This window comes from Mytilus galloprovincialis, chromosome 4 (genome assembly GCF_965363235.1).
Source record: "Mytilus galloprovincialis chromosome 4, xbMytGall1.hap1.1, whole genome shotgun sequence".
Classification (NCBI taxonomy): Eukaryota; Metazoa; Mollusca; class Bivalvia; order Mytilida; family Mytilidae; genus Mytilus; species Mytilus galloprovincialis.
Genome location: NC_134841.1, coordinates 7,114,282 through 7,175,229, shown reverse-complemented (window position 1 = coordinate 7,175,229; position 60,948 = coordinate 7,114,282). Strand labels below are relative to the sequence as shown.

The 60,948-nt window shown below is 31.3% G+C and overlaps 4 protein-coding genes and 2 long non-coding RNA genes across 8 annotated transcripts in view; 2 read left to right on the top strand and 4 right to left on the bottom strand.

The window, feature by feature from the left end:
• Nucleotides 1-749: 749 nt before the first annotated feature.
• On the bottom strand, nucleotides 750-12,743 carry LOC143071250 (sugar transporter SWEET1-like). The gene is made up of 6 exons (XM_076245446.1): nucleotides 12,589-12,743; nucleotides 10,871-10,948; nucleotides 5,457-5,580; nucleotides 4,807-4,968; nucleotides 4,029-4,148; nucleotides 750-3,157 (listed from the first exon to the last, which is right to left on the bottom strand). Exons 1-6 carry the CDS (start codon nucleotides 12,654-12,656, stop codon nucleotides 3,071-3,073), a joined length of 639 nt encoding a protein of 212 aa, XP_076101561.1. The 5' UTR covers nucleotides 12,657-12,743; the 3' UTR covers nucleotides 750-3,070.
• Nucleotides 12,744-13,044: 301 nt separating this feature from the next.
• On the top strand, nucleotides 13,045-33,441 carry LOC143071247 (transmembrane 6 superfamily member 1-like). 3 transcript variants are annotated; one of them, XM_076245442.1, is made up of 8 exons: nucleotides 13,045-13,326; nucleotides 18,458-18,659; nucleotides 20,448-20,530; nucleotides 21,304-21,395; nucleotides 22,063-22,179; nucleotides 26,328-26,420; nucleotides 30,279-30,404; nucleotides 31,945-33,441. In XM_076245442.1, the coding sequence occupies exons 1-8, from the start codon at nucleotides 13,128-13,130 to the stop codon at nucleotides 32,188-32,190; spliced, it is 1,158 nt and encodes a 385-aa protein (XP_076101557.1). In that variant the 5' UTR covers nucleotides 13,045-13,127; the 3' UTR covers nucleotides 32,191-33,441. The 3 variants fall into 3 exon arrangements, with proteins under 3 accessions (XP_076101557.1, XP_076101556.1, XP_076101558.1); XM_076245441.1 differs by lacking the exon at nucleotides 18,458-18,659 and adding an exon at nucleotides 14,552-14,753 and having other exon boundaries at nucleotides 13,047-13,326; XM_076245443.1 differs by lacking the exon at nucleotides 13,045-13,326 and adding an exon at nucleotides 14,620-14,753.
• Nucleotides 22,920-24,129, top strand: LOC143071248 (uncharacterized). The gene is made up of 2 exons (XR_012976834.1): nucleotides 22,920-23,069; nucleotides 23,712-24,129. It is a non-coding gene; the product is annotated as an uncharacterized LOC143071248 (long non-coding RNA).
• A 4,565-nt stretch (nucleotides 33,442-38,006) lies between the features above and the next one.
• LOC143071246 (uncharacterized) lies at nucleotides 38,007-45,706 on the bottom strand. Its single transcript, XM_076245440.1, has 5 exons — nucleotides 45,590-45,706; nucleotides 45,267-45,323; nucleotides 44,296-44,331; nucleotides 40,115-40,162; nucleotides 38,007-38,677 (listed from the first exon to the last, which is right to left on the bottom strand). The coding sequence occupies exons 1-5, from the start codon at nucleotides 45,620-45,622 to the stop codon at nucleotides 38,201-38,203; spliced, it is 651 nt and encodes a 216-aa protein (XP_076101555.1). The 5' UTR covers nucleotides 45,623-45,706; the 3' UTR covers nucleotides 38,007-38,200.
• A 2,292-nt stretch (nucleotides 45,707-47,998) lies between these two features.
• On the bottom strand, nucleotides 47,999-54,389 carry LOC143071245 (ninjurin-2-like). The gene is made up of 4 exons (XM_076245439.1): nucleotides 54,324-54,389; nucleotides 53,297-53,331; nucleotides 51,061-51,112; nucleotides 47,999-49,343 (listed from the first exon to the last, which is right to left on the bottom strand). Exons 1-4 carry the CDS (start codon nucleotides 54,354-54,356, stop codon nucleotides 48,864-48,866), a joined length of 600 nt encoding a protein of 199 aa, XP_076101554.1. The 5' UTR covers nucleotides 54,357-54,389; the 3' UTR covers nucleotides 47,999-48,863.
• A 4,348-nt stretch (nucleotides 54,390-58,737) lies between these two features.
• Nucleotides 58,738-60,948, bottom strand: part of LOC143071244 (uncharacterized) — a 3,678-nt gene continuing 1,467 nt past the window's right edge. The window contains exons 3-4 of the long non-coding RNA XR_012976833.1: nucleotides 59,812-59,885; nucleotides 58,738-58,872 (exon numbers count right to left, since the gene is read on the bottom strand). This is a non-coding gene — a long non-coding RNA (uncharacterized LOC143071244). The remainder of the gene's footprint in view (nucleotides 58,873-59,811; nucleotides 59,886-60,948) is intronic.

The following is a 60,948-nucleotide window of genomic DNA, read 5'->3' as shown; positions in this document are numbered from 1 at the left end:
AATATGATGACTCTCCACCAGAGTGCAATTTCTTCTCCCTCCTGTTTAGAGTTCTTATTCTAAATGCTGTATTTGTGTGCTTGTACTTGGACTTTAAATGTTTCAACTGACAACACATTTATTAATCAGGGGATCCTTGTAAATCATAAATGTCTTAAAGGCAATTGGAGGCTAAAATTATTCAGTATATTATATATAAGAGAAGCTTGCTAAGATGTAAATTGAATTGAAATCAATGAAGATTATTCCTTGTACCATATACTGTGGATTCATTTATTTTCGTGGGTATCAATTTTCGTGGATTGCTGAAAACTTGCATACTCTTGGATATTTGATTTCATGGTTTTGCCAAAATCTGTATACAAAGCCTATTCAAAATACGTTATTCGTTGAAAATTTGAATTTGTCGTTCACCTGTAACCACGAAACCAATTGGTATCCAACATATAATAATGAATCCACAGTATTTTTTCTGTGGATTATTTCTCAGATAACCACGATTTTTAAACTAAAATACAAGATATCATTTCACTAGTTCAAAGCAGGATTCATAAAATATTTAAATTTTTAAGATGGTATTAGAAAATTAACTGGCAGATTGTTGGTGTCTTCTTTGCTTTGTAGTGTTCTTGGGTTGCAGGTTCATTGACAAAAACCTTTTATCTTCTTTAAATTAAATAAAATGGTATTTATACTTTCGAACTTGCTAAACTTACGATGCCCAACCAAGTAATTAAAAATATAGAATGTAATGGTAAAACACATTTTATTCAATATTTATTTATTAAAAAAAAATACATTGTATATCATGTACATGTATATAACAACCTATTTTTAAAACACAATTTAACGGCAGTAATTTTAATCACTACATAACAAATATAACAAAGTAACAACTTCTCTGATACTGTCTTATAATATCTACTGATTCTAAATAGTTAAAATCATTAAAATATATGTGATTTAAATGCAAGTGTCAAATCAAATTCTAAATGAATTTTGTAACGACTGTATATTATTAAGGTAAATAGTTGTATATGAGGATGAATAAGAATATCTCAATTAAAGCACCATTATATGTTTCTCCTTCAAATATAACAAGTGTTACATTACTCGTTTACATATAACATGTTGAGGATACATAACATTTCCTATTAAAAATATATTGTTGAAAAAATTTTTTAGCACCTGAATAGCACCTACATTTATAAAATCAGCCTTCATTTTATGTCTGCAAATCTGATTTCTGTCTAAGTTAAAACTATAAAATTTATTTAGTATAAGTAGAATCAAATGGTAAATCTATACAATTTGTGACTAGACTATTTTGTAAAGATAAATTTGTTAAGCAAAAAAAACTTTATTTCAAGTATCACAGTAAATAATTGTACTATTCTTTTAAACACCAGTTAATAAATAAAATGAACATTGGTTTCCTTCACTGTAACCTGTAATAAATACAAAATAGTTTCTTTGTCTTAAATATTAAAGAAAACAAAATCACAAAACTGGATTAAAGAAAAAACATGCTATTTTTTACATGGTTTAAGGCACTTTAACATTTTTATGAAATTATCTAACTGAAAAGATCAAATAAGATATTTAAAATAAACTGTTATCACAGAGATATGTCTTGCCTTTTTGTAATTTTGATTATGCAAATGTTGAAATCAAAATAGCAATACTTTAACATCTTACACAAGTTATGAAAATATTCAAAGTCAATGAACCATGACTGAGTTACATGACTAAACAATCTCCATGTAAATGAGATGTGCCAATGCTTATACAACTGCATACCAAATACCATCATGACCACTGACTTATCATTAGTTGTTCCCAAATCTTAATACAAACATTAACTAGTAAACTATAGAAAAGTTTCAAACTCAATAAGAGGGGGTGGGGCTATATAATCTCCATGGAAACCATACTTGCAAATGCCAATAAATTTGCATACCAAATATCATTGTCTTAATATTAGCAGTTCATCGATCTAATCACAAACTATTACATGTAAAGTAAGATAAGTTTCAAAGACATTAGATTGTGACTGAGGGGTGAGGCCAAATATTCTCCATGGAAATGAGATGTGCCAATGTTTATACAACTGAATACCAATTAACATTGGCCTACCACTAATGGTTCCCCTTGAATTGACCTAATCACAAATTAATAAATATTAACTCAAAAAATATTTCAAAGTCAATAGACCATGACTAAGGGGGCGGAGCCAAATTATTTCCATGGAAATGAGGTTTGCGGATGCTTACACAACTGCATACCAAATATCATTGACCTACCACTCGTGGTTCCCCATAAACTGACCTAATCACAAACTACTACATGTAAAATAAGCAAAAGTTTTGAAGTCAATAGACCATGACTGAGAGGGCAGGGCCATATAAACTCCATGGAAAGGAGATGTGCCAATGCTTATACAACTGCATACCAAATATGATTGACCTACCATTTGTGGTTCACCATAAACTAGACCTAATCACAAACTAATACATTGTTGACGCCACATCGCCGCCGATGCCGGAAACTGCATACCTATGTCTCACTTTTTGACTCTGTCAAGGCGAGACAAAAAGTGGCTATGTATTCTAATAATTATGTGTTCTTTCCTTAGACATACAAAAAGCAGGAGGTATAATAAAACCTTAAGGTCCCTTAAATTGCAAATCTAAAAGAATTTAAATTTACCAAATAAAATCACTCAGAATTAAAGACATTTCCTTGTCAGTTATAAATATTAATATTTAGAATTTGTCATTTTACCAATAGTGTAGTTATGTTATCAAGTTATATGGAAATAAATGATAATTATTTTATAACATGGTATTTTAAAGCCATGAAAGTGCGAAAAAGGTTCCTTAAATTTATATATTGGTTATTTCAGATGGTCTCATGGTTATTTACTTGACAAACATGTTTCTGATCATGTAAAACAAACTTTAAATATATTTCAATAAGTAAATGTTATATTTGATTTCCATTATAGAAGCATTACCCATTATGATTTCTATAACAGTTATTGTTAATAGCAAATAACATTTCTATACAGTCAAGCAGTTTTATCTTTCTTTCCACCATAAATGACCTTTACAACAGCTTTTCCAAGGTTTGTAGCTACTCCAACTATGTTTGGTGCCTGCAATAATAACATTAGGATCTATAAAGGTATCAACTTTACTAATTACTATTTCTAGGTATATTTTAATAAAATTAATACTAAATACTATTTATATAGCCGATAGCCTAGCTGATATACACAATATACATGAAGCAAAAGTATCAATGCACGATAAATAAACTTTCATTAAAGAATTCAATAAAAAAAACTAGTAAATTGTGTTAAAAAAATATAGGCTCTGTCATCAACAATTCTGACGGCCAGGAAAAACCAACAAAAACGAGTTACCTCAGTTCAAACTCCATTTAAACTACAGTCAAAAGACTACATTTTAAATAAAGTGGAAAATGTGGGAAACCTGTGTCAACAAGGGAAAATAGTCCCGCTAAATATCAGTATCACGTGATATGTATATATACATGTACATAAGTATCAATAGTATTCACTAGTACCGTTATTACAGTAATTTCCCAGTTATACTATCGAATCGTTGGAAATTATAAGTATATCCTTAATCTATATGGTAATATAGTTGTGGTTGAAAGGGAAGTCTTTCTAAATCATGATTTTCTTATTATATAAAAGGTCTAGGGTAATTGTACAAATATTAATAAAATACTTTAAAGTAGGGTACAATATACCAGATCATTATTCTAAATAAAGATGTACTGTGTAATTGTTATAATTCATGGGATACCAATTTTCATGGATTTTTTTCTTGGGACAGGTGAACCATGAATTTTTACACAATCCATAAAAATTAATAAATCCACAATATCGAAAAATAGGGTTGTCAAGATTGTTTTAGCATGGGCATATTTTAACAACCTTTAACTTTTTATGTCATACAGCATGAAAACTGAGTATAATGATATAACATTTGACTTACATAGACAAAGAAATCTTTGAGCAGAATTCCATAAAACAACCAGGCAAAAGAACAACTGAGGTTTCCAACAATCATAGCTACAGACATACCCTCTGCACTTTTATCTTTCATACATTCCATCTGGAAGTATAAAAGTCTGTTTACAATTCTTACTTAAATTACATTCTGGAATCAAATTTTTATCCAAGTTCTATCAGAGGTTAAAATATCATCAATGTCTCACATGAGTTTTAAAAAAAATACTGATCAATTATTTTTACTTGAGTTATGTCCCTTATAAATTTTAATTCTGTAGAAAATACGCTGTAAGCACTCAATATTGTACAATTCTTGCTGGATATTTATGAAATTTTTATATACCCGGTAATAGCAATAGTTTTGAACAATGTTTCAGATCTGATCAATTTGTTTTTACACATGTTCCTGGTTTTATGTTTCTTTGAAATGAAATTAATATTGAATGCTGCACTGTTTAAATAGCACACTAACACTTTCATTTCTACTAAAAAAAATTAAGAAGATTATATCAAAACTGATATTTACCAGGTCTTGGAAGAGTGCATATTAACTTTTTACAGGAGTTTTGAATCCACAAAAAAGACTGGTTACAATAATGTTTAGCCATCTGAACAACTATGGGAAAATTGTATTCATGCCAATTTTAGTCAACATCTGCTTATTAATTTCAAAGGAGAAGATTTAATTGAGAAAATTTAACAGACAGATTATAATAGCTCACACTGGTTCTATAGGTAGAAAGCAAACTTTTAAGTCATACCACTTCTAAAGCAGGTGATGCTAGGAGTACTAAACTGATGAAGAACATCATAAGTCCATACTGTTCTGTAACTTGTCCTTCATGCACCACAATACGGACACAATACCAGTGGTTTAGTAATAAAAATATTGATCCAAATAACACCTGAAGCATTGGTTTACTCTGAAAAAGTAATTGACATAAGATTAACTCAAAAAGTTTTGAAAATTCCAAAAAGCTTGATTGGTAAGTAAATTTTTATACTGGAAAAAGTAATCTCTATATATAATAACATTGAATAATTCTGACAGACAAAATATAATCTAAGGGGTCATCTAAATAACATCATAATATGAATAGCAAACTAACCAATCATCTAATTTTTCTGAAATGGTAATGGCTATTATAAGATGGGATTCAACTATAAGGTTGCATTAACTTTTTAATTTTTTAAAAATGAATTAAAATCATTATTTAACATGTTAAACAATACTAAAATTTATGTTGCAAAAATTTACAATCTCTGTCATGTCTGTAGTAAACAAGCTCAGAAATTCCAAAAGTAAATTCCATTCATAAAATATATAAATATATTTGAGAATGGAAATGGGGGATGTGTCAAAGAGACAGCAACACGACCAAAGAGCAGATAACAAGTCTATTTAACTTACCTTTGATTTTGTCATGGCAATGTACGAGACCACAACTACAGCACTCATGATCATTGCTAAAAGGTTGATGTACAGTAATGTAGCATTGGATATCATTAAACCATAAATAGTTCCCACCACACCACTGTAAATAAATCAATTATTTATGGTAAAGTAAGGTGGCATTGAATATCATTAAACCATAAATAGTTCCCACCACACCACTGTAAATAAATTAATCAGTTGATGTTAAGTGTATGGTAAAGTAAGGTAGCATTGGATATCATTAAACCATAAATTGTTCCCACCACACCACTGTAAATAAATCAATCACTTGATGTTAAGTGTATGGTACAGTAAGGTAGCATTGGATATCATTAAACCATAAATAGTTCCCACCACACCACTGTAAATAAATCAATTAGTTGATGTTAAGTGTATGGTACAGTAAGGTAGCGTTGGATATCATTAAACCATAAATAGTTCCCACCACACCGATGTAAATAAATCAATTAGTTGATGTTACGTGTATGGTACAGTAAGGTAGCGTTGGATATCATTAAACCATAAAAAGTTCCTGCTACACCATGCACTGTAAAGAAATCAATCACTTGATGTAATGATATTGTACAGTAAGGTAGCATTGGATATCATTAGCCATAAATAGTTCCCACCACACCACTGTAAAGAAATCAATCAGTTGATGTTAAGTGTATGATACAGTAAGGAAGCATTGGATATCATTAAACCATAAATAGTTCCCACCACACCACTGTAAAGAAAACAATTACTTGATGTTAAGTGTATGGTACAGTAAGGTAGCATTGGATATCATTAAACCATAAATTGTTCCCACCACACCACTGTAAAGAAATCAATTACTTGATGTTAAGTGTATGGTACAGTAAGGTAGCATTGGATATCATTAAACCATAAATAGTTCCCACCACACCACTGTAAATAAATCAATTAGTTGATGTTAAGTGTATGGTACAGTAAGGTAGCATTGGATATCATTAAACCATAAATAGTTCCCACCACACCACTGTAAAGAAATCAATCACTTGATGTTAAGTGTATGGTACAGTAAGGTAGCATTGGATATCATTAAACCATAAATAGTTCCCACCACACCACTGTAAATAAATCAATTAGTTGATGTTAAGTGTATGGTACAGTAAGGTAGCATTGGATATCATTAAACCATAAATAGTTCCCACCACACCACTGTAAAGAAATCAATTACTTGATGTTAAGTGTATGGTACAGTAAGGTAGCATTGGATATCATTAAACCATAAATTGTTCCCACCACACAACTGTAAAGAAATCAATTAGTTGATGTTATTAGTGTATGGTACAGTAAGGTAGCATTGGATATCATTAAACCATAAATAGTTCCCACCACACCACTGTAAATAATTAAATCACTTGATGTTAAGTGTATGGTACAGTAAGGTAGCATTGGATATCATTAAACCATAAATAGTTCCCACCACACCACTGTAAAGAAATCAATTAGTTGATGTTAAGTGTATGGTACAGTAAGGTAGCATTGGATATAATTAAACCATAAATAGTTCCCACCACACCACTGTAAATAAATCAATCAGTTGATGTTAAGTGTATGGTACAGTAAGGTAGCATTGGATATCATTAAACCATAAATAGTTCCCACCACACCACTGTAAAGAAATCAATTAGTTGATGTTAAGTGTATGGTACAGTAAGGTAGCATTGGATATCATTAAACCATAAATAGTTCCCACCACACCACTGTAAAGAAATCAATTAGTTGATGTTAAGTGTATGGTACAGTAAGGTAGCATTGGATATCATTAAACCATAAATAGTTCCCACCACACCACTGTAAAGAAATAAATTACTTGATGTTAAGTGTATGGTACAGTAAGGTAGCATTGGATATCATTAAACCATAAATAGTTCCCACCACACCACTGTAAATAAATCAATTAGTTGATGTTAAGTGTATGGTACAGTAAGGTAGCATTGGATATCATTAAACCATAAATAGTTCCCACCACACCACTGTAAAGAAATCAATTACTTGATGTTAAGTGTATGGTACCGTAAGGTAGCATTGGATATCATTAAACCATAAATAGTTCCCACCACACCACTGTAAATAAATCAATTAGTTGATGTTAAGTGTATGGTACAGTAAGGTAGCATTGGATATCATTAAACCATAAATAGTTCCCACCACACCACTGTAAAGAAATCAATTAGTTGATGTTATTAGTGTATGGTACAGTAAGGTAGCATTGGATATCATTAAACCATAAATATTTCCCACCACACCACTGTAAATAATTCAATCACTTGATGTTAAGTGTATGGTACAGTAAGGTAGCATTGGATATCATTAAACCATAAATAGTTCCCACCACACCACTGTAAAGAAATCAATTAGTTGATGTTAAGTGTATGGTACAGTAAGGTAGCATTGGATATCATTAAACCATAAATAGTTCCCACCACACCACTGTAAATAAATCAATCAGTTGATGTTAAGTGTATGGTACAGTAAGGTAGCATTGGATATCATTAAACCATAAATAGTTCCTACTACACCACTGTAAAGAAATCAATCACTTGATGTAATGGTATGGTACAGTAAGGTAGCATTGGATATCATTTATACCCATAAATTGTTTCCATATTGGTTTTCATAATCCAATAAAATGTCCATGAAAACAAATAAATCAACAGTAAGCTTTTAGATTATTGACGTGCCTGGGTGTTCCTTCCCGTGGTAGCTTGCAGTTGGTAACTAGTTCCATTCCATTCTGGGTTAGATAACACGTTTTTTTTTTCTCATTTGCTGCTTCTCTGTGAAGTACTAATATCTCATTATCTTAAAATCATTCTGAAAATTCAAGCAATATTTCCCCCACACATATAATATACTTACAATAGCTTGAAATATTCTAATTATGTGAAAAAAAATGATGAAATAAATTGTATGGGGTTCCAGAAGATGATTGTTTATTTTTTAAAGACAGAGTTATCTCCCATGTGATTTACAAGGAAATATATGGGTCATTGTCAAAAAATGTCGAATTTTGAAATTGAAAAATTTATTAAAAGTTACTTATTCAAACAACCCTCTTCATAAGCAAATCAAAACAAACAGTACTTTAAGAACAACATATTAAAAGATGCAATCTTAATGATGTCATACAAGAATATCTTGAAACATTTTTTGATCGGTGGTACAATATTTTGTCTATCCTGTTACCATTTTCAAAAGAAATTTTGGGTTATTAAGAAAAGGTTTAGATAAAATGTTAAGCTTGTTTTACGTTACCAATTAGATGGTTTTCAAGAGAATAAACTTCTATATATATTCATTCTGTAAAATAATAGATTATTTGCCAATTTTCTAGGTTGTACTGAAAAATGGCTCTAAAAATTGGGTTTCAAAGGTTGTAAAAATTATCACAGGTAATGCAAATCTAAGATAGCAATTTATATTGTTCGGCCTTTTTTTACCCTTTCAAATAAACCCAACATCAAGTAAATCCCTCATAAGTTAATTTACTTTTCTCTTTATTTCGTTGGTAACAGGAACGTACGTTTCTGATATATCACTATATAAAAGTCTATCCTGTTACCTTTTTGTCTATCCTGTTACCGATATCAGTATTGCACCTGCAAATGCTTAATTGGGAAGATTAAGACGTTATAACCTTAAGATGATTTCAAACAATGAAATATTTCAAAAAATTTAACGACGTTTTTGTCTATAATTGTCTATCCTGTTACTGTAACCATAGCAACCATAGTAACAGGATAGACATAACAGGATAGACAAATTTCTTCGTTTTTGATTGCTGTTGTGAAATAACTACTCCCTTTGGTGAAGTGATTATGGTTTTCTATTGTGAATTTGGTTTCCAACACGTTATTGCACTTTTTACAACCATACTGTTAGTGTAATTAATCACATTGGTTGGTAACAGCATAGACACGAAAAAAAGTATGCTCTATTTTTTTTCACTAAATGTCTTGAAATTTCTTTTCTCTACACTGTCGTTCAAGAAACGAAGCGTTTTAAATGTAAAGATTACTTTGAATTTTTTAAATCAACACTGACTGATTCAATATTCATAGGGAGAATAATTTAACGACTGATTTAAGTAGCGGTAACAGGATAGACATGAACCTCCTGTACGCTGATTGAATTTAGTTTGTAGCTAATCTGTTACATACAATGATAAAGAAGCTACGATTTTTCGTTAGAATTATAATTAACGGTCTTAAAAAGTCCATTTTGCAGATATCAAGGCGATCAGAAAAATCGGAAAAAAATCATTTGAAATGTGTTTTCTGACAATGTACGCACACAAATACCCCCAAAATCGCACTTAAATGCAGTTTCATCTTATCAAAATAGATGTAAGGTGTGTTTATTATTAATGTTCTGAATCACAAATCCGACAAGCTTTCATTTAAACCATTACAACTGAAATTTTCATTAGAAATAAAAAATTTAGCATGGTGTACTGAAAATTCGACATTTTTTGAAAATGACCCGTATGGTAACATTTTCTTGGCTAAATCAACACACTGAATGACCTTAATATAAGTATGTATGTCATTTGCTTACCATAGCGAATTTCATAACCATGATAACTTTTCTTGTTTTCTTTGTTTTTGTTAGGGTTTTTAAAATTGTGCTTAGCATGCTTTGATTAAAGACCTTTTTGACTGATTTGATACTGTTAGTACGCCACTGTTCCAGGGGAGGGGGAGAGTTTGGCAAACATGTTTAACCACACCACTTTTTTGTAAGTACCTGTCTCAAGTCAGGAGCCTGTATTATGATCAGTGGTTGTCGTTTGTTACAGTATGTCATGTATGTCATATTTGTTTGTTTGTTCATTGCTAAGTTGTCCATAAATAATGCTGTTAGTTTTCTCATTTGAATTGTTTTACATTTGTCATTCCAGGAACTATTACAGATTACTATTGGGTATGGGTTTTTCTCATTGTTGAAGGCTATAGGTGACCTCTAGATGTTAAATTTGACAGAATGTAACATTTTGAATTAAAACACATTTATTTAGGACCAGGATACACAAAACTGTTACTAATAGAAACAATTTAACACAGACATTAAAAAACATAAGCACAATTTAAGTTAAACACTAAAAAATACAGCAAGAGGAACATGACCCCCTTGTAAAAAATACTGAACTTAATTATTTACCAAGTTAATAAAATACATGATAATAACTCCAAGATAAGGGTTTGCTCATTTTGAGTACCATAGTCAATGATAGTCATAGTGTTTTCTGTATTTTTCCACATACAACATGTACAATCAATCCTCATAATGGTGGATAGTTGTCTCATTTGCAATCATACATGATGTCTCCTTACTTTTATCATGTTTATATTTATACTTACTTCATCATGCCAAGAAAAAAGAAAATAAAAGGAACATTTTTGGTGATGCCAGTCTTTATCATGTGAATACATGGTGGTCTGAAATTAAAAATAAAAAGGTCTTCATATTCAGTTGTATACATTACTGACTAATCATTTGAAGAGAGATTTTTGGAAGTCTCTGATAAATGTATTACATTATTTTATCACAGCTGGCACTCGTCTCAGAATTTGTTTTCCCTATATTTTCCCTATATACCTTTATATAAAACTATATAATATAAAGGTATATAGGAAAAAAAATTCTGAGACAAGTGCCTGTGTATTTTATGTCTCTTAGTATGTTAGTAGTTTAGAGCTTGATTTTTTTTTTTATAAAATAATGAAATATGCAGGATAACCTCTGTAATTGTAATAAGGGGTTTGTTTATATCATTGCTCTTTATCATGTTTACAGAAACTCATTTTCAGAATCATTAAAATTTTTCTGTAAAATTATAATTTGAAGCAGGTTATTTCCCTTGTCAGGCGTTAGAACCTCTTCACTGCAATGTTGCTCAGCTAACAATCTTGATTGTCCTAAAATGCCAGTTTTCCTCCAGAAAATGGGTTAATTTCTCATTTAAAATTTATTAGACCATATCTGCTTACATCATGTACATCATTATACATACATGAGTCAGAGTGATATATATAATATATCAATCATTTATATTTTAAAATGTTTTAAACTTTCTAAACTTGCAACATAGCTTTTATTACTCCAAACTCAACTTTCTTAAACTTGATCGCATTACTGGACTATGTTTTGACTTAAGACCAACTCGTTTTCTAAACTTGCAACTTGACTTAAAAAAGTACCAGGATTATAATTTAGTACGCCAGACGCGTGTTTTGTCTACATTAGACTCATCAGCCAAACAAGTACAAAGTTGAAGAGCATTTTATAGCTGACTATGTGGTATGGGCTGTGCTCATTGTTGAAGGCCGTACGGTGACCTATACTATAGTTGTTAAAGTCTGTGTCATTTTGGTCTTTTGTGGATAGTTGTCTCATTGGCAATCATACCACATCTTCTTTATTATATTGAGGATCCAAAATTCCAAAAAGTTACAAGTGCCAAATACGGCTAAGGTAATCTATGCCTGGGATAAGAAAATCCTTAGTTTTATGAAAAATTGAAAGTTTTGCAAACAGGAAATCCATAGAAATGACCACATTATTGATATTCATGTCAACACCGAAGTGTTGACTACTGGGCTGGTGATACCCGTTTTGTCTACATAAGACTCATCAGTGATGCTCATATCAAAATATTTATAAAGCCAAACAAGTACAAAGTTGAAGAGCATTGAGGATCCAAAATTCCAAAAAGTTGTGCCAAATACAGCTAAGCTAATCTATGCTCTGTTGTAACTCATAATTTTACTTTTACAACTTGCAACCTAAGCATGCTCAGTCTTAAATTACTTGTAAATCAACTTTTGTTTATACTCAGAACTCAAATTTTTTAATCATGACTCGAAACTATTTGTATGTTAGTAACATAAAGTAAATCTCTACAGTAAGTGGATGTTTTTAAAGGTATAAGTAGAGCATGTAGCTTTTGACTTTATTTCTGAACTAAGACTGCATCTCAATAAATGATAAAGCCACACACAAATGTAATCAACTGTCATTGATTAAATACATGTATACACATTCACAATGACATATTATAACTTTGTCTTTAGCTTACATGCCACTTGCTAATGCAATTACAGTTAGACCTTGTGTTAGTTTCTCAACAATAACAAACGTGTCCATTATGATATCTGACCTACACCAGCTGGTTATAATAATACCTTAATTACATAGTAAACTATACCTTTACTTATCAAGATTACCTTAAATGTGCTAATAAGAAACTTTTAAAAGTTTATTAAGTTTTCAAAAGTTTTCTTTTTCTAACTAACTTTTTAAATGTGAATGATATAAACGTTTATTTTTAATTTCATTAAAGTTGCAACAATTTTTCATTGTAAAGTAGGAAGAGCTAGAGAAATGTAAAGTATAGTTATTTTAGTAAAATACGGTATGCGTTCCGGAAATGAATTCCATACCCGTCATTGACACAAGTTTACTTTATACCCATTTAATCAAGTATGCGTTTATAGATAGCCAAATACACATTAGAAATTAAGAAGTAATTGGATAAATTCAAAAAGTAGGACGCGGTCAGAAATTGATATCGTATGATAACATCGCCTCATACATGAAAATAAAACAGAAGGCACAATGGCATTAACAAGATTTCAGGTGTCAGTCCTTTCAGCATGTTTAGCATTTCCCATTCTACTGTTGATGAAAGTAATTGGTGGAGTAGACAATGCAGCAGCAATATTTGCAGTAGGCGTCGTGTCTCTGCTTGTTGTTTTCCTGGTACCTCGGTTGTATTTCAGTGACGGTCCACCGAAACATGACCCTTTTTACAATGGTAAATATTCCTGCTCTCAAAATGAGATTTTTTTCATTTAACGGTTTCATGTCGTTGTGTGGGGGTCTCATTTGGTGGTTCTGATCCCGGATCCCACTTAGTGTTTTGTCAGATTCCCGTATCCCACTTACGCTATGTACATAAGCATATTCTCATTTTTTGGTAATTTCCCGTGTCACGCTAGACATCATTTCCCGTTTACATGGCACAATAATTTTTTTTATTTCACGTATCACGCTTACGAAAAATCAGCAATCCCAGGTCACGCTTAGACCCTAATTAGACCCTAATAAAATCCACTTGTGCCACCTTGAGGGTAGTATTGAGACGAGGTCCCCAATTACCGTAGAAAAATCAATAAAAAACAAAAAAAAAACGGGAAAATTTCCAGAATTTTTTCATTCTACTAATGAACTCAAAATCGTTAACTTTTTTTTCTGACTTTTTTAAATCCCGCATCAGCGCAGAAATCTACTTCCTATTCCGGTCTTGTTTACATGAGACTTTGAATAAAATATATATTTATCAGTCTAGTAAAATATAGGAAGGAACTCAATGTACCAATTCATTATTAATAATTGTTTGATATGAAAAAAACGTTACCTGAACAGCGTTTCTTTGTTTACATTGAATATGACGTGATAATTAAAATAAGGTCACAACTAAAATGTAAGGCGATGTAAGGCGTCAGAGAAAAAAAATAATACATGTAGCCTTTCAAAACGTCATAATTATTTGGACTTCTGCAAGTTCTGCAAGTTCTAGTATTTTATTTAAGATACAGGAACTTTAAGAAAAAAAATATGTTTGTTATTTTGGCTTTCCTGAATTCCATAGTTTCTTATTACGTAAGCAAACGTTTTTTTTTCTCTTAAGTTAAATTAATATAGCAGACGAAATAATTTTGGAAGAGAGCACAAGGAAGTAAAGGGGCAGAGTTATGGGATGGATGGAGTTACAAGACAGGCAGACTTAAGGGACATGACTATTTTTTCTAGCACTTGTTATTTCAAATCAGTTTTGTCACTTAGATTTGAAATGTTGATAACTTTTTCAGGTCACAGAATTTTAATTATTATATCTTATAATTATTTGAATTTTGAAATTATAAGCTCCATCATCATGGAGTCTCCATGGAATTGTGGCTATGCTTAAAAGTTGTCTATCATTACTACATGTACATGAAGAACAATGCAGCTCATGTTTGTTAATTTCTACATTTCAGTTTGGAGTATTTTCCTTTTTGCTTCTTTAGTGGATACCACTGTTGCCTTAGAGAATGATGGTTACATTGGGAAGTACATGCATTTCTACCTTCTGCAGGGAGAACCTTATCTGAAAACTCCTTTTGGAACTATGATCAACTACTGGGATGGTACCATACACTTTGCTTTGGTTTTATTTATTCTGTCAAGGAAAAGTTATGAGTAAGTCTAAGCTTGGCCTATCATCAAGTGTCACTTCATCATGTCTGCATCAACTCGGTTGAGTAAGAGTAAAGTAATTATTTTTTTTCATTTCTTTCAGCAATATCTTGGAATTAAAGATTCTTTGAACAGGAGATTATACATTTACCCTCTATTTAAATTTTAAAAACATGTATACATGTACATTGTACATGCTTTCAGTTCATTACAATAATCAATACAGTCAAGCAAAGGGTGATTCAGATCTTGATAATTATGTGTCTGATACCAGATGTTGGCTTGTCATGTGCTTGTAGATGTTTTGTTTTGCTGTTTAACTGCATGGTTCTTTGAAATTTCCAACTTCTCCCTGATTCATCATGCTCATAGTGATTATTGTTATACATTCTATATGTCATGAGACCAATTGAACTTTATTCAGGAGAGGTCTCACTGTACTCCATATATATCCTGTATATATAATATATGTTGTGTTTGCATGCATTGTGAATTTCTGATCATATTACCTAACCTTTGATGTGGTTGTACTTATCAATATCACAGACTGTATCTGCTTGTAACATTTAGTTCTGTATCTCTTCTTTAACTACAGTACTCATCATGGTCATGTATTTCAGATCATCAAATATTTTTTTTCTACTGGCTATTGTTGATTTGGAAATTATTTCTTATAATTGAGATTGGGGTTCTCTAGTTACCATGGTCACTTACAATAAACTCCTCTTTTCCATTGTTAAGTACGTCTACACAATAACTTTGTCTAAAAGTTGTCTATCAAATGATTTTAATTAAAATTTGATAAAATGTGAACTATAGGTACATATGACTTATGCAACTGCATTCCAGTTTTGAAGTTGTATATATCCAACATGTCCACATGGTCCAACTCAAAAGAAGCATAAACATTCACATTTTGAAATCTGTGCATCTACATTGGAATTAACATCAGTTGTTTCTATGTTTATATTACATGCTGAAAAGTTAAATTATGCATGAAAATTGGGTTTACTGTTTTATATGAAAATTGCATGTACATTTTTACTTCTGGTTGTTCTAGGACATGTAGGAGCAGATTTGGTTAAAAGAAAAACGCCTCTTCATGGGTGATCTTCATGCATGATCTTTTCTTCATGGGTGATCTTCATGGGTGATCTTTAGTATGATCTTTTCTTCATGTGTGATCTTCATGGGTGATCTTTAGTATGATCTTTTCTTCATGTGTGATCTTCATGGGTGATCTTTAGTATGATCTTTTCTTCATGTGTGATCTTCATGGGTGATCTTCATGCATGATCTTTTCTTCATGTGTGATCTTCATGGGTGATCTTCATGCATGATCTTTTCTTCATGTGTGATCTTCATGGGTGATCTTTAGTATGATCTTTTCTTCATGTGTGATCTTCATGGGTGATCTTCACGCCTGATCTTTTCTTCATGTGTGATCTTCATGGGTGATCTTTAGCATGATCTTTTCTTCATGTGTGATCTTCATGGGTGATCTTTAGTATGATCTTTTCTTCATGTGTGATCTTCATGGGTGATCTTCATGCATGATCTTTTCTTCATGTGTGATCTTCATGGGTGATCTTCATGGGTGATCTTTAGTATGATCTTTTCTTCATGTGTGATCTTCATGGGCAGGGTTCTCACTAAGGCGAGTCCATGAGTCCTGGACTCATCATTTTCAAAACTAGTGAGTCCACAGATGCATCAAGATAGAAATATATTGTATAAAATAAACACAGTTAAATACAAATATCATCATTTTATAGCAAAAGTTTAAAAGAAATCTGAATTTAATGTCATTTCATTGCTCTGTTAGGCCATGGAGACTTAAATATTACATTGTATTACAATACAATATCTTCTCCTTTCTGTTGGACTCACCATGGCCAAAAATTACGAGTCCCTGGACTCGCCTTCAAAAATCCTTAACAAGAACCCTGATGGGTGATCTTCATGCCTGATCTTTGTCTGTATATGGTCTGTACCCTCACAGTATGTTTAGTTTTTGGGGAAAGACGGCTTCAAGCCGTCAATTCCCTAATGGGGTTGGCCAGAGTATCATTCCCTCACGTCAATCATTTTGTTTTGATAGTTTGGAAACCCCTCAAAATGTCATACTGAAATTGATTACAAGGAGAACAGATTGATTTTAAATACATTTTTTACACATTTCCCTTCTGTTTCTCGTGAAATTATCGTATATTGAGCTTTCCCGTACACTATATACGTTTCTTTTACAGTCCGGAAAATCAGTATTACGAAATATTCTAAATATATCTAACCTAGTGACGTCATTGTTGGAATGCCACACTACACAGGGATATCCTTTATTCATTATAAAAATCATTCACAGTATTTGTATACTAATTAAAAATCCGTATTTGTTAAATGTAAACCTAATGATGTTTGCTGAGGTGTAGATGATTCACACACCAACATGCAATGCTTTAATCTGAGGCTATAATCAGATAATTTGTAGGTCAACTTTCGCGGTAAACAATGTCAATGGGGATACATGAGATTGGGGAGAGAAACGTCAGTTTTCATTGTTTCTGTAAAGTTCTGTTTTTAGAATCTTCCTCCAATTCAGGAGCACCTCAATTGATGAATACTTATATACTAAAATCAAAGTAAATGTTTCTGAACACTTAAAATGTGACAGTTAGTATATGATAAGTAGTCTTCTATATAAAAAAAAATTGTGTACCAACATAATTATTGAAATGGTTAAAAAAAAAATAAAAAAAATAAAATGTTGCTTTTTGTAGTTTATACCTATTGAGATTGGGGAGAGCAACTGCAGTTTTCATTCTTTCTGTAAAGTTATGTTTTTAGAATCTTTCTCCAATTAAGGAGCACCTCAATTGATGAGTAATTACTCACTAAAATTAAAGTTAATGTATCTAAACACTAAAAATGTCACATTAAGTATATATATGATAAGTAGTCATCGATTAAAAAATAATTTTGCGTACCAACATAATTATTGTAGTGGTCATTTTTTTTTTTTGTCTTTTTTTTTTTTTTTAAATATTGCTTTTTGTAGTTTAAAGCTATTTATTCATGAATTTTACAGATATATCAAAATGTGGGATCTGGAAACAAACTTCACACAGCTTATATGAATCATATTTGATTTTATAAGTACATGTATTCCTGTGATGAGAGTTGTAACTGGGAACTTTATCAATGGAAAATTAAAACTGAATAGATTTTTCAGTCCTCACTTTCTTGAGAATACTGTCACAAAAAAATGAGAAAGGTCTTAGCCTGCCCTTCAGTTGTACATAATTAAAATTCTAAAATATATTGTAGTAGTTGTTTAATTCAATTGAATTTTTGATAATTAACTCCTAACTTTAATCAAATGTTTTGATTTAGAAGGTGCAGATCTCATTGGTCCAAATTGTCTCTATGATGAATTCTTGACTAAGGAAATGAAATAACAATAAACAACAATTAGTTTCATTATTGTCAGCCTTTCTATATGTTCTAGCTGTTCTTTTGTTCATTCTTTGTATGTAGACTATCAAAAGATACCCCCCTAAAAATTGAAACAATGGCCGTCTTTTCCCTCAGAGCTCTTCAGCTCTTTGATTTACATACATGTATTGTGCATAAAAAGAAAATTTCTTTGTCTTGAGTAGAATTATATATGAGCTTGAACATATTAAATCCAAACTCAATATTTTTTGTAGCATGGAGCATTCTTTTGTTTTCCTCCATGGTTGATGTAGTTATTGCCCTTGAGAATGATGGTTATCTCGGTAGATATCTACATTTCTACCTCTTGCAAGGGGAACCTTACCTGAAAACCCCACATGGGACCTCCATTTGTTATTGGGATGGTTCAGTACATTTTGCATTGTACATGTTTATCATGTCAAGAAGTAGTTATAAGTAAGTATATATATTAAAGTGTACAACATACAAAACCAGATGTACCTTTTATGAGAGGAATTATTTCAGTTCTGAAACTATTTCATAAAAAGCTTTGAATCCTTTATACATGTTATAATTGATATTTCTGTTGAACTGCATTTTACCTCAATATAGATTAAACTGGGCTTTTGGAAACTCTTTCCTTAGTTTATTTTCAAGGGTATCTGCCTATTTGGAAGTCCATTGGTTGCAAAAACTTTTGACTATTGAATTCTTGTTAAAAGTTTCTCAGCAATAAAGTCCCTTTTCCTTCCTAAAACAGTTGTGATTGGAGACTTCTATGTCCATTTTATTATTCTGTTTTGGACTCTTTCATGATGTTAGATCTTTAAATTCTGAATACATGTTGATAAACTAGAACAGGATTTGTTTATGACCAAATACATTGTACTGGTAATCTGATAGGAAAAATACAGTTTTGTGGATGATGAATTAAACTTCTTCATAAGCAGACATTTTGCATGTTGTAAATATAGTTGTGTGATAAAAAATGTTACACATGGAAAAGGTATAGATATGCATGAAAAACATGAAATTCAAAATGATTTTAAGATGCACAGGAATTGTTTGAAAAAAAGCTGATTACATGTGTACTAATGTTACAGCATGAAAAAAAAATGGAATAAAAATTTCAAGCATGGTACTGTAAATTCAGAAATTCTTGTGTGCTTTTATTATTGCGATTTTGTCATTTTAGACTGTGATTTTAATTTTTGCAATATTGAGAAAAATCCATTTAAATCATACAAAAAATTTCAAAATGCAAGTTAAAATTATTACGATTACAATGTACATGATGAATAACCCTGTCGCTTTTTTGCAATAATAAAAACATTTCAATAATTCCTGAATTTACAGTGAATGAAAATAAACCCTTTAACAACCTATTGTTGAAATGTCTTGGTAGTAAAATTGCTTGAATAGAACACTGCAACACAACTATTTATACATTTCCTAACTAATGATATCATTCATATTTTACTGATCATAATGTAGATTTGTTTTTTAGTATTTTATCAAATAGAATCATTTTCATAACAGCGTGGACAACTACAATACTTATGTTGGTAATAAAACTGAATCTTTTACCTTTAATAAAGTCATTGAGTAAAGTACATGCAGGTGCCATGAAGAAAAAAAGAAAGTATTTACTGTGGATTCATTTATTTTCGTGGGTATCAATTTCGTGGATTGTGGAAAACTTGCATTTTCGTGGAAATTTGATTTCGTGGTTTTGCCAATCTCTGCATACAAAGACTATAGAAAATTTGAAATTCGTTGAACATTTGAATTTGTGGTTCACCTGTTCCCACAAAACCCACGAAAATTGGTATCCAACGAATAATAATGAATCCACAGTAAGTATTCAACATTTAAATCAACACACAAGGTACCTGTTTAGTCCTCTGCTAGTAATTCATATTATTTGATAGAGGCATTTAGATCCTTTGGCGACCCTACAGTTTAAATGTCTATAATACATGCAATATGACGAGGTGTGCGCTCACCTTATTTGACGTCACATACCACACCTTCTTATATGTTTTAGAATGAAGCAACTATAATTTGATAGATTACCTATATTGTTACATTGCTGTCTTCATCTTCATCAACAATGATCAAAGACATGAAAGATGACAAATGAATTCTACATTGCATGCAATGACATTGATATTACAGGTATTCTATTTATTTTTGTACCAAATGTATAGAATGATTTTACTCTACGATTGATTTTAATTTCAGTGAAGAATATAGACTTGCATGTTTGTACTGGTGTGGTTCTATCATAAACAGTGTAGCTGTACTGGTACCTGGAGGAGCCATAGGTATTTTGAAATTATTTAGATTTAAATTGAAAATAATGTTTTCCTGGTGTTTTTCTTAGAAATATTTTGAAATATTAGGGATACATTAAATGGAGGTTACCTCATGAATATTAAAGGTTGGGGACTTAAATAGAGTAATTGGGAATTTTGAATTTAAAGAATGAGTTAATAGTTAGCTAGCTATCAATAGTCCTAAAATTACAAAACAAATTAAAAACAATTCAAATCAGAAAACAAATGGTGTTATTAATTACATTATGTATGTACCAAACAATAAGCAAAAAACAACTACGAAATTCGGCATCAAATGACAACCACTGAATGGTTACTATATATGTTATTATTTATGTCTTATGTTCCTTAAGTTCAGGTTTCAAGCATTGTATTTAGTGTCATGTTTAAACTGTTCACTTTGTACAAAGTCTGTATTTAGTACTTTCAGTTATGATATACTTGCTTTGAATGAAATCTTTGCTGTTTCTACTAGTACATAACATTTCACAAACAATTATTATGATGGTACTTTTCTACAGTGTTGATTAAACACAGTTTAACAGTTTAAGTTCTAAAATTAGCTATCAACATCTATAAAGTGAAATTGAAACCGTTTCTTTGTTGTGTAAGACACCTGAAGACTGAATGTTGACCTCTAGTTGTCTGGTACTTTTTGTCATTGTCTCATTATGCTTGATTTGAAAACACCTTTTATAGAACTTGTTGGAATCTCACAAGATTCTTAATTAAATGATGATTTTTCTTTTTTATTCTTGCAGGGAAATATGGTCCAAAATGGTCTATTCTCCTGAATGTGCCTTATGTAGTTATACCATTATACATCCTATTCAAAGTATTGAGTTCTCATTCGGTAAGTTTACTGTGTAAATAAAAACATTCTATGGAAAATGGCAATGGAAGCAATTCTAAATCCATATTTCTTGTCAGATTTTAACACATTTTAATCAAAGGTGTATGTTAGCAATTTTATGTCTAAGTCAATGTTTTATAATCAGTTTTGCAGATATTTTCAACTACTTTTACTGGAGTTTTGCAACTACTTTTACAAGAAAAACATGGTAATTGTTTGGTTGTATGAATGAAGTAGCATGCATTTAATTAATAAATTAATGCTGGTGGACATGAAAATGCCTTGTGTTGCACTGATAATTGACTAATATTTTTGAGTAAAAGGTCCTATCAATGATATTTAAAATATTTGCCAGTAAGACCAAACGAAAAATTTATGAATTGCAGATAAATATATATTTGAATTATTGCCCTTGGACAGATGAAATATGTTCATTGTTGTTGGACATTGGAAAAATGTTATTTTATTTTGAAAATAAAGATTTGTTCACATTTTAATTTCGAAAATGGTTTTTGTCAACATGTACCCTGTGACATTTTTCTAGGGGAAGTGAATATCATCATTTCACACATAAACGTTTGCTACTATTATTTAGCACAAGTTTTGAAAAAAGGCATACAAATGTATAATATGCAAAGTGTTGAAATAAACTACAATTATTTTTTAGGCGAGCAGGAGAAATGTATTGACATCCATAGGGACCAGAGTGAAAAAAGGACCAGTAGAAATGTTGTTTATTCTTTTCTTTGCCACTTGCATTGTAGTTAATGCATTCAGAGCTGCTGTAAGTAATTGTAGTGAGAAATTTAAAAGAAATCATTATGTTTTTAAAGGCAGTGCTTTAAGGCCTGACTTTCAAGTCATGAGGTTCATCTTTTCATACGCAATCTATGCAGGGGGTCTTTTGGCCAGAAATAGATCCGGAAATGTTCGAATTTCTCCTCTTCTTTTTATGGTATGATATGGTTTTTGTTTTTTTCATTTACATTGGGGACTAAAGAAACGATCAGTGTGTATTGTTCGTTTTATAGAACTTGTTATTAATGTGTATTTTGCATTATAAGCAGTCAACCTGACTACAAACTATCATTATTTGTATTCCGTGTGGAAAGAGGTCGGGTCAATTTCGAGTGTTATCTGACATCTAAAGATTTTTTAATTAGTTCAGACGTTGATATAACAATGAAAAGTCGACTGAACATGATTAATATTGCATCTTCTATAATTCAAAGCGGAATTCAGTTTATAAACGAGAAACCGTAAAGCGTTTTCAATTTCGGTATTAGTTATGTATGTTGTCTACGTATTATCTTGGTTCCCGGTACTACGTTCCGGGTATTAGCTATTTGATCTATCTGATGTGTAACATTACGATCAGGTACCAGCCAATCTACGTGTGTATGTGTACATGATTTCCCGCCAAAATGACCGACTTACAGCTATGGAAAAATAGTCCATAAACGTCCGTATAATGATATGCAAATTCATAATTAATCGTAACTTTTTTATCTTTAATAAATATTACAAAATGGATTCCACAAAATTGAAAATAGCATTATTTTACGAGGATTTCTAATATTTTTTTCACTTCCGGGCGCAGTAATACGTATGTTTTGAAGAAATTGACAAAGTGAATTGAGAAGGAAACGGATAGATATACGTCCTTGCTATCAGGTAAAACAATTTAAATGTACAGAAAAAACACATTTACTTCACACAAATAGTACAGGCTTAAGCATTTTATTGTCTTATACACGACTGTAGTCTAGTGTTTAAACGACGGCGGTGACCTACAAGGTACGGGTCATACTGGGTCAAGTCTAAATATGTAAACATATCCACGTGCTATTAGGTAGAAAGCATCGTAATGCAATATCTACAATTTTTTCCTCCTTTATACATCGTTTAACCAGATATATTTCTCTTTCAAATACACTTAAACACGGGTTGTATGTACGTATCTTTTCTAGTGTTTTCTTGTCCTTATTAAAGTTCATTTGTTGATGTTTAAATATTTTTGAACGACTGAACACAGGAGTGAATGAATGCAACAATTATATATACTGAAGACTTGGGCTGTACAATGATAGTGTACGTATATCATACTGATAATTATTCTAGCAGTAATTATGTTAATTTAGGATGTAATGACAGGAATTCATGAGCTATGCCTCAGGCTTTCTGAAAAAATATCAATGACAATGTAAACAGGAACAAAACATTGACACGAATGATGCTCTCTTCTATGTTATAGTTATTTAGGTATGTGTGTTGCACAAGTTTCAAAAAAACTTAAGTTATAAAACTTTTTTTCAGGGCACAAACCCACTTTAAAGAGACTTGTCTACTGCCATACCCATCCTATTTTCATGCACCATTTGCAAGCAAGAGACTGAATGGTTTGCAAAATTAAAAATCAGGACGGTGTCCAATTAAACCAAAAGAACTAAACTGGATGAATATTGTAGGAGAAATCTAGAGGAAAGTTTTGATTTGTGAAATTGGTTTTCCTGAAAAGTCATTCATCCTAGCCTGCAGAAAGGAACTATAACTGTCCACCACCAACTGACGAGCTAATGTTGAGCTTCACATATGGAATTACTCATATACCATCAATGTCTATGTTTTCAGCACAGATTTCACAAGTTATGACACAGCTGTGCTTTTTTTTTATACCTGTTAAAGAGTTGTATACTAAATTTTATTTTTTTATCAATAAATATATCTTGTGTCATTTAAGAACTTGTATTTTGCCAAAAGATGCATACTAGTGAATGAAAGTGGTGCAGTTTATTTTGCTTTGGTATATAGAATTGAATTACAATTGTTCATGTTATTGGAATGCATATAAAAATAAGGAGATGTGGTACAATGTATATACATGATATTTAGTGAGTTTATCAAGCAAAAGTGAATAAGAAATAGGTATAAGCAGTTACAGGTACTACTGTACAATCTCAAACAATGAGAAAAACTCATACCGTAAAGAGAATTTCATATTTACAAGTAAGTTTTGTTTTTGCGTTGAATAATTTTCTTCTATTGTTTTAATTGCAAATATGGGAAGTGGTTAAAATGCTAATGAGACAGCTGTTATGGCCACAGAGCCTTAATTGAAAACTTCTTTTTCATTCATACCGGTAGATTTTGCCTGGAGTTAGAAACATATCTGCCAACTTTTCAAAATGCACATGGGGGGTTTTACGTGAAAGATGGTTCATATAGTCATACAAAACCTTCAAGGGGGCCTTCAAATGGAAGCAGGACAAGTCGCCCCACTGGCTAATCGCCCACTTTTAAAAAAAACCGCCACAAACTGATTTATCAAATCGCCCCACATGTGAAATTGGTTAAATCATGTTAAATATTACTCCTGCCAACCCGCCCTACTTATAAAAAAACGGTAATATTTAGATTAATATATATATATATATATATATAATTAAAAATAAAAACTCACACCACTTTAATGAAAACTAATCTACAAAGAATACAAACAAACCGAAAATTTATTTAATTACTATTATTGATATACTGAAATTATAATTCTAAAAAAAAAATGTATTGTTGAAGAATAACTAAGTTTTGAAGCTTAGTTATTTGCATAACAATTGAAAAGAAACCTGTTAATTGTATCATAATGCAATATAAGGAATTTAACTTATATTCAACGGGATAACATCTTTTTCCATAAGTGGGGAGAGTTGGCATTACTAAATTCATCCTGGTTAAAAATATATTTATCTAGATTTCACCGATTTCCATTAGGTGGGACAAGTAAGCAGGAGTAATATTAACGGAATTTAACTTATATATAACGGGATAACATCTTTTTACATGAGTGGGGCGAGTTGGCATTAGTAAATTCTTCCTGGTTAATAATATATTTATCTAGATATTATCGTTTTCTATTAGGTGGGGCAAGTTGGCAGGAGTAATATTAAGGGATATAACACATTTCACAAGTGGGGCGATTTGGTTATCCAGGTTGGGGCAGTTTTTTTTTTAAAGTGGGGCGAGTTAGTGAAAAAGTGGGGCTATTTGCTAATGGGGCGATTTGTCATGGATTCCCTTCAAATATATTCTAATGTGGTTTTTGGCTTCTTCATGCATAAACAAGCTCATTGCCATTGTTGAATTGTTTTCTTTAAAATAGTCGACAAAATTGCTCTTACAAAATTTCCATTTGGGAGCCTCGAGCTCGATGGGGGAAATACTCTGCAAATACTGACAGTTGGCAGGTATGGTCATCAAAAAAGTTGCTGTGTTACTATGTACATTTACCATTATGTTACTTGATGTTCTTGCTATACACACAGTACAGAGACTAGTCAATCTTTGTGAACTATTTTTTATGGGAGTCATAGAATATGCGTATACAATCAATAATTAAAAATAGTCTATTTATATTGAAAAGGAAAAGTTCTTATATGTCTAAAGAAGAGGGACGAAAGACACCAAAGGGACAGTCAAACTCATAAATTTAAAGCAAACTGACAAGGCCATGGCTAAAAATGCATTTCATGGCGAGGCACAGAAAATATACTGTATACAGTAGACTATAGATATAGGTGAACTAGGTACAAAAGAACTCTAAATCTTAAATTCTACAAACCACCTCTGTTCTATGGAAGATAATGATATAACTGGACTAGAAATACACACAACCTGTAATTAACTGCCTTTACAGCGCTTTCGCGCTTTGATTATTATTTTGGTTTATAGCCTAATGGGATGCATAATAGTGACAACAAAATGATATTCCTGTCTGCTTACTTTAAATCTCCTCATTTGTATAATGTGAATATGGAAAAGATATGAATTTCTTACAATTTGTTTGGGTTTGAAAGAAACACATAAAATTAAATGAATCTATAATATTTAACTACTTAAAAAATAGAATTATTTAAATTCTTTCTGTTTTATCTGCAGGTAACCTTAGACTGTAAACATGATATGGCAAAGAACTACCTCAAAGACTTTGAACCCTTCTTAGCTGAAGATACATCTTTTCCAAAGATGCAGGTAATAAAATTGTTAATAATTGAACTAAAAATCAAGTTTCTTTGCCTTAACTTAAAAAATGTTTTCAGTATGAATTGGCATTGTCAGCTATCCTATTGAAGGTCAGTGGTTTTCTCTGGGCACTCTGGCTTCCACCACCAAATAAAAACTTGACCACTACGAAAAAGTCCAAAAGTGGCCTTAAAATACCAACAATCAATCAATCAGTATGAATTGACATCCTTTTTAATTTAAAACTGACAGCTCACATTTCTGATGTACTAAAATGATTCTTCACCTTTGTTAGTAACTATAATACCATAAATGTTACGACATGAAGGAGGAATAAGGGAATAGAGGGTTCTTGAAAGTGATAGATTCTGGTGTTGACTTAGCTGATACTTTGATGGTTAATTTATCTTGCTGATGATGTTTTTGTTGTCTGTGCTGTATTGAAAAATTTTGTAACGTAAATATTTGTATTATTATTATTCTTCCAAAACATCAAGTGCCATAAAAGATAGAATTCTTTGGTGCTCTGCATTTGCACCAGTAAGAAAATTGACAGCAAAAATAAGAGATAAGTTGAAGAGACTCCAGAAAATAACTGTTGTTTGCGTAATAAAATATATTAATCAGAGGTCAGTGTCATCATACACTGGAGTAAGTCTGTTCTGACACATTTCTTGTAAGCAATGATCTGGATGCACTCGTAACAGGAGTTTTCGTTCCCCATTTAGGTGGATATCATATTCCTCAGGAATATCTGTAGGGGAAAATCTAAGATTTTTGAAAGGGGAGCATAATTCCAGATAAGAAGGGAGGCAAAAAAAAGTTTCTAACACCTCTGCATGTGCAATAAATTAACTACAATATTTCTAATACAACTGAAAGAGAGTGTCTTGAATTGTATAACAAAAGATAATAATTTGTATCAGTGGATTTTCTCTATAAGAACTTAAAATGAAATGTTATTGTCGTATCCTTAAATGTAGAAATGCTAAAAGATATTTTTAATTTTCTTGATAGATAGGTTTATCTATTCATCAAACCAGAGACAATCTTCAGTCACCAACATTTTACTTTTATTTTATTCATTCTTTTCTTCCCATAGTATGCATAGTCAATTATATTTTTTACTTTCCCTATTTACTTCATTAAAGATATTAAGATCCATTGTTTTAAGTATCACTCCTAAAAAAAGCATGTAAAAGGAAAAATTAGTAAAAAACAATATGTTTCTAATCCTTAAGTACTTCTGTTTTAATATATAAAGATCAATTGTTTTAGTTTACACTCCTTAAAAGCATGTCAAAGGAAGAATTATTAAAAAATAATTATTTCACTTTTTTCCCCCTTGTTTTGTATAAATGTTAAAAGTGACATTAGTTAAAAATCTGTAAATATTTAAAACATTTAGCAATCATTTGAACGTGTCTCCCTTTCTATATATATGGTAGTCAGCATTGACTAGAATGGTTTGTTTTTGGGGTACACTTCTTGGTTCCACAACTCTTTTCATCACTTCATTACAATTTTATTGAAGTATGGACTTTGCCATAGCTTTATTTAGGGAACTCATCTATATACGGGTGCAACATGTGGAGCAGGATCTGCTTACCCTTCTGTAGCACCCGAGATTGCCCCCAGTTTTTGTTGGGGTTCGTGTTGTGCAGTCTTTAGTTTTCTATATTGTGTCTTGTGTACTATTATTTGTCTGTTTGTTTTTTTGGGGAAAGATGGCTTCAAGCCATCAATCCCCTATGGGGTTGACCAGAGTGACATCCCCTCACATCATTCATTTTGTTTTTATAGTGTGGAAAACCCCCTAACAAATCTTACTGAGATGATGAGAAAGAGACACACAAATGAATAGATTGACTTTAAACACTTTTTAACACATTTCCCCTCTGTTTCTCTCGAAATTATTGTATCTTGATCTCTCCTCTACACTATTTACGTTTCTTTTACAATCTGGAAAAATCAGTATTACGAGATATTCGAAATATATCCAACCAACATTATATTTTATAGTGACGTCATTGTTGGAATGCCACACTACACAGAAGCAGGGATATCCTTCACTGGTTATTTAAATCATTCTCAAAGATCGTGCACTAATTTAAAAAATGGTATTTGTTAAATTTAAAGATAACCAGTTTGCTGTAGATGATTCAAACATCAACAAGCAATACTTTAATTTGTAGGTCAACAACTTTCAAAGTAAACAAAGTCCTAAGGATACATGAGATTGGGAAGAGAAACGATTTTTTTTCATTTTTTTCTGTAAAACTGTTTTGAGAATCTTCCTCCAATTCAGGAGCACCTCAATTGATGAGTAATTATCCACTAAAATAAACACTTAAAATGTGACATTTAGTAAATGATTAGTAGTCTTCCATTAAAACTAAATTTTGTGTACCAACATAATCATTGTAATGGTAACCAACAAAGATTAAATTACAAATTTTGCATTTTGTAGTTTAAACCTATTTATTCATGAAATTTACAAATATTTCAAAATGTAGGATTTGAAAACAAGCTTCACACAGTTTACATCAATCATATTGTTTTTTATTAGTACCTGAATCCCTGTGATGAGAGTTGTAACTGGGAACTTTATCAATGGAAATTTAAAACTGAATAGATTTTTCAGTCCTAACTTTCTTAAGAAAAAAAATTAAAATCTTAGACATGTTAGAGTACTGTCACAAAAAATGGAAAATGGCCCTAGCCTGCAGTTCAGTCGTACACTATTAAGATTTCAAAAATATTGTAGTTGTTGTTAAATGACAGAATTCAGTTGAATTTTAGATAATTAACTATCAACTTTAATCAAATGTTTAGATTTAGAAGATGCAGATGTCTTCCATTGGTCCAAATTGACTCCTAAACTAAGGAAACGAAATTACATTAAACAACAATTGATTTCAATATTGTCAACCTTTCTCTATATTCTAGCTGTTCTTTTTTTCGTTCTTTATATGAAGAGTATCAAAAGATACCCCCCTCCCCCCCAAAAAAAATGAAATAGAAACCAGGGCTGTCTTCCCCTCAGAGCTATTCAGCTCTTTGATTTTTTTATCAGAATAATATCACAGTTTCCTTTAGATATCTGCCATATCAAATCTAAGGGATGTGAGTAATTTCTTTGTTTGTACCTAAAAATCAAAATGTCATGTCATTGGTTGAATTTCCTTTGTTTGGAATGTTATTAGCCAATCAAAACGTTTCTGTATACACTTTGAAATTATTTACAGAATGCATTAGATTCCGAACTGTAAATTCATGTGGACACTACAGAAAACATTCATATCCTGTTCTCCTAAATCATAAATGCCTTATCAGAATTCAGCAAATTTCTATAGAATCTTTACCATATAATGTCATAGTGCATTATCTCTATTGATTTTGATCTCAATCATTTTTGGGGAGTTTCCTCTAGCATGTTGAGTAAAGTGTTGATTTTCCAAGGGGCATTGATGCTCATATTTCATCTCCTTTTATAGAGCTTTTAGTATTGAATTTTCTTTCTTTGGAAAGAGAAAACACTTAAATAATTATTTTTTTTAACCTAAAAGACAGTTTTCACATTGACAGTTGCTTTGTACTTCAGTGTGACATTATCACATTTACACCATGATGCCTTTAAATATAATTAGATAATCCTCATTCTTTATGGTTTACAAGGAAATCAGGTAAAATTGCAGAATAATCCTCTCCTAAATGATTGAAAGCATTCATTTAGCATTAACTTTAATATCATGGTTTGAATTAAAGTCACCCAATTATATATTGGAGGACCAATTTAAGTGTTAAGATTGAAAATGCCATAAATTAATTATGAGTGATGAAAAGAAGTTTGGTATTTTATTTCAGATGTTGGTATACCTGTTTTACTTCTTGCCTTATTATGTGTATGCCATCTATAGATTATTGTATCCTGGACCAACTAATGGTTTGATGAAAGATTTGGCTGTATTTCATGCTGGGGCTGCTGCACAGGTGAGACAAGACATTTTTATCATGTCCACAATGGGTCCCTATTGGATTTATATAAATTATATATTTTAGTATGTTTAAGTTTGTTTCTGAGAAAAAGAAAACTGTTGTATGATTGGTATTTCCATTTTAACTAAATATGACCTTCTTATCAAAGTTTCACTTTCATAAATGAAATTTCTAGGCTAATATTCATTTTACAAATATCAATTGAAGCAGATCTGGATCAAAATAGATTCAACATCCTTTATGACAAACAGGACATGGATTAAAATCCTATTGCTTATTTCCTTTTTTGATTGTAATAATTAGTTGGCTCCTTCCTATTGAGTCTACATTTTTCACTTGGCCAGATATGGAAGGATTTGCAATGATACATAAAAATTAATGCACATGATTTTTCAATACTTATAAAACTTAAAACAAGCATGTATTAACATCATACATTGTGTTTTTATTTTTGCAAATCAGATGCTGTTGCATTTTTCACATTTATATATAAACATTACATTAATTTCTTAATGTCTAGTATTTATATTACGATAAGGCAACACATTCTAAGGCATGTTCCAGAAAATACTATTTCCCCCAAGGGACAGCCCTTTTTTTAAACTCCTTCCACCCACAGAAATAAAAATAGATTAGAGCAACACTCCCTTTGTGTTTGGCATTTCAAATACAACCACCCACATAAAAGTTTTAAAAAATTGCTTTCCCTGGGGGACATGGTATTTTTGAGAACAGCCCTTACCTGCCTGCAAGCCATATTTTATCAGAAAAAAATGGAACAAAAAGCTAATCATTAACAATACAACAGATTTGATGAATAATTAAACATTATTTTGATGATTGAATGTTAATTGATATTGTGCAATACAGTCACAATAAATGAATAAAATTTACATAAATTATGTAGAGAGAAAAAAATGTTTTTTTTATTTATTTGAATACTTGAAATTTGTATTCCATATTTTCCTGCACCATAAAACAATTGTCGAAACATTTTACATTTAATTTGAAGTGAGACAAGTTATTGATATGATACACATTGATGTATTTTTATGATGAAGAATTATGAAGTGCATATCATGCATTGATACAGCGTTAAAAAAGAAATATAAATAATCATAAAAATGTATCATTGTCATTTCTGGGCTTTTAAATAGCTGACTATGTGGTATGGGCCTTGCTCATTGTTGAAGGCCGTACTGTGACCTATAGTTGTTAATTTCTGTGTCATTTGGTCTCTTGTGGAGAGTTGTCTCATTGGCAATCATACCAAATTTTATATACAGTAGTGAGTATTTCTTACTGTGTTTTAGGAAATATTCTGTATAGTTTACACATGTAACATTGGAACTATTATTTGTTCTAAATCTTTGATATTTTTTAAGGAATACTGACAAAACTAGCTGATATTAAAATTAAATCATCACTGATGATTCTTTATGTAGACAAAATGGCAGCTGTCAAATTTTAAATCCAGGTATCTATAATAAGTTTATGATAAAAATTAAAAAGAAACACTTTTGTTTTTTTGTAGGCCCAATTTGTGTACCTGACAACAGCCCAACACAGCAGGACAGCAGCCAATTATCGTATTCCATCTACACCAGCAGCCCAGTATTGTTTCTGGATTATCAACATTGCTTTACTTATTGTTCCACAACTGTTTGCCTACAGGTGTATATCAGGACCTAAGAGAACAGAGAAAATTACAGATGAATCAGTCAAGGAAGATAACTCTTCAAGGGATTCACCATACTATCTTAGAAAAAGAAAACAATGAACACGAATGACTCATATCAGATATTGTGTTTTTTTACCAGGTTTTATAGTGTAAATTTTTACCAGATTTTGTTATCTTAGCATAACATGTGTTTTAAATTTGAATTCTTTTTATATTATAGTTAGTTGTTTTCTTTAGTTGTGGTAATTTTTAGCATGGGACTGGTCTATACTTATGAAGTAAGAGTTTATTTGTTTTATTTTAAATTAGTTGACATTAATTTTATATTAGGAAGCTGTGACTTCAAAACAATATTAGTGACAGATACATTTCTTCTTTTCAAAATAAATGCAGGTGATAAATGATGTTTTGTATTTTGTATTTTCTTTTTAAGTTTTATTTAAAAAACAAAAACAATGAATTAACCTTTACAATTTCCATATTTTATTTAGCATATGACAATAAGGAATTTGAAATGAAAGAAAAAAAAGCAATTTTTAAATCTATTTATGGCAAATATTTTTTTTTTGAAAATGTTGAATGAAAGAAAAAAAATATGTGTCAAAATATATGGATAGTTTATTACTTGAAGTTGTGTAACTGTGATTTGACCAGGTCTATTTGATTTCATGTCATGGATTTCAAAAAAGTAAATCATTGTTTTACATGGATATGAATGATTTGTGTGATCAAATTGGTCAAATAAATGTCAGTGTTTTATGGTGGATTCCTTGTTTCTTTTTGAAATGTTGACATCCTTTATGTTTTTTATCACTGAACACACATAGGGCATGTGTAACCCATCTTCTGCTAAATGTCAATTTAGTGTTACATGAATATGTTTTCAACTTGCAACAAGTCAATTATACATTTTGAAGGTGTTTTATCTTATTTTGACCAATACAATAAAAAATATCGTATTTTAATTTTTTGTCTAAATGTTAGCCTATTTAAAATTGTGTACTTTGATAATGAAGACAATCACAATATATTTGATTATAGATACATTAATGGTCTAGATTATTGCTCAATTATAGAATGCAAGACATATCCCTATGCAATCAAAAGGGGAAAAAATGGGTTTGTTATGTACATTTTTTTAACAATATGTGCCAAATACATATTTTAGGACCATTTAATTCATAAAAATATCAGTAGTTGATCATACATTCGCATAATATTTAAAATTTTGAAAGCTTTAATCCATTCATTACATTTTTTAGATGGTTATCCTTTTCAGGGTTTTCATTGTGAATTGGATATGTTTTTATAAATTATGACTAAACCAATAAAGTTGACTACAGGAATGTACTTTCTTTAGTTGTTATTCATTGTTGTGTTTATAGATCTTATTATTCTTAAAACTACAGAAAGAAGTAGTTAGTAATATGTGTTAAAAGTAAAATCACAAAAATATTGAACTTCAAGTCCCTAATCAAATGGCAAAATCAAAAGCTCAAACACATCAAATGAACAGATAACAACTGTCATATTCCTGACTTGATACAGGCATTTTCTTATGTAGAAAATGGTGGATGAAAGCTGGTTTTATAACTAGCTATATGATGGTTTGAGAATCCATATAAATATCTGCAGGTATTGTTGAAATTTTATGTCATTTGATGTCAATAGGAATACCAATCATATGAAAGAAGGGCGAAAGATACCATAGGGACAGTCAAACTCATAAAAAATAAACTGACAATGCCATGGTTAAAAAATGAAAAGACAAACAAATAAATAATAGTATACAAGACACAACATAGAAAACTTAAGACATAACAACATGAACCCCACCAATAACTGGTATACTTTATCTCAAAAACTAACATGATTTTATCAACCAAAAATTTAATTTTGTAACTATTTATATGGCTCTCCAATAAGTTTGATTACATGAAAAGGAATTCTAACCATTATAGCACAAAATCTCAATAGACAGGAGATCAATTGATTGAATACAGAAAGTTCAGCTTGATAATATTATTGGGGGAGGCGGGTAATGTACTCATCATAGATACCAGGATTAAAAATTGTACACCATTCATCTGTTTTGTCTACGATAGACTCATTAGTGATGTTCAAATAAAACAAGTAATGAAGGCAAACTAATTTACTAAGTTCAAGAGCATTGAGGACCCAAAATTAAGAAAGGGTTTTCCATTACAGCTAAGGTAATCTATAGAGGGGGATAGAAATCCCTGGTATTTCGAAAAATTCAAGGTTTTGTTAACAGCTAATTTATAATTATGACCCTTTTTGTGCTAACTGCTGGGCTGGTAATTATAAGAGACAAACTGACCTTTGATAAAATATTTCTTATCTTCATGGTGTTTCGTGTATCTGTCTGTCCTAGATATGCTTATGCAAAATAAATTTGAAGGATGCATCCAATCTTCAAAAACTGTGTATTATGGTATGATTGGTCCTTGTTTGATTTTCTTCTGTGTCAACATGAAGAAAGATGCCTATGGGAAGCTGACATACTAGTTTTAGAAGCATCCCTGTCAATTTAACTATGCTATATGAGGTGCCAACAGTCACTAACAGTAACATGGTGCTTATTGAGTGAGAAGATTCTGGCTTGGTTTATGTTTGGCCTTACAAATGTATTGTCTGGATTCTGCTTCATATGAATGCAAAAACAAGTATTTTGGATTTGGTCTTCAGAATTGTAAGGAATCCATATTTGGCATACACCACTGATTGATTAACCATTATTTGTCTGTAGAAATATAATAGAAATAATCTTAAAATGACGTTAAGTAGAACATCGAGACCAGCTAACAATATATTATTTCTAAGGATTTTGTGGTGATGTTGGAGTCTAATATAAAGAAGTAAAACTTTCATACTCCGATTTTAAAGTTATTAGAGCCAACTTAGTCAGATGGATGTTGATGTCATCTTTTGAAAGGGATTTAGGGGCTCGAAGTTTAGCTGTTAATTCGTAGATTTTTTATGTAGACAACCTAAATAATGTTGTTTTTTTCTCCCGTAGTTGGTGCTCGCAATACTGGTATACCAGTATTGTGCACAATTTGATCCAGTATTGTATTCCAGTATTTTACCAGAGTTGTATGTTTTTAATAAACAATTCATATAGGTTATTAATTTTCTATTAAAGGTGTCACATAATGAAATAAACATATGACAACTGTAATAGGGATGTATAACATGATTAAATCTTAACAATTAAAAGTATTTGTTAACAAATATAACGATTTGTTTCCATGGGGCAGAAAATGAACTGTTCCTAATATAAGGAGACCCATATTTATTTGTATATAAAAGTTAACCCAAAATATAGTGTTGTTTTTTTTACAAAATTTATATGTTGTTATCATACAACCTTTGATGGTTTCAATCAAAGATAGTCCAGTCAAACTAAGTTTGAACTTCAAACTTATTGCAACAGAAATTGTTCGCTTCTGTGTGTGTTGCATTGTCGGGTTTTTTTTTTTGTTGCACTGCAGTGTTTCTGTTGTTTCGTTGTTTTCCTCTTATATTTGATGTGTTTACCTCAGTTTTAGTTTGTTACCCGTAATTGTTTTCTCTCAGTCGATTAATGACTTTACTACTGCTGTCTTGATTTGATTGTTGATGTATTGAAATCCTACTTGGGGGAACTTGTTACTTATTCTTCCAATTGACCACACTGACACCCAACATACTGATTGTTTTTCCGTTTTATTCATTCGATGAACAATTACTGTGACTTGAGTGTACGTGTTAATCTCTACCTGTTGCAGTTATTAAAAATTCTGGTCAAATTGTAATTTGTTTGATCAAACAAAACAGTTCCGAATCAGCTGGTAGGTATTTTAATAAGTTCTGTAGAAACACAAAGTCAAGTGGTGAAAGGTGATAGAATAAGACATAGATACAATCCTATATAAGACTTTCATTCCACTTTAATAATATTATAAAATTTTCAGTCTACAAATCTTACTATAATCATCAGGCAAAAGGTGATAGGAAGTGACCTTGAAATTAGTAAAAAAATGTCGAAATTTAAGTTTTTGAATTATTTCTAATGCAATTGTGTTTTTCTATGCATGCTACAAAGCTGTCTTTGAATTAATCACTAAATAACTTTGTAAAATATGCTTGAGGCTTAAATGTTTTCTCTTGAAGTATTAACGGGGGATACTATCAATATGTCAAAAGATCAATTATTCTAGATTATCGTCCATGGAAACTTATTAACAACTGATTATAAGGTGTTTTGATTCAAATGGTGGGCTATTCTTATGAATATAGACAGTTATTTACAACCTTATCATACTCTTCTAATATGGAGGTTAAACAAAAGGTATATTAAGAGGTTTTACTTATTAACCTTTTATATAAAAGTATAAACGTACGACCTTTACAATTTGTTACAAGGATATCCATTTGATGGTTATAGGAAATATCCATTAAAGAGGAGATCCGGGGAAATATATAAAAGCTATAATACTTGAACCATAATTGCTTGTTCCTTTGCAACTTCCTTGTTGAACTTTTAAAACAAATAACATTATAGTTTCCCATAGCAAAGCATTTAACGCTTGAAAAAAACATCATCAAATATATCCATAACTCAAAATTTAGAAATCAAAGTTTAGAAATCGTGTAAGAGTGTAAAAAAAAACAGTGTGTCTAAGATAAACAGACAAAGTCGTTGACAGTCATTTTTTTCAACCCTATAGTTTTTACAAAATATAATAATTTTGATAATAGAAATAATACATAAACTTTTATCATGGAAACTTTATTCAAAATATTTTGTCTGCTGAAACTAGTGACCAATTTCAACTTTCAGTAGTTTTCTTTTGTCCCGGCTTAGTTCCAGGCAACCAACCAACATAACCGACTTGGCCAAAAAAGAACAAAAGGTTTTAATGTTAGGTACCTTGTCGTCGATAAATCGAGATGGAATGATTTTGTTGGGACAAAAATGGTCAGAATATCAAATCCATATTTCATCTCAAAATTATCATGACATCGACCAGGAGTTATTTCCACAAAGATATAAATGTTTTACAATATGTTAATATTTTCGTTCATTAATCCTAAAATCATAGTAAATAGACAGAAAACACGAGTAACAATATTTATAAAAAAAGTTTATTATTGAAACTGTCAACAGACTACACATGACATTTCATTAGCAATGTTTGTCAATTTTCACGAAAACTATAATAGTTAGACATTGACAGGAACAGGAATACACACAATAGTAAATTTCTGCTAAGATGGTAGACCGGATGGATGAAGTTCTTGAAATTTCAACGTTTACTGGAAAATGAAGAAATAAACTCACCATAGATTTCAGGATTAACATTTTGTACGCTAAACCCTCGTTTCGTCTACAAAAGACTCACCAATGACGTTCGAAAAAAAATCAAAATGTAGGCCAAAATGAATTTCAAAGTTGAAGAGCAATGCGAATCCCAAAAGTCCAAAATGTTTTGCCAAATACAGCTAAGATAATTTATTCCTTATGTTGGAAAATAGACAGCAATTGTATCGTCTACATGGCTGCCTTTTATACATCTCAATAGCCGAAAGGACAGTTCTTTTAAGCTTGAGGTTTTACTGCTAGTTTTTAAAATCCCATTTTACCCTATCTATATATCACAGGTAACCCTATGAAAAAGGTACTAAGACATGCAAATAGTTAAACCAGACTGGAATTTTTGTTTCTGAGAAAATCACCAAAATATAAACAGTCCTTTTCACCTTTGTTATTATCATAAAAGAGGACGATGACAATATATGAATAATAGCCTTGATAAACGGAAGCAAGGTTTAATTGAAGGTCACACGAATAAGTAAAGAAGATTATACAATGAAGTCGAATTATTCACTTGAAAATAACCAATTCAACATCAATGTTTCTTAGTTTATTTTGACAAAATTAAGCCAAACTGAATGCTCAAAGCGAATTATCATTTCACTTTTTCACCTTCACCAATTTAAAAGTTTGAACAAAACAATCACACACACATATTACATTATTTTCTTTTTTACATCTTAGCTAATGCCCCTTTAACAATATTCAGCATATATGATCATTTGTGAATTATGATTTTGTGTTGTGTCCAAACGCTGTAATAAAAACATTGAGAACTGTTACTGCAATGACACACAATGTTGCTATAATGTCAGTTATGTATACTCTCCAACAGTGACAGCATGTGATTTCTACAAAACATTTTGGACATACTGCAGATTGTTTTCTGCCTTTAGATGATTTTCGATTCACGGTTGGCTGTAACATGTTAATGGACTCATTTGCTTGCTGTTTATTCTTAGCTTGTTTTTCTTTAATGAATAGAACATATAAAAAAACAGCACTTATTAGGTGTAACGATATAGATGCAATAAGGAGCACAATAAGGACCGTTTTGTATTTATTATCTGTAGAATCTATGGCTGATCTCAATTGAGATGCATTTGCCATCAGTAAGGCAACGTCGTATAATCCTTTTGTAATCTCACATCGAGATTGGAACATGTTTACAGCACCAGACTTAGAACTACTGTCAGTTTCATCTTCCTAAATAAAAAGAATATACTATTACTGTTACGGAAAAGTATTACAGCGGTATACTACTGTTGCCTCTCTTCAAACGTATGTTAAGATGAATCTTCGTCATTTCGTACCATAACCATTTTGTTACACCTATGTGGTACCATAATAAAAATCATTTCGGACCGTGACTATTTCGTACTATATAGAAGATTGTAATGTATACCATTTCGAACCATGTGGAATATTATAATGTTAACAATTTGTATCATATGGGAGATTATAATCTACATCATTTCGTACCATATATAAGATTAAAATGTTACTCATTTCGTACCATGGTATGCCATTTTTTTTATTTGAAAATAAAACATCTTGTATTGTGATTAAAAAACAAGGCACTACTGCAAGCTCCAGACCTTTATTAAACTGATTGAAATATAATGTTCTCATCGTAAATGCATGGTACGAAATGGCTAGATACCGTTAAGATATGTAGCTATTCATTTCATACCATAACCATTTCGTACCACTGCCATTTCGTACCAAACATGACAATTTCGTATCATGATTTTGCCATTTCGTACCATGAGCATTAACATTTTCATTCAATTTCTTATTTTAAAATCGTACCATATGGAATACAAGATCTAACATTTATGATTGCATAATGGACAATTGAATGGCGTCTACTCTGAAATACGCACGAAATGTTTATACATTATAACTACTAGTCCATGCACTGTTCATTGTTGTTTTTTTTACTTATGCAATTTAAATATACGCTTTAGTACACATGTAGGTTATTTAACAGCTTATGCCACTTTACAAATATTCAGGTATAACCGTACTGTAGAGCGTAACAAGGAATACATGTCCTCTGGGATATGTAAAATATATTCCAAAGCATGTATGATATATTATACATATCAATTAATGGAAATTTTAATACAGGCCCAGGTATCACATCGAGGCTCTTTATATCAACAAGAGGCGTTAGCCTCATACGTCGTCCCACTGTCTATAACACTCTGCTCAGCTTATAATACAATTGCCTATCCTAGGTTTTGGACCTCAAAAACGTTGATCCGGCCTTAATTACTTTGACTCAGACACATATATAAGCGACTTCATAATGTATGAACCGACGTAGATAAGTTTAACCCGAACTTACCAAGTCATCTTCCAGTTTGATGGTGAAACAAAGAAAAAATTTGTTTCTATCATGTAAAATATACGAATTCAACCCGACAAGTCGATTATCTGGTTCTTTGGTGAATGATACCAATATGAATACATGGCTATTTTAATATCGTATGTTACATTTCAGAACAAAAAGCAAAAAAAAAAACAAATCAGAATCTTCCATTTTGGACTGACATGTTGCATAGGTAAACGATATAGCATACATCATAATAGCATATATCATTTAATCAATTATACGATTTAAGGACTGAAACTTACATTGAGAGTTCTTCCCTCTACTTCATCATTGCCTTCAGGAGGTGGCTCCTAAAATTATATAAAGTATATAAAAACATAGCACTTTGGTGCAGCAGAGTTTCAAAATATCATCCTTACAAACTAAGAGACCTTATGCCACTGTACTTCACGATACATTTATAATTCAATAGAGATAAATGATTCTTAAGTTTCATTTTTGAACGATAGTTTTAACATATTGCAATGAAAGAGTTATATGCATAAAAAACGATTTGTTTTTAGTGTCACCATCTGTAATATGTTGGATACATATTCTAATAAATAAATTTGGTGTATTTATTGTCTTCTGATTGGTTAAAATTATTAGTTTTATTTTCAATGTTGTCAATTTTGATGGCGACACGCCCACTCTAACGTTGTGTATTCATAAGCCAACATGTGTGTACGTTGTTATTGTTAATATATATAATATAAAAAGTTCTTTGAGCCTTATTTTTGATAGAAATTTATTTATAATGAATGGCAATAATTTATTTTGATTTTATTGAACCATAAAACTAATTTTTGACTCTTCACATTTTACATAATCCGCTTCGCGGATTATTCAATGTGAAGAGTCAAACATTAGTTTTATGGTTCAATAAATTCAAAATAAATAATAGCCATTCATTAAATAAACAGCTGCGCCATGACCGCATGACCGCATGATACGCCCGACGTCTTGAGTGGAAGTTTTATGCAATAATCATAAACAGTATCTGAGAAAGTTTTAAGCAATAACCATTTATTGTTTTTGAGACACGGTGGGACATGTGAACCCCCCCCCCCCCCCAACCCTGTTTTTTTTTACAAATATCACTAAAATAAAATTTTGAATCAAACCAAAAAGTATACAGATCTTTAGATTAATAGAACAAAGAAGTGTGAACAGTTTCAAGCAATAATCATAAATTGTTTTTGAGATACGGCGCGACATGTAAAAATAACTCTCCCCTTTTTTTACAAAATACTCAATAACTCAAAAATAAAATTTGAGTCATCACCAAAAAGTATACAGATCTTTAGATTAATATAACAAAGAAGTGTGTAAAGTTTTAAGCAATAATCATAAATCGTTTTTGAGATACAGCACGACATGTAAAAACTCTCTCCCCCTTTTTTACAAACTACTCAATAACTCAAAAATGAAATTTCGAATCATCACCAAAAAGTATACAGATCTTAAGATTAATATAACAAAGAAGTGTGTAAAGTTTTAAGCAATAATCATAAATCCTTTTTGAGATACGGCGCGACATGTAAAAAAACCCTCCCCTTTTTTACAAAATACTCAATAACTCAAAAATGAAATTTTGAATCATCACCAAAAAGTATACAGATATTAATATTAATATAACTAAGAAGTGTGTAAAGTTTTAAGCAATAATCAAGAATCGTTTTAGAGATACGATGCAACATGTGAAAAAAACCACACCCCTGTTTTAGTTACAAAGTGCCGTAACTCAAAAAGTTTAAATCTTATTTTCACCAAAAAGTATACAGATCATATGACCATCATAAAAACAACTAAGTTTCATGAAATTTAGATAAGTCGTTCTCAAGTAACGGTGCGACATGTTTACGCAGGACAAACAGACGGACAGACAGACGGACAGACGGACACCGGACATTTGTATACCATAATACGTCTCGTCAAAATTTTGACGGGCGTATAAAAACTCTCGATACCAAATGATTTGGAAGACACATATATCATGTATTTAGGACCATCAAAGTCAATCATCCATATAACAACTTTATCTTGTAGTTAACTTCATCACGGCTGGTAATCTACACCCGCAGAACATTTGGTTCTGCAATGAAAACCGTGAGAAGATTTTCCGGTTGTGCTTGAGTGGAGTAATTGTCACCGCTTCAAAAGGTATGTACATTTCTAAATCTCAATTTTCTTATTCAACTGATCAAAATATTAATAATCGGAGAATGCTATGCTGTGGTGAATACTTTAACGAAGAGATACATGTATCATTTACTGTTGTACGTAGAGTTGAACTATTACAAAATCAGTTGTCCCACAAGAAATTGCCTAAAAAGATGACATTTGAATTTTGAAATGGTTCTATTTACAGACCTACAAGTTCAAATTTAGTTTTTTTTTCGGGCAATGGGTATGAATGTTGTTTTTGGCAGCGTGTGCGCTGTCCTGTGTTGATAGACGTCTTAATAATTCCAAAAACAACATTTTTCCATGAAGTCATGCGTGAGGGGATCGGTTCTGATTGAGGACATCGTGAATGCGTGAGGGGAAGTACAAACATTTTTTTTTAATCTTTGGCTTTGTGACTTTTGTTGACTCAATAAATGTGATGAAATCAATGCTGATTAAAAATCACAGATTTATCCTTATACTTTAATAGATGTAAACTGATCACCGATTCAATGAAATAAACCTATTAATTATTTGTTCAATTTCAGAAAATGCCATTCTTCAAAGGAAAATGAAAAACAGGACTGAAATTGACTCTCTACAAAAAGCCATGGAGATACAAGTTATCCCCGCCCTAGAAGCGAACTAAACCCTCTGGGAGTAGTCCTGTCGTCAAATATACGTCACAGAGATCACCACATATATCTAAGAAAATTATATCGCCGATGAAAACTTCGACACCTATTAGACGAAATCTGTTCGCCCAAAATCACGAAATATTCGAAACAACTCAGGCAGATATACATAATTTATTATTCACCAACATCGATGTGGGCAAATAATTGGTCTAGTTTTTACTTGTACCAAGAAAACAAAATCGTTGACAACATTTTTTGTCTTTATATTCTTCGTGAAACATATTATTAAACCTAGGTTCCTTCAATTATTTCAAAATCAAATCTCATAAACTTTTTTAAGCACACTCACATATGTGTTTTTTCATGACCAATGTAACCAAATTTAAGTAAGTTTCAACGACTCATAGCTTGATTATAAAGAAATGATTTGTACCTCCCCTCACGCATTCACGATGTCCTCAATCAGAACCGATCCCCTCACGCATGACTTAATGAAAAAATATCGTTTTTGAAATTAATAAGACGTCTATCAACACAGGACAGCGCACAAGCCGCCAAAATCAACATTCATACCCATTGCCCGAAAAAAAAACTAAATTTGAACTTGTAGGTCTGTAAATAGAACCATTTCAAAATTGAAATGTCAGTTTTTTAGGCAATTTATCGTGGGACAACTGATTTTGTAGGAGTTCAACTCTACGTACAACAGTAAATGATACATGTATCTCTTCGTTAAAGTATTCACCACAGCATAGCATTCTCCGATTTTTAATATTTTGATCAGTTGAATAAGAAAATTGAGATTTAGAAATGTACATACCTTTTGAAGCGGTGACAATTACTCCACTCAAGCACAACCGGAAAATCCTCTCACGGTTTTCATTGCAGAACCAAATGTTCTGCGTGTGTAGATTACCAGCCGTGTCATATCTATCTTATTGATTTTTGCTAAAGTTCTATCATTAAAATGTAGGAATTTTTTTTTTAATTCACAATTTTTAATTCAATGATTTTTGTTCATATTTTAAGCTATTGAGTTATTGGAAGTAGGCTAATAAAGATCTTTACACTTTCAACAATATTTCGTTTTAATACTTATTCTCCTTCATTTTCCAAATACGAGTAAAATATTCCAAGTACGAAGCTATCAATATTCAATAGTATAACATAATGTAAGCATGCGTGAACTAAAAGAGAGTTAATAACGTATCTGTCACGCATTAAAAACTATTATAACACTATATAATCAGCCATGTACTGATATTGAATTTGAACCGAAAATAAAACAAAATGCCTCACTTCTCAAGTTTGATTTTATGGGTATTCATGTAAATTTTTTTCTATTTTGCACAATCAATCAAATGCGTTATTTGTCTATTTCTTCTGCCTCTGATTCTAGTTTAGCTCTACTTCGAAGACCCATTGGTGGCCTTAGGTTGCTTTCTGATTTTTGTATTCGTCACATTTCCCGATGAATCGGGAAGACGACGGTAAAGTGTATCGATATTGATCATACTCCAACTAATAGAATGCTTCAGGTCTGTAGTATGCATTTTTTTGAATGGATAAAAGAATGTTTAATTTCACTAAACATCGATAGGATTGAATGATTTTAGACAATAAAAATAAAAACTCACCATTTCAACTTTTGTAGAACTGTTATCAATTGACGACTGAAAAACAAAACAGATCTTCTATTGTTGATTTATTAAAAGGATAAAAGTGAACAAACAACTAATTGTAAAAAATAAATTACATACTTTTGATACTCACGCTTTGTTTCCCTACTAAAAATTCTAATAGAGATATAAACAAGATGCGGACATTTTCAGAATTTTGATTGTACTTTATCAAGTTCTATAACTAACAAGAGATAACATACCGCTTTACATACACCTTACGCAAGGAGTACAATAAAACATGGTTGCTACTCCATGGTTCACATCGTCCTTCAAGGTTTACATGTAATCTCTCTTTATCCAAAGCTAGCAACCATATATTATATAGCATGTAATTGTTTTCATATCATATAAACAAGTATTTATTGCGATTTCACTTGTCATTTTAGTGTTATGTTTAACATTGTCATAAAAGCGCGAGGTTTGGTTTGCCACAAAATCAAAGGGTTCAACTTACCTTTTTTTCTTAAAATGGCCTGTACCAAGTCAGGTATATGGCAGTTATTATCTAATAGTTCGTATCTATTTATGTTGCTTTATCTTTTGTTTTGTGTTACACTTCAGTGTTCCTGTTGTTTCGTTGTTTTCCTTTTGTTACTGATGTGTCTTCCTCGGTTTGTAACCGGGATTTGTTTTCTGTCAAACAATTTATGATTTCCAACCGCGGTATACTACAGTTACCTTTATTTATACCCCTTGCATAGTTGACACTAATCTTCAAGGAACCACATTTTATGCATTTCAAAATTGTTATCGTCCTATAAAACTGTGGGAAACTTGCGATTAAACAAATATATCAATCAAATATAAATTCTTTCCCTGTCTCCATAAGTATGTAAAAAATTGTTGTTTTAGATTTTCTTAAGATTTCAACTTTGCAGACTTCATTGCTAATAACTAGCCGACATTAAATCAAGTATGAAACTTACATTTCGGGAGCGTAAAGTATTTTGATCGCTGTCATAACCGCCATCATGTGCATGTTTCTGTAACAAAGAATTACATCAACTGATAAAAAATATTCAAATAAAGATTTGGTGTGATTAAATTAATGAATGCATGATTTATATTTTAACAAAATGCTTACAATGATAAAAATTGATGAATGTTATGTTTTCTTCAATATGATTATAATTTGTCTTCTTTAAACAACCATTGTTTTACGTAAAATTATTGCTTCTACCTAACGTATGATGAAGCCCATATTAACTATTGATTAAAACATACAGATAATCAACATATCATGTCTTACCAAAGGAACACTTTCAGTTTTAGAAGAAGCCATTCCTTGCAACTAAATGTATAAACTAAAGAATATGTGAGAGCTCATTCGCTTAAATACATTCTAATAATTTCCCTTTGTACTATATTTTCCAATTTTCCATTCATAAAAATAAAAATTCTACTTGACCCAACTATATTCACTAATTTCCTTAGTACTTGGAAATTTTAATATTTTTAGAGTGCGTGGGTTAATAATTCGTTTTTTCGAAACTCAAATGATTCTGACTTCTTTATACAAATTTCAGTTGCATTTATTTCAGTTTCATAGAACAGACTTAATAGCGAATTATTTCTTACCTTTAAACGTATCTTTACTGCTTTGACTTACAAACACCAACTGTCTATAGTTTTCTTCAAAGCTTATAATTGTCAGTCCAATAGATGCATCCCCAATATTTTTTACTTCTCCCGATTTTGTATTTTCCTTCAATGTTTGTAAATAGTACCAAAGTATCTGAATCATGTACCTTTCATAAATGTGGATTCACAAATTTGTGATGTTACGATTCACTGATATTTTCTTCCTCTAAAACATTTTGTTTGATATAGGTCTTGATACTAGTTTATAGTTGATGTGTCCCCTCGGTTTAAGTTTGTAACCCAGATTTGTTTTCTTTCAATCGATTTATGACTTTTGAACAGCTGTATACAAACGTTGCCTTAATTTGTGAATTATCAAATTTACCTCGGAATGAATGCTTTCAAAATTTGAAATATTTTTCACAGGATTACCGACATAACATAATGAAACGGAATTCTGTCTAAAGTATTCATAAAATGTAGTCTGTTTAACTTCTTTTTCGTGTACTATAGCTGTACTAAAATTACATAAAAACTTCATTGTTCATGTACATGAAGATTATATGAGATACACATATATTGAAGTGTTCATTCAATAGCTGTTCAAGTCATCGAAGGCATGGGTAAACAACAAAGAAAACAACACATTCTGATATAATTAAATAGTAAAACACAAGGTACATTGTATCAATAAGTTACGCTCAATTGCTATTTCAGTTGAAGAGGATTTTTTTTTGAAAGACTAAAAACAATGAATTGCCATCTTTATACAAGACATGATCGATCCTGTCTTACAAAACCTTTAAACAGACTTATTAAGACATATATAGTTACGATACTGTTGTCAGTTCATTAAAGATTGCATATTTTGGCTTTAATATTAATTCACTTATAGGGTCTTTGCATCGAAACTAAACACATTTATTTAAAAAAAACAGTTGTTGACATTACACGGGTTATGTTCTTCTCATACATTTTATGATAGTATGATACTAAACCCCTAAAATAAGGGATTGTCCCTGATATTTATATGATGGTGACATAATCTTTCAATCAGTTTAATTGAGGTCTGGAGCTGACATGTCACTTAACTGCTAGTAGTCTGTTGTTATTCATGTATTATTGTCATTTTATTTATATTCTTTTGTTACATCTTCTATCATCGGACTCTGACTTCTCTTGAGCTGAATTTTAATGTGCGTATTGTTATGCGTTTACTTTTCTACCTTGGCTAGAGGTATAGGAGGAGGGTTGAGAGATCTCATAAACATGTTTAACCCCGCCGCAATTTTGCGCCTGTCACAAGTCAGACGCCTCTGGCCTTTATTAGTCTTGTATGATTTTTAATTTTAGTTTCTTGTGTATCATTCGGAGTTTAGTATGGAGTTTAGTATGACGTCCATTATCAGTGTGCCAGTATGAATATGTTTTTAAGGGGTCAGCTGAAGGACGCATACGGGTGCGAGAGTTTCTCGCTACATTGAAGACCAATTTGTGGAGTTCGGCTGTTGTCTGCTCAATGTTCGGGTTATTGTCTCTTTGACACATTCCCCATTTCCATTCTCAATTTTATTTAGCATCTGCAAATAAACTCAGCACAGATACCAGGATTGAAGTTTTGTATTTACCACCAGACGCGCGTTCGGTCTACAAACGTAACTTCTGTTTCTTAGATTTATATTATATTTATTCTTTTTTTGAAACTTTAAAGTACTGAAAATATATATGACTTCAACAGCAAATCATATATTGAACGACAAAGCATTTAATTAAAGCTAATATCTCTCGTCTTTTTATTCAGCGTTTTTGGAGTATTTAATGGGAAAGAGATATAATAAATCAGTAGAGCGAATTTGGGTGCCGAGAAACATGTATTTTGTGCTAAATTAAAATTTTCAGATTTTATGCATTATTCATTAAATGAACCAATATAGCTTATGATTTTTTTCGCGGGGGAAAGGGGACGATGAGCCGTTGAGTTTTTCATAATAGTACACGCGTGCCACTCGTTTTTATCTATGTCACATTAGTTTTAAGAAATTGGGGTCATTGCGTATAAGTTTTTAAAAACAGCAAGCAGACGATTATATTTATTCTTTTTGAGCTATAAGATATAATAGAACATCATTCGGTGTCGTCAAAGTTGGAAGTTACCAACTTATAAAAATATATGAAAATTAGCGACTCTGAAACTAGTAAAGAACAAGGACTGAAGAAATAAAAATAAACAACGACAAAACTAACCCTAGCAACCACAAAACAGATAAGCTCAACATTCACGATGAAAGGTACATCTGTACATTAAATGATTCCCCTTTCTGTGCACCTCTTGCAAGTCAAAATTAAATCTGAGAGCACTAAACTCCACAAAAATAAGCGTTTTAGTACGTAATCTATAAGACGATAATCAAAAACAAATTAGAAAAGTAAATTGAAGAAGAAAATAACATTTTATATATTTTGTACGCTCTTGGCGCTTTTTAGGATTTGCATTGTTCGTGAACTTCAAATTAAAAAAAATAATAATAAAACTGAAGAAGCTTTATAAACAAAATGTACCTTAAAAGAATAGCCAGATTCATCTTAAGTCAACTTTAAATGAGGGTGCTGGAACCTTAGTTTCTTATTAATTTCTGAATTTGAAAAAAGTACTTTAGCAAAGTATGTACTACATAATGTCAGTACTTAATATCTGTCCACAGAGTTAATGGTTTCCCTGGGTACACATATTTCACTAGAAGCGATAAAGAGCCTGTTCTAGAGTTAAACATAACTACGGAAAAGAAAAATACACAAAACCGGAGGCGATGATAAAAGATTTCAGAAATACAACATTCAGATTGAGAGAAAAAACACATGTTCTTTTCTCTGTAAACAACTATTTTGGAATTGTATTTTCTGCGGACTACCATTAAACTCCTTTTCTTTTGTTATATTGTGAATTACGTTTTAACACTGCTGTAAAACGCTGTAATAAAAATATTAACAACTGTTACTCCAAATACACACAAAGTTGCAATTATGTCAATTTTGTAAATTTGCCAACATCGACAGGACGGTGTTACTGCAAAACAGTTTGTACATACTGCAGCTTTTACACTTTCAGTAGCTGGTGTTTGCATTTGATTTTCTTCTTTCTTGTTTATCCGCTCACTGTCATACTGTTGTTTGTTCTTAGTTTGTTTCTCTATTATGAGCAAAACGTAGAGTAATATGGCACTTATCAGGTGCAGTGATATCGAGAAACTAAGCAGACAAACAAGGGCGGTATAGTATATATTATCCTTTGAGTCTAAGACTGATTTCAGCTGAGATACATTTGCCATCAGTAAAGCAACATCATATAATCCTTTTGTAACTTCACGTCGAGATTGGAATTTGTTTGTAGGACCAGACTTAGAACTACTGTCAGTATCATCATCCTGAAATCAAAGGACACATAATTACTACCATATAAAAGTTTCAATTTGATGAGATTTTGGAGAAAATGTAGTCAAAACATCATAATTTCAATATTAGTTTTTCTATCACCAAAGGAGAAATTATTAGTTTAATATTAACTACTGATTCGCACCGCTATTTTGAACTCCCAATTTGTATTTTCATTCATTATAATTTCTTTTTCGAAAATGACATTATAATTTTCATGGACTTTGTCGTTGACTATTATAAGCCAGTACTTTTGAGTCCAGTTTTAGTAATTACGTTTATTGTGGTTTAATATTTATACATACCGCCAATGTTTTATTGTGCTATGTTTATATTTTGTATATTCTTTATTTATTTTTTTGCTGCACTACTTTGTCTTTATAGTGTATACATGCCATTTTGTTTATATCTGTTGAAAAGTTATTTGTTTTATAGTGAATAAGATTCTTACACAATGTTGACTGCTGAACTCCAAGTTTTTGAGAATTTAACTAAATAAAACTAAGAAACGAAATGGGGAATGTGTCAAAGCGACAACAACCCGACCATAGAGAAGGCAACAGCCGAAGGCCACCAATGGGTCTTTAATGTAGCGAGAAACTCCCACACCCGTAGGCGTCCTTCAGCTGGCTCCTTAAATAAATATGTATACTAGTACAGTGATAATGGACGTCATACTAAACACCGAATTATACACAAGAAACTAAAAGTAAAAATCATACAAGACTAACAAAGGCCAGAGGCTCCTAACTTGGAACAAGTGCAAAATTGCGGCGTAGTTAAACATGTTTATGAGATCTCAACCCTCCCCTATACCTCTATCCAATGTAGAAAAGTAAACGTATTGTTATACGCACATTAAAATTCAGTTCAAGAGAAGTCCGCGTACGATGTCAGAAGATGTAAAAAAAAAAGGGGTTTAGTATCATACTATCATAAAATATATGAGAAGAACATAACCCGTGTCATGTCAACAACTGTTTTTTTTTAAATAAATGTGTTTAGTTCCGATGCAAAGACCCTATAAGTGAATCAATATTAAAGCCAAAATATGCAATCCTTAATGACCTGACAACAGTATTGTAACTAAATATCTTCTTAATAAGTCTGTTTAAAGGTTTTGTAAGCTTTTGAGTTGAATACTGACATTTTTATGCTTTGTAAAGAATATTACCATAAAAGATTGGATGTGAAATACCTGAACCTATAAGATGTCTGCATGTTAAGTTATGTTTACGAATTACTTCCTTATACCGATGATAAAATTTAGTAAATGTTTGGACTAGTTTATTTGTTTTGATCACACATTTTTTGGGCAATATAATGGAATTCTATGCAACTGTCTTACAAGGTTACGCTAGCTATAAAACCAGGTATTATCAACCATTTTCTACATATAGAAATGTCTTCACTATGACGGAGTAGTGCAGTTGATGTTCGATATCCAAATTATTCTTTAGCACTGATATGACTAATTTTGTTGCACTTTTAATATTTGGAAAGACTGTTTTTGAATTGTAAAAAATAATTCATGATATAAAAATAAAAGGAGACTTCATGTTTACCATCTACGTTATTGGAACAGACGGTTCAGGTGACTAGGCCCCTCAAGCACAGCAATATAATGAAGAAGAAAAACCCACAAATGCAAGGCAAGACGCACTTTAATGTATTTAATGATTACTTACAACCTAGAAGATCGGTACTTACACTGAGAGTATTTCTGCCTTCCACGACATCTTCGCCGTCTGGTGGTGAGTCCTAAAATTCAATTACGAAATATATTACTAATATAAGACTGAGGGGCACATTGTTGGTTTACTGATTTACGTTCTGTTTAAAGATATACTTGTATCCCCTCCCCTACTTGGGGGATTTTTGTCAAGTATGTAAGAAACAAACTTGTGGACAGACAAATAAAATCAGCGTTTAAGAAAATTAAAACACAAAGCAACTGCCAGTTCCTGTATATCTTGTACTGAAAAGATAATTAATTAGTTTGAGATTTTCATCTATTTTATTTGAAAACTATCGTGTTCTGTTAAGTTTAAGGGTAACATATTTCATGAATTCTAAAAATTAAAGGGTTACGGGAAATACAAATTTTTTATAGGATGAGTAATGATTACAAGTATTTCAGATAACACTCACTATGTCTATTTATGTGTCATTATGTGAAGAGCTGTTATTATTTGACTAGAAGATACAAATGAAAATTTTGTTAGATAATGTATACGAAAAACAAATGCCGAACTCCAAGATAAATTTAAAAAAGGGAATTAATATAAAAAAAACAAGTCAAAACTATATCTATCTTTCAACTGAAAGAGTGAAAAACTACTGTCATGTTCCCGTCTTGGAACATGCATTTTCCGAAGTATATGTTGGGTTAAACTTGGTTTTATAGATAGTTAGTAAAAGTTCTCACTTGTATCACAGTCCCATACAATTACATTACATCGACAACAACGTGTGAACAAAACAAACAGACATAATAGGTAACAATAACATAAATTTTTATTAAGCAATTTTCAACATGTATATATAACAATTGTTTATAGTTACGTTATATTGACCAGATCGGACGCTCATCTCAAACAGACAAAAGAGATTAATTTTGCATTAATTATGATATTAGCCATACACGAATGAAGTAATTAATGTTTTAGTTAAAAATTAAACACATATCAAATGTGTATGAAAAAGAAGATGTGGTGTGATTGCCATTGAGACAACTTATCACAAGAAACCAAATGAAACATAAATAAACAATTAAAGTCCCCGTGCGACCTTTAACAATGCGAAAACCTCATACCGCAAAGTCAGCAATACAAGGCCCCGAAATGAAAAACGTAAAGCAATTCAAACGAGAAAAACTAACGGCCTAATTTAAGTACCAAAAAAAGTTAACAAAACATGTAACAAACGGCAACCACTGAATTGCAGGGTTTAATATGTTTGCATGATCCCAACCCACCACCTAAACTGGGACAGTCGTATAACAGTACAACATACAAATCGAACTATAAAAATCATTTGAAAAAATTGTAACTGATCAAATGGATACAAATGGAAAAACGTCTAACAAAAACATAGAGTGGACGTGGCCGGGTATTTGTACATCCCAAAAACAAAACCATAGAGTGGACGTTGCCGGGTATTTGTATATCCCAACAACAAAAAGATACCAAGCAAAGATCTGCGAGTGCTTGTTCAAAACCAAAAACAACAAACAAAACAATCATTTAATAAAGACTACATTATCAAATCAAACATCAATGATCATGTCTTATTATTATTACAATACTTGTACACATCACTGTTAAAGACATCAATGGGTGAATATTATCAGAAACAGGAGTCAAGTTTTGTATTCTAATGCAATTTTTATGTAACATTTTTTTTATTGGCTAAAAGTTACCGTCAAATCCACAGTTGATCAGGTGTAACTAAGGAGGGACCCGCCATTTTGAATTGATGGAATCAACACATGTTCGATTACTACAAGCAAATTATTTAGACTCTAGGAAATCGTGTCTGGTTTCCGCTGTTATTTTGCTAAATAGGTGAAATTTGGGCACTCAGTGTAATTTATACATCGGTTGAATGAGTCTAGTCAATAAAAAGTAAAATCACCAAAATACTGAACTCCGAGGAAAATTCAATCGGAAAGTCCCTAACCACATGAAAAAATCAAATGACAAAACACATCAAAGGAATTGACAACAACTGTCATATTCCTGACTTGGTATAGGCATTTTCAAATGTAGAAAATGGTGTATTTAACCTGATTTTATAGCGCTAAATCTCTCATTTTTACGACAGTCTCATCAAATTCCGTTATATTTACAACGATGGGTGAACAACACAGATATAATAAACAAAATAGTCAAAATATGGGTACAGGAAATTTATAGGTCACATAGGAAGAAAAGACAAACTTCCCATTTCAACTTTTATAGAACTGTTATCAAGTGACGACTGAAAAATAAAAAAGGATCTTCTATTGTTGATATATTAAAAGGAAAAAGTAAATAAACAACTAATTGTAAAAAAATTATATACTTTTGATGCTCCCGCTTTGTTTCCCTACTAAAAATTCTAACAGAGATATAAACAAGATTCGGACAATTTCAGTTTTATAACTAACAAGAGATAACATAACTCCTTACATAAACCTTAAGCAAAGAGTACAATAAAACATTGTTGCTACTCCATGGTTACATCGTCCTTCAAGGTTTACATATATATATATATATATATATATATATATATATTTCCCTCTTAACCCGATGCTTGCAACCATATATAATGTAAATATAAAAAAGAAGATGTGGTATGAATGCCAATGAGACTACTGTCCATAAGAGACCAAACTGACCCAGACATTAACAACTACAGGTCACCGTGCGGCCTTCAATAATGAGCAAAGTCAATACCGCATAGTCAGCTAGCATGTTATCATTTTCAAATCATATAAACAAGTTTATATCGGAATGTATTTGTCATTTCAGTTTTATATTTAACATTGCCATACAAGCGCGAGGTTTGGCTAGCCACAAATCTAAGTTCAACCCACCATTTGTTTCTTAAAATGTCCCGTACCAAGTCAGAAAAATGTGAGTTGTTATCTTATAGGTCGTTTCTGTGTGTGTTGCCTTGTCTTCAGTGTTTCTGTTGTTTTGTTGTTTTCCTCTAATAGTTGATGTGTCTCCCTCGGTTTGTAAACCGGATCTGTTTTCTCTCAATGAATTTATGATTTTCAAACCGTCGTATACTACTGTTACCCTTATTTATACCCTTTGCCTAGTTGACACTAACCGTTAAGGGACCAAAGTTTGTTATAGTCCTAGAAAACTGTGGTAATCTTGCGATTAAACAAATATATCGATAAAATTACTGCTTCTGCCTAACGTCTGATGAAGCCCATATTAACTATTGATTAAAACATAGATAATCAACATATTTCTTACCAAAGGAACACTTTCAGTTTTAGAAGAAGCCATTCCTTGCAATTAAATGTATAAAGTGAGGAACATGTGAGAGCTCACTCGCTTAAATACACTCTAATAATTTCGTATTGTAATATTTTTTCAAGTTTTCTATTTTAAAATTAAAATTCTACTTGACCAAATATGTTCACTAATTTCCTTAGTACTTGGAAAATTTAATGCTTTTAGAGTTCGTGAGATAATAATTTGTTTTATCGAAACTCAAATAAGTGATTCAGAATTCTTTATATAAATTGTGTTGCATTTATTTCAGTTTCTTAGAACAGACTTAAAAGCAATGATTTCTTACCTTTTAACGTATCTTACTGCTTTGACTTACGCATTTCTTCAAAAATTATAATTGTTAGTGCAATAGATGCATTAATAATATTTGTCACTATAAGCCACACGATTTTGTATTTTCCTTCAATGTTTGTAAATAGTACGAGAGTATCTTTGAATTATGTACCTTTCATAAATATTGATTCACAAATTGGTGATGCTACGATCTACTGATATTTATTTCTCTAGAACATTTCGTTTGCAATAGGTCCTGATATTAGTTGATGTTTTCCTTCGGTTTTAATTTGTAACCCAGATTTGTTTTCTCTCAATCGATTTATGACTTTTGAACAGTGGTATACTACTGTTGCCTTAATTATGAATTTATCAAATTTACCTTAATATGAATGCTTTGAAAATTTGAAATATATATTTGCTGTTTCAATTAGAGAGGTTTTTTTTAAATACTGGTAACTTTATACAGAACATGATCGCTCCAGTCTGTGCCCAATCCTTTTAAAAAAACAGTAGGTTGAGTTAAAAAAAAAATCGCAGCAGAAATCGTATATTCTGTTAAATACGAGGGTTTTAAAATATAAATTATGATTCAAATTCTGTTTACATAAGATACAGAAAATATCATCGTGAGAATTTTTGTTTTCTCTGTACAAATGGTAGACGGTTGTTCATTTATTCATGTCTAAGTGTAATTAGTATAAACTGGTGATAGCCATAGATGTATTTCCACCGAGAACCCATTTATTGCAGAAAGGATGATACATATTAGTCATTAACACCATAGTTTATATTAGTTCCTAGTCGTCCAATGGTTTCCTCCATATGTTTAGCGAGTCGATATTTTTTTGTTCTGTTTTATATTCCTTTATCACTTGAACGAACATAAAACGAATCAAGACGATTAAACTGCTAACAAACAATACCATAGCCTTATATTTTACATCTGATTTATAACCACACAATCTCTTTATTTAAAGACAAATAAAAAAAAATCTTTCAAAATTCTTTAATTTCAATTTCCTATATGTTTCGAAATGTGCTTACTTTTTATCTTGATATATACACACATGAACGACTTCAAAATAAGATATATGATAAAGTTTATATGATACGCTAGTGCAGTTTCACACTATAGGAAACTTTTTAACAGGGCTGTGATCTTTACACAAAATTGAGTTCTGAGGAAGAACTACCGAAATTGGCACTACATACGTTTTATGGTCACCATCACGAATCAGTTGACAGAGAAAAATGTGACAACTTGCGAATTTCCTTGTGACAAGTGATTTTAGATCCTTAGATTCCATCATAGATTTCTTCGCTCTTAGAAAATGCATGTATCAAGTCAGGGATATGACAGTTGTTTGATGTGTTTGAGCATTTGATTTTGGCATTTGATTAGGGACTTTCCTTTTTAAATTTTCCCCGGAGTTCAGTATTTTTGAGATTCAACTTTTTATCGTACTGATTGTGTCCTATACCAGATATGGCTTATTCTATCTGAGCGCCGTCCCTTAGAGACCATGCAGGTTACGTTGATTTGTTCTTGCTAAACGATTTACGAGATTTTAACATCTGTAAAATACTGTCTCCTATAGATTCATATCATATTAAGTCTTATTCTGTGACTTTGAAGTGCTAAATAAATATTTATACTACAACAGCAAATCATATTGTGAACGACAAAATATTTTATTAAAGCTTATATAAAACATAAGTAGAACGAATTTGGATTCTGCGAAAAATGTATTTTTGCTGATAAAAAAATCTACATTTTGGGATTTCTAGCCCAATTTTTCGCAATGATCCAATATGGCTTATGCTATCATCTGATGTCTGTTGTTTGTTGTCATCGTAAAATTAAAAAGAAAAAAGATCTTGACCACAGGACCAATTTCAACCAAACAATATTACAAAGAGACAGTTCGACGCCTCATTAAAACAACAGTAACGTAAAATTTTACAATTCCAATTATATAAATCAGATCTTTTATCTTGCTCAGTTAGATTGTTTGTCGCCATGTGTTAGGGCCATGAATCTTTCAAAAGTAATGATGGACTTCGTTTTTAGAATGATCAATTTTCTATGAGGCACATCAAAACAAACTGGATTTCAACTATTGTCACATTAACAAATTATGTCGGTATGGGTTACTCGTCCAAAGAACCTACAAGTAGGAGGATTCGCTATTTAAATTAATACTTTTTAATCTAAACATCACTTGATATGATATCTCTTAGAATCTTACACGCTGCGACTTATACATCTGTAGGACAAAACTGAAACAACTTAATTTTATTGAATTGTATTGTTTCAAATTTTGAACAATTGCCACTACATTGCTTATATCTTGAAAAAACATTAACGACCAACACAAAATATCAATTGGTTATATCTACACAGCAATAAAGACGATTATATCGTTAACAAATATCCATCCATATATATTGTACAGTTACACTTCTTGATAGACTGAGATAAACATCGGCTTTTAATGGCGATCGTGTTGTTCAGTGTTTGGTTTCCAAGGTAGTGGTATGTGGAAATGTAAATATGTGGTATGAATGCAAATGAGACAACTCCCCACAAGAGACCACAATGAGACAAAAAATTATAACTAAAGGTCACCGTACGGCCTTCAACAATAAGCTAAGCCCATACCGCATAGTCAGCTATAAATCTGTTCTTCGTTTGTCTTTCTAGTCACATATTTGTAAGTTACTCTTCAAACTACTTTAATACTTCTTAAAACTTCAATTTCATACAGTTTTAGGAAATTAAAGGCATTGCGTATAATATTTAGAAAACAGCAAGCGAACGATTTTATTCATTCTTTTGGAGCTATAAAATATACTAGAACAGCATTCAGTGTCGTCAAAGTTGGAAGTTACCAACTTATACCAACTTATTGAAAAATAATTAAAGCCAGAGTTGCATAAAGACGTAAACACAAAAAGCTTTATAACCAAAATGTACCTTAAATGTTATATAGTAGTTATCAAAGGTACCAGGATTATTTTTTAATACGCCAGACGCGCGTTTTGTCTACATTAGACTCATCAGTGACGCTCAGATCAAAACAGTTAAAAGCCAAACAAATACAAAGTTGAAGAGCATTGAGGACACAAAATTCCAAAAAGTTGTGCCAAATACGGTTAAGGTAATCTACTCCTGGGGGTATATAGATAAACGTTTGGTTTTGCAGTTTGAATGGTTTTACACTAGTAATTTTTTGGGACCCTTTATAGCTTGCTGTTCTGTGTGAACCAAGTCTCCGTGTTGCACACCGTACTTTGTTCTAAAATGGTGTACTTTTATCAATTGTATGGAGAGTTGTCTCATTTGCACTCATACCATATCTTCTTATATTTACCTAAAGAATATCAAGATTCAAGTCAGTCAACTTTGACTGATGAAGTTGGAACATAAGTTATTTATTAATTTCCGAATATTTCAAAGTGGTATTTTAGAAAATATTTTATAAATAATGTCAGTACCATATAGCTATCTACAGATTTAATGCTTTCCCTGGTGTCCTCACATTCCACTAGCAGCGATACAGAGCCTATTTAAGTGTAAAAAAAAACAACTCAAAAGAACAATATTGAAAACAAGAAGCGATGATAAAAGATTAAAAAAAAAACACCTGTTCTTTCCGCGGTAAACAACTACTTTGGAATTAAATTTTCTCTGACCCTCCATCAAACTACTTTTCTGTTGTACTATTGTGAATTACGTTTTCATACTGCTGCAAAACGCTGTAATAAAAATATTGAGAACTGTCACTCCAAACACACAAAATGTTGCGATTATGTCAATTTTATAAATTTGCCAACATCGACAGCACGGTGTTACTGCAAAACAGTTTGTACATACTGCAGTTTTTCCACTTTCAGTAGTTGACGTTTGTCTGGTAGGTGATTGATGTGTTGGATTGCCTTCTTTCTTGTTTATCCCCTCACTGTCATGCTGTTGTTTGTTCTTAGTTTGTTTCTCTATTATGAGTAAAACATAGAGTAAAATGGCACTGATCAGATGCAGTGATATCGATAAACTAAGCAGACAAACAAGGGCCGTATAGTATGTACTATCCTTTGAGTCTAAGACTGATTTCAGCTGAGATACATTTGCCATCAGTAAAGCAACATCGTATAACCCTTTTGTAACTTCACGTCGAGATTGGAATTTGTTTGTAGCACCAGAATTAGAACCACTGTCAGTATCGTCTTCCTTAAATCAAAGGACACATGGTTTCTACTATAGAAAAGTTTCAATTTAATGAGATTTAGAAAAAAACTTTAGTCGGAACATCCTATTTTTAATAGATATCAGGAGATCTGGTACGAGAGCCAATGAGAGACAACTCTATATCCAAGTCACAATTTATAAAAGTAATTGTGTTTATGATAACTGTTGATTCGCATCACTATTTTGAACTCACAATTTATATATTTTTTATTCGTCTAAAAATGACATATAACTTTAATGTACTTGCATTTTAACTATTTTGTTATCTACTTGTTTCATTTGTACTTAGTTTGATACAACATTGAATACAATGTTAAACAATGAAATGTCTCGTCCTTTTGAAAAATGATTCATCGAAAGAAACAAATACCTTGTTGATAAATATTCCGTATCAACTTCACCAATAACGCATGATGGTCTTGATGTTTATATTTTAGGTAGTATTCTAGTGTTTAACAAACAGGGACACTTCACTGGAATGTTGGACTAGTGATGTATATTGTTAACAGCAGAAAGTGCAATTTGTTGATAAATAAATAAAAAAATATATATTCTAGGTAGTGACATTGGTCATCATCGTATCTATAACAATTCGTTTTTGATGCGTTTTGTTATTTGATTTTGCCATGTGATTATGGACTTTCCGAATTGATTTTCCTCTAAGTTCAGTATTTTTGTGATTTTACTTTTAATTTAATTGTCGATGTGTGTTATTAACCTTTACTTATTAGTCCAGTTTTAGTAATTACTTTTGTTTTGGCTATATCATTCATAATATAAAAATAAAGGGAGTTGTTATTATAATCATTTACGTTATTCAAACAGATTGTTTGGGTCACTAGGCCCCTCATACAACACATTATAATGAAGAAAAAAGACCAATATTAACGAAATGCATTATAGTAAAGAATTTATACTTACAACCAAAAATAATCGATACTTACACCGAGAGTATTTCGGCCTTCAACGACATCTTCGCCGTCAGGCGGTGAGTCCTGAAATTATCAGTTACAAAATATATTTCTAATATAAGACTTTTGGGGCATTTTTTGTTTTGGTTACAGAATGAAAATATTTTTTTTTTAAAAACTTCCCAGCTTCTTTCGCATTCTGTTTAGTTTGACTTTATGACTTTAAAATGTAAAAAAATATGTTATGATACGCTGTGTATGATGCCGAATCAATGGCCAGGACTTATCGACGTATTTTAACAAGAGTAAGAAGAAATGCTGACCCTTATTGATTTTCCATAACTCTCCCCTTCCCGTTTTGTAATGGGATAGCTATCTTTAACATTTGGTGTATTGTTCTGTTGAATTGTTTGTTAAACTTTTGCGTTTGAATCTTGTTGTATTCCGTCTATTCGAGTATTTGCGATATCATATTTTACCAATTATCAAGACATAAATAAAATGTGAAATGAGTTGGTATGAAGGGGGTTATCCGTCAATTACAATACAAGTTTATATGTGTAATTAAAAGTCTGATTCAAACACGCAATTGCAGTGTCAATCGAGAATATGTTTAAGTCGGTTTACTAAAAAATAAATTTGATTCTACATCTAAATGTGTTGTATATATGGGGGCTATTGGACATTTTCAAATTAATCTATTGGACAAAACGTGTTTGGTAATAGTTTTAAATCGTTGAAAGATGTCAGTTAATACTGCAAATACTTTTGAATCGATGAAATGAATATTTTGTAAGAGTTTTGTTTTCTTTTATTAAAACTAGTTGAACGAGTGCGATCACTTCTGTGTTGACATGAATTATCATTGATATGGTCATAATAATAAAATAAACTGTTCACAAAACTTTTGTGAATTTTTTTTAAATACTAAGGCTTTTCTACCTCAGGAATAGATTACCTTAGCTGTGTTTGACAAAACCTTAAGGAATATTTGGTTCTCAATGCTCATCAACTTCGTACTTTATTTGGGCTTTACAAAAAAACATTATTCGAGAAACTGATGAGTCTCTTGTAGACGAAACACGCGACAGGCGCAAATACAAAATTTTAATCCTGTTATCTATGATGAGTTTAATTATTGAATATC

What these genes read in the sequence shown, in the direction of transcription:
- LOC143071246 (XM_076245440.1), bottom strand. Translation starts at nt 45,622, where the DNA reads ATGGCTTCTTCTAAAACTGAAAGTGTTCCTTTG. An exon ending in GTTCTACAAAAGTTGAAATG is followed by an intron (nt 40,163 to 44,295) that starts GTGAGTTTTTAT and finishes ATATAATTTTAG; the next exon opens with GAGCCACCTCCTGAAGGCAA. An exon ending in TAGAGGGAAGAACTCTCAAT is followed by an intron (nt 38,678 to 40,114) that starts GTAAGTTTCAGT and finishes CTTTTTATTTAG; the next exon opens with GAAGATGAAACTGACAGTAG.
- LOC143071247 (XM_076245442.1), top strand. Translation starts at nt 13,128, where the DNA reads ATGGCATTAACAAGATTTCAGGTGTCAGTCCTTTCAGCATGTTTAGCA. An exon ending in ACATGACCCTTTTTACAATG is followed by an intron (nt 13,327 to 18,457) that starts GTAAATATTCCT and finishes TATTTTTTGTAG; the next exon opens with CATGGAGCATTCTTTTGTTT. An exon ending in CATCTTTTCCAAAGATGCAG is followed by an intron (nt 26,421 to 30,278) that starts GTAATAAAATTG and finishes ATTTTATTTCAG; the next exon opens with ATGTTGGTATACCTGTTTTA.
- LOC143071250 (XM_076245446.1), bottom strand. Translation starts at nt 12,656, where the DNA reads ATGGACACGTTTGTTATTGTTGAGAAACTAACACAAGGTCTAACTGTA. An exon ending in ATTGCATTAGCAAGTGGCAT is followed by an intron (nt 10,949 to 12,588) that starts GTAAGCTAAAGA and finishes TTTTAATTTCAG; the next exon opens with ACCACCATGTATTCACATGA. An exon ending in CATCACCTGCTTTAGAAGTG is followed by an intron (nt 4,149 to 4,806) that starts GTATGACTTAAA and finishes TTATACTTCCAG; the next exon opens with ATGGAATGTATGAAAGATAA.
- LOC143071245 (XM_076245439.1), bottom strand. Translation starts at nt 54,356, where the DNA reads ATGGCTTCTTCTAAAACTGAAAGTGTTCCTTTG. An exon ending in AGTTCTATAAAAGTTGAAAT is followed by an intron (nt 51,113 to 53,296) that starts GGGAAGTTTGTC and finishes AATTGAATTTTA; the next exon opens with GGACTCACCACCAGACGGCG. An exon ending in AAGGCAGAAATACTCTCAGT is followed by an intron (nt 49,344 to 51,060) that starts GTAAGTACCGAT and finishes CTTTGATTTCAG; the next exon opens with GATGATGATACTGACAGTAG.